Source organism: Zingiber officinale, chromosome 6A, assembly GCF_018446385.1.
Source record: "Zingiber officinale cultivar Zhangliang chromosome 6A, Zo_v1.1, whole genome shotgun sequence".
NCBI classification, from domain to species: domain Eukaryota; kingdom Viridiplantae; phylum Streptophyta; class Magnoliopsida; order Zingiberales; family Zingiberaceae; genus Zingiber; species Zingiber officinale.
Window position 1 is genome coordinate 134,687,083 of NC_055997.1, and position 72,089 is coordinate 134,759,171.

General features: G+C 37.2%; 1 protein-coding gene and 2 long non-coding RNA genes across 4 annotated transcripts; 1 reads left to right on the forward strand and 2 right to left on the reverse strand.

The window, feature by feature from the left end:
* The first annotated feature begins 5,131 nt into the window (after positions 1-5,131).
* On the forward strand, positions 5,132-44,574 carry LOC121998238 (palmitoyl-protein thioesterase 1-like). 2 transcript variants are annotated; one of them, XM_042553055.1, is made up of 12 exons: positions 5,132-5,393; positions 5,496-5,580; positions 8,252-8,303; positions 8,390-8,410; positions 8,500-8,553; positions 13,267-13,314; positions 14,019-14,081; positions 20,753-20,818; positions 21,027-21,065; positions 42,701-42,823; positions 42,979-43,071; positions 44,183-44,574. In XM_042553055.1, the coding sequence occupies exons 1-12, from the start codon at positions 5,291-5,293 to the stop codon at positions 44,414-44,416; spliced, it is 981 nt and encodes a 326-aa protein (XP_042408989.1). In that variant the 5' UTR covers positions 5,132-5,290; the 3' UTR covers positions 44,417-44,574. The 2 variants fall into 2 exon arrangements, with proteins under 2 accessions (XP_042408989.1, XP_042408988.1); XM_042553054.1 differs by lacking the exon at positions 14,019-14,081 and having other exon boundaries at positions 5,170-5,393.
* On the reverse strand, positions 22,740-23,655 carry LOC121998239. The gene is made up of 3 exons (XR_006116455.1): positions 23,204-23,655; positions 23,006-23,099; positions 22,740-22,792 (listed from the first exon to the last, which is right to left on the reverse strand). It is a non-coding gene; the product is annotated as an uncharacterized LOC121998239 (long non-coding RNA).
* Positions 30,568-31,502, reverse strand: LOC121998241. The gene is made up of 3 exons (XR_006116456.1): positions 31,032-31,502; positions 30,834-30,927; positions 30,568-30,620 (listed from the first exon to the last, which is right to left on the reverse strand). It is a non-coding gene; the product is annotated as an uncharacterized LOC121998241 (long non-coding RNA).
* Positions 44,575-72,089: the final 27,515 nt, after the last annotated feature.

Below are 72,089 nucleotides of genomic sequence, written 5' to 3' on the forward strand. Positions count from 1 at the left end.
CGATCAAACATGTGTTTGATCAATCAAGCTAAGGGTGAGCAGTCAACCCGCCAAACTGACCAACCCGCTTATACCAACCCAAGCCGAATAAAAAAAAAATCGCTGGATATAGGGCCGGATGTAGGGTTCTGATATTACATTATCCGATTTAGTAGGATCGGATAGTTTTTTATCCCAATAACCGAACCAACCCGATCCGCGATCACCCCTACTTGTAGCAACTACTGTCGATAAGTTGCTACATGTTGTAGTAGCTACTGCGGATAAGCTGCTACACGTTGTAGTAGCTACTGCCGATAAGTTGCTACACATTGTAACAGCTACTGACGATTAGCTACTACAAAGTGTAATGAGTAATGTCTATTATCATTTTAAAATATTTTATTTTATTTTTTTTTTATATTTATATTTTATATTTCATTGAATATAGGGTCGGATATCCAAATAACTGACAACCCGTCGGATATCTAATACATAATAATCACCGGATATAGGGCCGGATATAAGTCCTGATATTGTATTATCTGATCTAGTAGGGCCGGATAGTTTTTTATCCTAATAACCGAACCAACTCGATCCGCGATCACCCCTAAATCAAACAAGTTCTTGAATGATCAAAGCACACCTTGATCGAAGTACAAGATCGCTAACCTCTTATGTTGGTATTCAAGATCGATACAAAGAAAACTAAATTAATTACGCAGCGAAATTAAAGAATTAGTTGTACCTTTCTTTGTAGCCAAAGACTTCTTGATCTTCTACCGTATTCCTCTCCTCTTCTTGGACGTCGTGTGAGCGACGATCTACCAAGACAACAACCACCCTTCCTCTCGTTTCTCCAAACCACCGGTTACAAAAGGAGCTCTAGGATGGGGCACATTCTCTTCTTCCTCTTCTTCAAGCCGCTGTCCACCAAGGGAGAAGGGGCCGCCGACCCTAAGCAAGGAGAAAGGGGGAAAGGGGCGCCTACCCTAAGCAAGGAGGATGGGGGTGCCGACCCTAAGCAAAGAGGAGGGGGGGAAGGGGCGCCGACCCTAGAGGGAGAGAGAGGTGCCATCAGCCACAAGCAAGGGAAAAGAAAATTGTGGAATTAGGTTTTAGGGCCATAAATGCTGCCATACATCTGATTCCCATCCCCTCAACATGCCTATCAAAAGCTCTCGCCGGAAGGGCTTGGTGATGGATCTGTCAGGTTATTTGCTGATGTAATCTTGGCGATAACAATCTCTCCTCGTGTTACGATGTCTCGTATCAGGTGGCACTTTCGCTCAATGTATTTACTTGCTTTATGGACTCGTGGTTCCTTCGAGTTTGCTACTGCACCACTGTTGTCACAATAAATTGTGATAACTTTGGGCAAACTAGAATCACATCTAAGTCTATCAAGAAGTTTCTGAGCCATACTATTTTTTTGGCTGCCTCAGAGGCTGCCACATACTCAGCTTCCATGATAGAGTCTGAAACGCATTTCTGCTTAACACTTCTCCATGATATAACTCCACCTCCTAAAGTAAACACATGCCTCGAGGTTGATTTACTACTATCCCTATCTGATTGGAAATCCGAATCCGTGTAACCCACAGGGAGTAAATCATCTGCCTGGTAAATCAGCATATAATCTCTAGTCCTTTTCAGGTACTTTAATATATGCTTTATGACCGTCCAATGTCCTGGTCCTGGGTTATTTTGATATCTGCTAACCATGCCCATAATAAAATAGATATCCGGTCTCATACATAGCATCATATACATTAGGTTTCCTACAGCCAAAGCATAAGGAACTGCTTTCATCTCCTCTATCTCCTTTGTCTTAGGACACATCTCTTTAGATAAAGGTACTCTATGCCGAAAAGGTAGAAAATCTTTCTTGGAGTTTTGCATGCTAAATCGAGCTAGGATAATATCGATGTATGAAGCTTGGGATAAGCACAACATCTTTTTCTTGTGATCCTTTATTACTTTGATCCCAAGAATATGCTCACATTCTCCCAAGTCCTTCATATTAAACTGCTTGGACAACCATACTCTTACGTCTGACAACACTTTGACATTGTTGCCAATGAGCAAAATGTCATCTATGTACAGTACAAGAAATATCATCACGTTTTCGTCACTTTTCTTGTATATATACACAAGACTCATCCGGACACTAAGTGAATCCATAAGACTGGATCACTTCATCAAACCGGATGTTCCAAGATCTCGAAGCTTGCTTCAGTCCATAAATAGACCGATTGAGTTTACATACAAGATGCTCTTTGCCCTTCGCAATGAATCTCTCTGGTTGCTTCATATAGATGTTTTTTTCAAGACTTCCGTTAAGGAAAGCTGTCTTGACATCCATTTGCCAAACCTCATAATCCATATGAGCAACAATAGATAAAAGAATCTGGATAAACTTAAGCATGGCTACCGGCGAAAAGGTTTCCTCATAATCGATTCCCTCTTTCTGAGTATACCCCTTCGCAACAAGACTTGATTTAAATGTTTCCACCTTCCCACCTGTTCCTCTTTTCCTCTTGTAGACTCATTTACATCCAATGACTTTTACACCATTTGATGGTTCTACAAGCTCCCAAACCTGATTAGAATGCATAGATTCTATTTCAGAGTTCATCGCACTTTGCCAAGATGCTGCATCTTTATCTTGGAGTGTTTGATCATATGTCCAGGGATCAATTTTATATTCACCAGGGATCAGGTCCGAAGACTCTCCCAAAAACATGAATCTATCAGGTTACCTAACAACCCTCCCACTACGACGAGACACTATTTGTAATTATGCATCATTTGTGACACGTGTTGCAGTGACTTGTGGTATCTCATCTTGTACCGTTGGTACTAAAGTAGAAGTGTCATCTCTTAGTTCCTCAAGAACAATTTTACTCATGGGTTTTATGATTTATTACATAATCCTCTTCTAAAAATCGGGCATTGGTGCTAATAATGACCTTCTGATCTTTAGGACTATAAAACAAACCACCTTTCGTTCCTCTAGGATATCCCACGAACAAACGAACTTCTGTACGTGATTCCAACTTATCAGCGTCTCCCTTCAGCACATGCGCTAGACTACCCCAAATCCGAATGTGTTTCAAACTAGGCTTACACTCATTCCATAATTCTGTGGGAGTAGAGGGTACCAAGTTCAGAATATACGTCGCCGTTTCCAGAGCATATCCCCAAAACGAATTTGGTAATTCTGAATAACTCATCATTGATCTAACCATTTCCATAAGAGTCATATTCCTTCGTTCCGCCACACTATTCTGTTGGGGTGTACCAAGTGTAAACAATTGGGATTGAATTCCAGTTTTTGATAAGTAACTCCTAAACTCTCTTAAGAGGTACTCTTCACCACGATCAGACCGTAGTGTCTTGATATTTTTACCATGACATTTCTCCACATCAGTCTTGTATTATTTGAACTTATCAAAACACTCAGACTTGTGGCGCATCAAGTAAATACACCCATATCTCGAATAGTCATTTATAAAAGAGACAAAATATTTGAAACACCTCTTGCCTGGATAGTCATAGGCCCACACAAATCAGATTGAACCAATTCCAATACTTCTTTAGCTCTATACCCCTTTGCCTTAAAATGCCTCTTGGTTATTTTTTCTTCCAAGCAAGACTCGTAGGTTGGAAAGTTTTCCACTACCAATGAGTCCAAAGGTCCATCAGCTATTAGCCTTTGAATCCTACTCAAGTTAATATGATCCAACCTTAGATGCCAAAGATATGTTTGGTTCATTTCCGAAGGTTGCTTTCTCTTATTAGAATTAGAAGATGTGTTATTAATTTTCATTTGTTGCATCGTGGGAGTTATTGGATTAAGAGTATAAAAATTACCAACCAACGTACCAGAACAGATAATCACCATATTTTTCTTGACAACTACTTTGTCATCAAAAGAAATACAATATTCATTCATAAATAATTTAGAAACTGAAATCAAGATCTTTCTAAAATATGATATGTAAAAATAATTTTTCAAAATCAAAGTTTTATTCCTATCAAAAGATAAATAAATATCTCCCACTGCAACAGTCGCCACTCTCGTAGCATTGCCTATGTAGACGGTGATCTTCTCTTCATGTAGTCGTCTGGTTTTCTGGAATCCCTGCAATGAATTACAAACATGATCAGTGACTCCTGTATCTACATACCAGGTACCGATAGATAACACGACTAAATATATTTCAACAACTAATAAATAAGATATACTTTTATTATTCTCCTTTCTACAAGGACAATCCACCTTCTAATGTCCGGACTACTTATATGTAAAATATTTATCTTTCGATTTTTTTTCACACCTGCATGCTCTCAAAGATACAATATTTAAATCCATCCATCAGTTTCACACAACACTAGCTGATCACAAATATGATATATGATTTGATTATTATAAAAATTGAATATGTGATTTAGATAATAAACCTTACTCAGACCACTCAATTAAATATCGAGCAAAGTAAGCTAGTTGGCCTTGGTGACCTTTCCCTTTAGACACTGACATGACATGTATAAGCAAGTAATAGTGTTTATTGTCCTACAAATTTCATGCTCTTTGTTTTCTTGTTCAACAATGATAGAGAGAGACTGTGTGTCCTTGGCTGCTGCAATTGTTGCACAGATCTGGTGGAAGAGAGAAGGCTAATAACTTCATCTTTTCGTACGTCCTTCAGTGGTGCAATTTAACTCAATTACTTTTTTCTTATTCTTATTTTGGTTTCTTCTAATTTATTAGATATTATAGCGATAACTGGTAGGTGGAACGCCGGCAAGTTACAATCAAACTAATCGGAATAAGTTACTATAAATTGACTGAGACAAAAATGTGCGATTTCCTGTTTCAGTTCTAGAATATTTTCCACTTTTTACACAAAGATCGAGCTTTCCAGTAGATCTTACGCGCCCGTTTTGACTTCCCAACCTCTCCCTCCATCCGACGGTTCTGGGCTGTCCGAGGAGTGCGGACCAATGATTTAGAAACAGAGCACAAACGGTGAGATTTGTGGCCGTCGCTCTATTTGTGAATCCAATCTTAGCCATTGATGGGTTTCGTGAGGAGGTGTAATCACTGGTCAACTCCCACCGAGCGGTAACGGTAATCTAACGGCGGCGTTTTTCACCACAGCGGGCGTGGTTATCTAACGGCGTCGTCGATGGGCGTCGTCCCCACCACGGCGGTGATGGTCTATCTTATCTGACGGAGTTGCCCGGGAACATCATCTTCCTCACACACAACCACACGCCAAGGCACGGTAGTGGCGAAGGGAGGATGATGGCTTTCTCACCGTCGAGGATCGTCCTCTTCGCCTTCGTCGTTCTCCTCGTCGTACCCATTCTCACCTCGTCTTCCACACCCTTCCTCGTCTTGCACGGTAAACGCGCTCCGTCCTCAACTTGTTTGGCTTTACGTGTGCTTACGTTTCTACAATCTGGGGCTGATCTAACTTGGAGGGTGATGTTTGATGAGTTCTTAGGTGTCGGAGACCAGTGTGAGAACGCAGGAATTACGGAATTCACTAAGCTCTTGAGCACTTGGTCCGGCTCCCAAGGATATTGCCTGTGAGTTTCTTGTGCTTTGCCTTCTCAATTCTATGTTTTTTTAATACCTTTTTAGGTTTTTGAGTATTTTACGCATTTTAATTTAGGAAAGGTTTAAGTTTGTCTTTTTCCTATGTTTCTCTCGAGCGTGTTGTGCTGCGATGTACACTCCTCACTTCTCCTTTGGTCTTGCCTTTTTTATTTTATTTTTTGCATTGTATTTCTACAATGTACGATAGAGGTGTTTAAGGTGGGATTAATTAGCTTTGACTTAGTCGATCATAGATGCTCTTTAACGTTGTCAAACAATATTAAGATTTGGTGAATGTTGCAACTTACAATTCTAAATGTCTTTTAGTTGGCCTTATGGTATCTTAGTATGGTAATTACGGTAGGAATCCAAAACAACATTTTTACAAGGGGATGATAATTCTTCTCCTTAGGAATGAGGATGAGTAGATTCTTTGAGGGAAAGGAAACCTGCTATGTGCTTAGAAAAACTTTTTCCCCATCTTCTTTAAGATTCTTCTTGATGACTTTTATTGCTTGCCTAAAAGAAAATGGGTCATCACCTTCACAATTTTGCCTGCATTAGGGAAATATTCCTCAACAATTTTTCTTACTTCAGCTGTTTATGTGAGCCTCTAATTTAATTTTCTAACTCTTTTTGTTTTTAATTTTGTCTTATTTTTATGTTAGATTATCTGATTGGAATTTTTGCACCGGTCTAGTTCACTTTTAAAAGTTGAATCCTGTATTCCTAGTAATATAATTTCCATTATGATGGATAAATATTCTTATATGCCAAACTATTCAATGCTGGAATTTGACATGCTATTGATGTTGTCATTTCTGTTCCTAAAGTGGGGTCTGTAGCTCAAATTATTGCCATGAAACAAGGTTCCATCTGGGTCAGATAAAATGGTGTCATTCCAAACTTCCTGCCTTATTACTTTCCTTCTTTTTCCCTTTCAATTTAACACTTAACAGTTAACACTAAACAAAGGTAAAATTTCCTTTACTCATTTTGCATTCATTTCTTTCCATTCTGTACCATCCAAGTACATAGGTTAAGTGCTGAAAGGAAATGGGGAAATTACATATGTTCTTTCAATCATTTCCACTCATCTTGTTTACTTGGAATCAAATCAGAAGAAAGTAAGTTATAAAACTAGATTTCCTTTCTCTCCACTTATGCTTGATTTAGATGGACATAAAATTGAGGGTTTAGATGGAACTAAACTCCTACCTCTACTCTCCCTTCTAAGTAAACGAGAGAAACTGGAACTTTTATTTCCAGTTCTTTCCTTTTCTTCCTACTTACCATCTAAGTAAAACAATATTGTATATGTTGTCTTGCAACCATTAATAATATTTCTTTCATGGTTTGAAATTTTGTGTTGTGCTGGTGGCACAATTGAAATATACCAAAATTTGGTTTCCCATTGTGTTGCTTGTGGTGAGGAGTATTATACCGTGTCAACACTTGAAACACTTTAGCATGTTTTGTCAAAGGATGCCAAGATGAATTTGACTAGTGTTTATTACTGAAGACACCTGTTACATTCTTTTAAACTTGTTTCTCTAAAATTATAATTCAATTCGATATCCAATCTCTATAGTCTTATTATTAGCAGTCTCATTATAAAAAATAAACAAAATAAAGGGGATTAAAAGAACTAACTCATTTGAATTCATTTCAACACTTATTACAGCATACGAGGTATCAAAATTATATAGTACTGAAGCATTTTTGCCTGAAACTAAAAGCCCATGTTCTCAACATAGAATTATATTTTTAAGCCTGTCTTTTATTACTATTTAACTTTTTTAGTGCCTTTGTAAAATCTTACAACCGTAGACAAGATCTCTCCTGAAGTTTCTTAGGTTGACTTACCTCTCCATTTAGTCTTGTGTAACTCCGCTGCAAGATCTTGTGTTACTGAAGCAAATTCCTAAAAGTTGCCTTCAGTGATGATTAGTGTTGGTTTTGTGCTCATGTTTCCTAGAATTTATTGATATTTACATCAGTCGACTATTTCCCAAAGGCTCAAAGGGTCAGGTATATTTAAGAACTCATTAACCAAGGAAAACTGTAACACCTTCTGCAGATTAAACTTGGTCAGGCTTGCACAATCAGGAATAATCAATGACCAACTACTATGGAAAATCATACTTGATGCAGGGGTTCTAACTCAAGACTACCACAATATTTGATAGCGTCACCATTTTTTCAGAACCTTAGGCTGCTTGGAAAGCGTGCATTCTATATTTTTTATAGTCTCATAATCCTGAAACATTGTGTTTGGACATCTTGATCAAAGAAGAAAAAAATCAAAACGCAAGTAGGATAGCAATAACAGAACTTTGACCTAGAATCATTATATCTTTTTAAATTATGCATGAGAAAAGGATGTTTTGTAATAGTAAATGATTGAATTTAACCAATAGAAAATTGATTCTAAATCCTGAGTCTGTTTCTAGTGGGGAGGTCTGTTGGTTAAAATTCTGTTTTCTTGTGACTAGAGTCTATTGTTGTAGGTACTTTAGTGTTCAACTGTGTGTGAAAGAGGTTTGAGTCTATTTTGATTTATAATTGTATGATATTGTAACTTGTGATAAAGTGGTGCGTCTGATGCTTAACAGTTCAATAAATTCTAACTTTGATATCATAATTGACTACCGTTGTCAGAGAAATTGGAGACGGGATGTGGGATTCATGGGTGATGCCTCTAGAGAAACAGGTCATTTATGATGTTTCAGATTATGATATGCTTCAAGTTCAGCTTCTATTTACACATTTTTAATCATTTGTCTTTCATGTTTACAGGCTAATGTTATATGTGAAAAGGTGGTGCAACTATTAACATTACTTTAAAGCTATTTTGACAGCTATAAGATGCAACAACATTGAACTTCCATTGTTCACACATTTAATAGGTAAAAGAAATGGAGGAGTTCAGAATGGGCTACAACATAGTTGGTCTTTCACAGGTGATATTCAGTCACCCGTATTCTTTCTAGGTCCAAGAACAAATCCTTGAGTTTTTAATACCAAAAATTTAAAAATGGAGATATAAATCTTGTGATATTTTCTCTTGATATTCTTTATTCCATTCTTGAGGTGAAGTTAGACATCCATCTCATAATATTTGCACATCAAAGGACCTTATGTGTAGGCTTGTTTAACGCTAGCTTAAGACATAGTTAAGATTATTCATAAATAGATACTATAATTGGTGAATTCAGATGAAAATTATATAAAGCTAGAAATTGCATAAAGTTGATAAGAACAGTCTACTTATCCTTCAGTTTGATTTATTTTCCTGATTTCATGTATTTTTTTTACCATTCATATCAACCAGAATTAAAGTGATCTTAGATGATACTAATATAAAATGGCTAGTGTTATCCAAATCTAGACGGAAAAGGTCTAGGGTTGCATTAGAGTATCATATTTACTATAAAAATATCTAAACCCTATAAACATATATCTTAGCTATATTTTCCATAAAGTTAGGTACCCTCTCAAAAGTGGCCTTACATATCTTTATTATGTTACCTAAATATGTAAAGAGTAGACTATGGGGTCGTTCCGATATCATGTAGATAGTAAGGGTCTCACATTATTATGGACCAGTCAAGTAATTAGTCCATGATTTCTCATGCATACAATGAGAGTAGTGAGATTGATGGAATAGTGGCGGGGCTAGCAAAGAAATTTTGATTCAACCAACATATTATTGGAGGGTGGATAAAGTTGGAAATGAGGGAGGAGAGTACCATGCAATGTTGGAAGATATAGGCACATGAGAGAATAAATGTTATAAAGACTTAGTCTCCTACATTGATGCACTTGGAGTTGGATGTTGAAGTCAATGGAGGGCAAGAGCAAGAGGTCATGAAAGGAAGTTGGTAGAGGGACACAAATAAAAGGAGATAATAATGTCTTTGGAGTTTTTCATCAGGGAGGTGGAGAGGCACCAATAAAAGGTTGTAATTAGGAATTTAAAGGATCTTCAATAGGGAGGATCTATGCTATCATAATTAGGGAGGACCTGATTTAAAAGGATCTTAAATCAGGAGAGGAGATTTTGTTCTAGCTTATGGGAAAGGGAGGAATTATCAGGATGTCTGTCAACACAAAGTGGTAGAGCGGGGAAAGTGTAGGAAAAAAAGGTAAGGGAAGATATCAATATTTTAATGGCAAGGTGGGTGGTTGTTGCTAACCATGAAAGTCAAATGGTTTTAAGGCATGAGAGAGTTGATATATGATAGGTGAGGAGGAAGAGAAGGTTGTGCCATTACATTTTCATTTATAGCCTCTTGGAAGGATTTGAAAAAAAAAGAAACCGTAACCATATGCAAAAATATGTTTTAATATTGTTGTTAGAAGGGGTAAATTATTATGGTTGATTACCTTAGGTTGTCTTCTCGTTAGAAAATTGTTGATACACTTATTGTTGATAAGTGAAAAGACAGCGAAGGTTGTACTATCACATTGACAATTAAGCCTTTTAGAGGTATTTTAAAAGAAGAAAGCATACCCTATGTGAAAATATATTTAAATACTATTGTTGTTAAAGGAAAAATATTATGGTTGATTATGCCAGGTTGTCTTCTTTATCAATGTTTATGGGAAATTGTTATGATTTACTATTCATCGCTATAAAATTACAAGTAGGACTCTAGTATCATCTATAACTTACCAAATCACACACTTAAGTTAAAAAAATATTCAAAATGTGTACTTAACTTTGATATTTACCAAAGAGCATACTTATTCCCTAAAATGCCCCTCCACCCATTGCAACCTTGACACATTTTTATTTGCCCAAATCAAACCAAACCATGACAAAAAGCAACCAAACCCAACCATGACAAAAGGCAACCAAACCATGATAAAACAGCAGGAACTACGGAACTACGGAACAGACAGACTTATTTCATTAAGGACTTATGTGAAAAGTGATTGACGACCCTAAAATCTTGGATTCAGGTCAAATTGACATTGTTTCACTCCTTGTGATTTCTTGAGTTCACCTATATTTTTTAACCAAAATTTTAGCGCTTTAGAATCAACAATGATTTTTGTTAAAAAGTCATTGGTGATCTTAAAGAGCTTAAATTTGTTCCAAATTTGTATCCTAGTGGTTCTTTGAATCTATTCATGTTTTTTTAGGTTTGAGCCCTTTTAGATAAGGACTTTTTAACAAAATGTTTTGTTTCATTGCACTCCTAGTGGCCCTCTAAATCTCTTTATATTCTTTTTTCTTGGTTTGAAGCCCTTTAGGGTCGTTAATAACTTTTTGTCAAAAAATCATTAATGGATCAAAGATTTTTTTTGGCACAAAGTCATTAATGACCTTAAAAAGCTGGAATTTGTTTTGTGATCGTTATGGTCACCTAAATTCACACTTATTGTTGATATGTGAAAAGACAAAGAAGGTTGTACCAAGGTTTAAAATTTCAACCCGTGTCGAGGTTTCAGTCTCAGACTGGAACGATACGGTTTCAGTATCGTATCGTGCTGTACCGATTAAGTTTCGGTATTTTTTTATTTATATATAATAATTATAAGATAAATATGTTTATGGTGTATATAAAAATAAGTTGTATATTGATTTTGTATAAGTTCTCAATTATTGAATAATTTAATATTATTAGAAAAAATAATTAAAAATAATTTTATTTAAATAAACTTGATATATTAATAACTCGAATTAAAATGGATCTATCTATAATAATAAATATATATATTAATACAAGATATTACTTTAAATATAATAATAATTATATAAATTAATTAATTAATTATTATTTAAATAATATATATTTTAAATAGTAAAAAATATCAAGTAAAAAAATAAAATAATAAAAAAAATCAGAATATAAATATAATTTATTATAATTTTTTTTGAATTTTTAAAGAATTTTTTAAAAATTTTAAATGAAATTTAAATTATACAAAATAATAAAAAACATATATTAGAAAATAAATAAGAATTATTATATTTGTTAAATTTTTAAATGAAATTTAAAACATTTTAAAAAATTCAGAATATTAATTAATAAAATTGATTAAATTTATTTTAATTTTAAATATATTTTTTATATATTTTATTAGGATAATTAATTAGGGTTTATAAAAATATATTTGAAATATCACACATCCTTAGAAATTGTTTAAATTAATTAAATACAATAATTGTTTATGGGAAAAAAACACGATTATCCGCGCCAGTGATCGATCACCGCGGGGGCGTCCGGAGGCGCTGGAAGCGTCGCTGAACGCATCCGTCTGCGCCGGATGCGTCCGGCGCTGCTGGCAGGGTCATCCGCGCGACGCCTTCGGCGCCATAGAAGGTGTTGTGCAACGCCTTCGATGCCGAAAGCGTCGCAGGACTCTTCCGGCGCCGCTAGAGGCGTCTTGTGATTCCTCCGGCGCCGCCGGAGGTGTCCGCGACTCCTCGAGACGGGGACACCTTCTGTGCTGGTTTCGGCCGCCCGATGGAATAGTAAAAACTGTCCTTGCCGGGCGGCACGGAATGACATTTCATTCCTTGGGTTGTACTATCACATTGGCACTTAAAGCCTTTTAGAGGGATTTTAAAAGAAGAAATCATACTCTATGTTCCTAGTGATTTCTTGAGTCCACCTCTATTTTTGTAACAAAAATTTGAGCACTTTAGAATCCACAATGATTTTTGTTAAAAAGTCATTGTTGATCTCAAAAAGCTTAGATTTGTTCCCAATTTTGCATTCTAGTGGTTCTCTGAATCTATTCATGTTTTTTTAATTTGAGCCCTTTTAGATTAAGGACTTTTTAACAACAAGTTGTCTCATTGCACTCCTGGTAGCCCTCTAAGTATCTTTTCATTCTTTCTTCTAGGTTTGAAGCCGGTTATGGTCATTAATGGATCAAAGATTCTTTTTTTTTTGCCACAACGCCATTAATGACCGTAAAAAGCTCGGATTTGTTTTGTGATCGTTATGGTCCCCTAAATTCACACTTATTGTTGATAAGTGAAAAGACAAAGAAGGTTGTTGTTAAGGTGCATTGGTTGCTTAACTTTCACGTCTGTTGAGCCATATCTTGAAGTTAATATGAGTGTAATATTCATTAGCAATTTATTGAACTATGCACATAAGTTTCTCAAAAATCCTGGAAATCCTGGATTATCAAAAATAAAATAAAATAAAAAATCCAAATTGCATACCTTACTTTTTAAATTCTCAATTCACGTATCCATTTCCTAAAATACCCTTTTGCTCATCCTCAATCCTTTGTCTGCTCAAGGTGGTCGCGAAATCACTGTCAGGCAGCTGGTTGACCATGCAACCATGATTTTGTGGCCGCTTGACTACAATTTCGCAACCATCTCGGCCACCTGCAATTTCGCAGTCAGCTATTCGTGGCCTCTTGGCTATGAAATCGCGGCTGCCTAGCCACTTTCTTGGCCAGCTCAGCCATCTATTCAAGCTGGTGCTTGGTTGGACAGGCAGAGGGCACAAGAAGGCAGATGGTAGAGGACGATGGGGTGTTTTGGGAAATGCATGCGTGATTTGGGAATTTGAAAAGTAGGATGATTTGGGTATTTGGGAAACTTAGGTGCATGGTTCAGAAAATTGCCCAATATTATTTTTATGTTGTTTGTTTCCTGTTTGAGGTTAGTTTTCTAAATATTTCCTATGTTTCTTTTGTAGGGAAACTTAATTGGTCGGGCAGTTGTTGAATTCTGCGATGGACCACCTGTGAGATTTAAATCTTCTCACTCGAGAAACTTGTTCTTCATTTACTGAACTACTTTCTGTTTGTAGAGTTTGTTAAAATTGATTGACGTGAGGTTTAATATTGTAGACTCAATGCTTTGGGTGCATATATAAACATGAATAAAGACACGCAAGCTTAGAATACAAGATGTTTTCTATTGCATGAGGAACTTTTGTAATTTACTGACTCACTGCTAGTTTAAATGTTTTTTTTCCCTGCAACCAAGCTGGTTTCAATGCATAATAGTAATAGATATTAGCGTGATTATCTTGATAATTAGATAGCTTGTAGTGATTTTCATTTGATAAATTCAAGATATATTTTTTTGATAAACTTCATGGATGCTCTCTAATCTCCTAGCACTGAGTGCTGTACATAAGAGTTAACTGTTGCTTTAAGAAGGTAATTACATTCTAACACTGTTGCTGAGTGCTGTAGATAAGAATAAATTGTTGCTTCGAGGAGAAAGTAATTGCATCCTACCAGTGTCGCAGATTTCTAAATTTTGTTTGAAAACGTTCTATGGTATGGTATGAGTAAATGGTGTTCTTTAGTTAATTTAACATCTTTGAAAAATGAATACATATAATGTTGTATTTAGTTACGTTTAGTTCCCTGAAATAATGTCTACTGCTAATTAACTCAACCCTTTGATTGAGCTATTCAAGTGATCAACTTTTAACAGGTTAAGAATTTAATCTCACTGGGTGGGCCTCATGCTGGTACTGCTTCTGTGCCGCTTTGTGGTGTAAGTTTCTAAAATATCCTTTTGTAATAGTTCAGTTGTACTTGACCATGTCCATATCTAAAATATCTACTTAAGTTCAAGGTTTGAAGTGCCGTTCCGTGCCGCCCGGCACGGACGGTTTTTACCGTTCCGCCGGGCGGCCGAAATCGTCACGGGAGGCGTCCCCGTCTCGGTGGCGCCGGAGGAGACGCGGGACGCCTCCGGCGGCGTCCCGTGGCACATTCGGCAGCGAAGGCGTCGTGCGCGACGCCTTCGGCGTTCAGAAGGCGTCGCGCGCGACGCCTTCTGCGGCTCCGAAATCGTCCGGCAGGGTCGCCGGACGCTTCCGGCGACCCTTCCGGCGCTGCTTCCGGCGTCGCCGGACGGCCCCCGCGAGATCGATCGCGGGCGGGCGCGATCTCGTGTACGCCGTTTTTTTTTTTTTTTTCTGTTTTTAATAATTATTTATTTTATTTTATTAATTTAAACAATTCCTACGGAGGATGGGTAGAGGATATGTGATATTTCAAAGAGGCTTTTATAAACCTAGTTAAATTATCCTAATAAAATATATAAAAAATATATTTAAAAGTAAAATAAATTAAATAAATTTTATTAATTAATATACTGAAAAAATAATATTTTAAATTTCATTTAAAAATTTTAAAAAATATATAATAATTCTTATTTATATTCTAATATATTTTTATTATTTTAAATTTCATTTAAATTTTTAAAAAATGTAAAAAAATTCTAAAAGATTTTAAAAAAAATTCTAATAAATTATATTTACTAGTGTGTTTTTTTTTAAATTTTTTACTTGATATTTTTTACTATTTAAAATATATATTATTTAATTAATAATTAATTAAATGAATAAATAGTTAATTTATATAATTATTATTAATATAAAATAATATCTTGTATTATTATTATTATTATTATTATTATTATAGATACTTCCATTTTAATTTGAATTATTGATATATCAATTCTATTTAAATAAAATTATTTTAATTATTTTTTCTAACAATATTAAATTATTCAATAATTGAGAACTTATAATAAATCAATATACAACTTATTTTTATATACACAATAAACATATTTATCTTATCATTATTATAGATAAATAAAAAATACCGAAACTATATCGGCACGGCACGATACGATACCGAAACCGTATCGTTCCGGCCTAAGACCGAAACCTCGGCACGGGTCGAAATTTTAAACCATGCTTAAGTTATCTGCTATTACACATACATGCACAAGTTATAAACCTGTTATCAAAAATTAAATTTCTGAATCAAGCAAAGATACGAGGCCTCTGACCTAAATGGAAAAACAAGACAAGATGCGAGTCCTAACCTTTTGGGGAACAACTACATGAACTATCGAGTTCTATGGAAAATTTTATACCAATTAGAGGTTTATTGTTTATTAGGGATTGTGGGTTTAGTACTATATTAATTAATAGTGTGCCTATCAACCTGAGTCAATACCCCTGGCCCTAACACCTATCTCAATTGACTTGGAGGCAAGAATTAGTAAATAATGTTAGTAAATTGCTAGGAGAGCCTCATCAGAAGTGAAAGCGCAAGGTTAGACAAAAGATAAATAAGAAAGCTAGATTAAGATACAACAAAAATCAAAAGGGCACCTTTGTTCCAAATTATTAAAAAGATGCCCCTATTTAGTTTGTCATCAAAAGGGTTTCCCACATATTTTTTCTACCAAATTTACACCTCTAATTTTATCTAAACCATTGTAGCTTTACCCGTCCACCCAAAAAAAAAATCAAATGAGTCTCCTAATCAAGCTAACAAAAGCACCTAAGAAGACTCAAATACCCATTTTGACTGAAATTGCTGCATGATTTGTAAATTTTTTAAAAATATAAAAATTATAATAATGTATTTTTTTAAAAATAATAGAGATTAAAGAATATACTTCCATAAAATTTTTAAATTTGTACTTATATTTTTTTTACATTTTTTTATATAATTATAATTTAAAAAATTTATTAAAAAATGTATTTTTTTTTTAAAACTAAAAAAGAGGAAAGTGATATGAATTCCATCATAAATTTGTAAAAGCTGCTACATGAGTTATAAATTTTAAAAAGTTATTAAAAATATAGAATTTATAAAATTTTTAAATTTTAAATATTATCAAAAAATATAAATTTTTAAAATTATAAATTTTAAAGATATCACAAAATGCAATATTTTTTTTTGAAAAAAGAGAGATTAAAGTGATACAAATTTTATAAGTTTATGAGCAAATTAGTTTTTTTTTGAAAAAGATGTGAAATGGGAAAACTTGAGTCAAAATTGACCAAGTAGCAATTATGACCAAAATTACTAGATAGCCATTTTCTCTTCAAATTTTGAATTTAAATAGATAAATGCACTCTAGGAGATTTTCCTTAAATTTTGAATATGAATAGATAGATGCACTCTAATAGCTATTAGAGTCCACTTATGCTTTTAAAATAACTAAAGACTCAAAAAAGACTATATAGGCCATGTAGGAGGTCATTAGAGTACATTTATACTTTCGAAATGATCAAATGACTCAAAATGGTCATGTAGTTAATTTGGCTGTCTAGGCATGTTTTCAAAGTAACCAAATATGTTATTAAGCGTGTAACAATTTTAGCCAATAAAAGCATTTTCTCCTCAAAATTTGATTCTAAATAGATTGATGCACTCCAAAAGACGATTCAAATCAATTTATGCTTTTGAAGTGATCAAAAGACTAAAAAATGGTAATATACAACATTTTTAGCAAAAAACGTTTTTGAATCTGAATAGTTAAATGCACTCTAGTAAGTTGTTAAAGGTCACTCATATTTTCTAAGTGACCAAATGATTCAAAAATGACTATGTAATAGGGTTGCTAGAACTGCTAAATATAGTCAAGGTTTAAAATCTCGATCCGTGCCGAGGTTTTGGTCCCAGACCGGAACGATATGATTTCGGTATTGTATCGTTCCGTGTCGATACGGTTTCGGTAATTTTTTATTTATATAGTAATTATTAGATAAATATATTTATTATGTATAATTTAAAAATAAGTTGTATATCGATTTTATATAAGTTCTTCATTATTAAACAACTTAATATTGTTAGAAAAAATAATTAAATATAGTTTTCTTTAAATAAAATAAATTTATCAATAATTCGAATTAAAATTGATACATCATAATATGTTAGCTTACTAATACTAAAAAGAGTGGCGTGAATCATTAGTTCTTGTAATATTTTACTTAGGTAATCTTTATAATTCTCCAATGTCTAGATTAAATAATCATAATTATATAAATTAATAAAAAAACACCCGCTTGCCCCGTGGATGCCTCCGATGGCGCCAGAGGCTTTTGGCAACGCTTCCGGCCTCGTCAAAAGCGCTCGATGACATTTTCGGCTCCACCAGAAGCGATGTGGGGAGCCTCTGGCAGCACCGGAAGCGTCTGACGATGCATCCTACTCGAGATGTGCGGGCGTGACGTGTCGGTTTCGACCGTCCATGTCGGACAACACGAACTACATTTCAATCGCTCTATGTAGTCATTTTCTTCTCAAATTTTAAATCTAGATAGATAAAACATTGTATGGGTTGGAGTTCATCTATTCTTCCAAAGTGAGTAAACGATTTAAAAATGGTCACTTAACAATTTTGGTCAAATTGTTATATTGTCATTTTAAATATGAATAGATAGATGCACTCTAGGAGGTGGGTAGAGCTACCCATGCTTTGAAGAACTAAGTGACTCAAAAATTGCCATGTAACAATTTTAGCAAAAGTTGCTACATTACTTATTTTTTTTTATAAAAATTCTTTTAAACAATTTATACTCTAAGCTCTATTATTTTTTTAAAAAATTTACATTTTATGTTTTTTTAATTTATTTGTTAAAAATTATGTTGTTCGATATATATTTTTAACTGATGTTGCCTTTTAAAAGAATTTATGCCAATTCATTTTGCTCTCTATTACTAGCCGACCACACTTGGTGGGATAAGTTTTGGTGGTGGTTGTTGTTGTTGTTGCTGCTACTCTCTATTACATTTTAAAAAATATATTTTGTGATATACATTTTTTAAAATGTATTTTGTTTTAAATTTATAACTTTTGTAGCCGTTTTTTAAATTTATGGTACGATTTATGTCACTTTAACTCTCTCTCTATATAAAGTTCTGATATACTGCACACCCCGTTTGTGCACGTCTGTGGGCGACTAAGTGGGGTTTCAGGCACCCGAATCATTTTTGGGCGTCCCAAGCCAATTTCGAGCACTCGGGGTGCTCGGAAGTGATCCGGACGCCCGGAATCCCACTCAATTGCCCATGGGCGTGCACAAACAGGGTGTGTAGCATGTCAGAATTATATATATATATATATATATATATGTATATATGAAAATGTTAGTATGCACATCTTTATCTTGCACTCATGGGTGACTGAGTACAACTCCGGACGCCTGTCCGGGCGCCCTGATCCTCAAAAGTGAATCAGGCGTCTGGGCACCAGGAGTTGCACTCAATCGCCCATGAGTGTGTAGGCTAACATCTCTCTCTCTCTCTCTCTCTCTCTCTCTCTATATATATATATATATATATATATTGAATTTATATCTCGTGTAATAGTTTTGATCAAAATTGTTATATGAGTCTACTTGGGCGTGCTTGTTAGATCAGTTGGCCAGCCAATCTATCTATTTTGAGTGGGTGGGTGATGAATTCTACTGGGTTTGAGGATATTTTTGGTAGACCACTTCGAATGGGGTGTCCTTTTAACATTTTTGAAATAGAAATTGACACCGCTTCGATGATTTGGAGAAAAAAGGGAGCACTCCTTTGATTTTTGAAGTCTCATCACTATAGCCATGCAAACTCTGACCTATATGTCACATATCACCCCATGCTCAATGCATACAACTTATCATCATCATCATAAAGAAGGGTGAAAGACCAATGACTACCTAAAAGAGTATCTCCAAGGTGCTAGTAGATCACATGATCCTCTAATTAGGCATCAGCAACCTAGCTGTTACATGCCCTCCATATCCATTAGGTCACATGGCAATGTGGTTAGGCATTGGAGGCCTGAAATGTTGCACACCCATAATAACTTTTAAGTCATATGATACCTTAGGCATTGACAGCTCGAACCGTCTCATGCCTCATAATATCCTAAAATTACATTGTTCCTGATAGGCATGAATGGCATTTATTGTCATGCATCTCATCATCAATGCCTGAAGGAACCCTAATCACTAGCTAAAAATCCCTTGGAATAGTCCCAAGAAGCATGTAGCTCATCCCACCATACGCTAACTCATCTCGTGCTCTAAGTGTAGCAATTATTCTATAGGTTATTCGTGTTCGGGTAATATGTATGCACACAACATGTTAAATCCTGCAATATTTAGCAATAGAAATTTAGACATGCATCACTGCTAACCAAAAGACAATCATACTAAGCATACATCATCCTCAACAATAAAAAATAACATCACTAAGTTGCATAGGAATGCAAGCTCAAGGTACATAGGTTTTTATGGAAAAAAAGAGAAAAGGGAAAAAAAAATTATGACCGATGATCTGACACACGGGAAAGGAACCAAGGGTCCAAGGTTTAACATTAGTTATTAGTTTTATTTGCTAATCAACCCAAACATCTATCTTAGAATTTCATTTTTCTAGTTTCCCAACAATTCAGTAAATGGAATCACAAAAAAAAAACATGATTATAGAAGCTTTTTCATGAGTTTTATCTTAGCACTCTTTGGCTTCTTTACTTGAATGGATAACTAGGATGAAGGGAGAGGGGAGAAAAGTAACCAAAAAAAAATGCATGACTGGTTCACGATCCATGTGCAATTTTGTGATCCTTTCCTTTCCTCACTTATATTATCACCCAAGTAAACCAAGCTTGTTGATGCCATTAGTGACACAACATCATAAAGATTGCTTAAGGCTAAAGTTTGTGATAATACTTAGTCAATCTAGCGAACCAGACACTATTCTGCTATCTGAATCTCAAAAATCTAGCGAACCAGACACTATTCTGCTATCTGAATCTCACCCTCACTTCCAAGACTGGAATTCCTTACCAAGGGCACACTGCCAAGCAAGTGCAATATGATGAGGAAGGAGAGTTCCACCTAAACTGAATTATTCATGTGACAAATCCTTTCTAAATATCACCCTCAAATCATAGGGTTTTTTTAAAAGCTTTTCCATGTGACATATCTTGTTTTCTCTAAGATCCATCAACTTCATAAACTTAAAAATTCATGAAGAAAAGTTGTAAAAGGACTTAAAAATATAACCACAAAGCAAGATCAATAATTAGTTGATGCCAAAAAGTTGGGAATTTGGATACCTCACTTGTTTCTGTTTCTCTAAATGTAAGATGGAGAATCTCAATTCAGTTCCTAAGAAAAATGCAGTGTTATTGTCTACTGGGAGTTGCCTTAAAAATATAGCCATATAGCAAGATCGAGAATTAGTTGATGCCAAAAAGTAGGGAATTGGGATACCTCACTTGTTGTTTCTGTTTCTCTAAATGTAAGATGGAGAATCTCGATTCAGTTCCTAAGAAAAATGAAGTGTCATTCTCTACTGTTAGTTGTTCATTGAAAACCATGCTATGATAGTTCTTGCAATATTTATTTCTTGCAGTCAGGGATTATATGCATGCTCGTGGATAATCTCATCCAGTCAAAGGTCTACTCCGACTATGTGCAGGTATGTTCCACCATCATCAATCCATTTTGAGTTCTGAGTTCTGACTTCTTGTGGCTTCCTTTATGTTTCCACTTGCATCAAATCAATCTAGATTCTAACTTTTGTGGATTTCTACATGTTGACATTTCTCGGAAAACAATCTTGAACATGACCTAAATTAGTGTGAAGATAATTTTCAAATTTTAATTTGAGATTTAACTACTTGCAGGATCATCTTGCTCCTAGTGGTTATCTCAAAATACCAACGGTGAGTTTTTCTCTTCCTATTTGTCTCTTATTCTCTCTTGTTATAGGCTTGACTAATTTTCTTATAAGATTATATCAATCATTGACATTTGGGTAAGTCACGCTAGCTAGGAAGTTGCTCTAACATGTTATTGGAATAGGTATTTAACTTTAGAAAGAGGGAAACAAATAAATAATTGTCACGCCCCCAGAAGAGTCCCTGTCCGAGAAAATTTCGGCAGCATCTCCCCTGTACGGCGGACAATCAAAATTTTCTACAAGCACTAAATACTCAGCCACAGGCGGCTGGAATAATAACAGTAATAAAAATCAATCACCACGCAGTTTATATATATATATTCAGCCTCTGGCTGACACAACCACGCAGTAATAATACTCTGACTCGAAATCAACCCTACTCAACTACACTCGTAAAGCCCAAATCCGATTTTTCTTACCTCTTCTGCCATCCAGGCAGGCATGTAGTAGAGTAAATCCAAATCATACGAAAAGTCCATCCAACGGAAAGATTCCATACAATATCCATATGTAAGTCCAAAACAAAACTAAAATAAAGTTTGATAGCGAAAAGCTAAAGTGAAACAACTCAAAAACCAGCAGCGGAGTAGCACTACGTGCAGTGGGGACTAGCGACTGGAACTCCCTCCTGACAGCATCAACCTGAAAATAACAACAATGGAGGCGGGGTGAGTCCAACACTCAGCAGGTACAGTTGATATGCAAAGTAAAGAAATAACACCTAGCACTAATCATGCGTACAGTCTCCTGATAAGAAAGATAAGAATGCATCTGAAATAAACAGGAGAATACTGTACTAACCAGGTCCTGAGTATAAGGTCAAACAGTCCGAGGGATAAGGAATCCTGTATGCATGTCAAACATAGGTATCCAAACAATATGCAGCATATACAGGAACCACAAACACAAGCAATAAATGCATCATGATATGATGCCAATGACGCGTCCGGTCACCCCGACGCCAGACGATCATCTCATACAAAAGTGAGGCCGAGTGGGTAGGGCTGTGACCTCTGTCGTCACTACTCCCGATGAGTGACCGAGTGGACGGGATCTGTCGGAGTACACCTATCCTCCTATCCCAAATCATAGATGGGGGAGCGCAATGCTCTCAACTCCCGGTACTCAAAGACGGGGAGGAATCCCTGCCGGATAACACGTTGTGTCCCACTATCCATGAGCGGACCAACGGTGCCTAACAGAGTCCCTGCCGCAACACACTCATCCTGAATCGACCACTAACCCATGAGTGGTGGTGTGTGCAGATCCATGTAACTGGCGATGTGCTCAACAATAATGGAGCGGACTATCGCACAGCATGCAATCATGCAAATGATGCATGGCAATAACCATATAAACATCCTGACCTAATCCATATATATAGAAAAGTGCACCATAGGTCAACGAATCATATCGAATCAAAGGTACACAGAAGGTATAAAAACCTAGGTCCTGAACATGGTCAAGCATGGCATATCACTACCCCTATAAGCATGTATAAACAGGTAAAATATACCTGAGATGCAAAACCCAATCAATCAATCAAGCATGTAAGATTTGGGTAGTGATTAACCGAAACAGATAAGAAACACAATTAATGCAACATGTTAATTTAATTACTAAGCATATCAAATGACATAAGTCAAAAGTACCCGCTTCCAATAGGAATGTCCAAATCCGACATCGAGATACTCGTCTCGCGTCAAAGTCCTGTAATACCAATAGATATACTTTTATTTAGCTAAAATTCAAATGAATTGCTAAATAAATCCTTAAGACTATTTAGGGCAAAAACCCTAATTAATAATCACCAATATACCTAATTCAATTAGGAAAACCCTAATTATTGATCAACCTTAACTGGTCATCAATTAATTTCTCCACAGCAAGACCTAAATCCACAACGTTAAACAATAACCTTACCTTTCACTGATCGGATCAAAGTTGGATATCAAGGAAACAACCAAGGCATTCAATGTTGTGGTAGCCGGAATCCAATAGCTTCACACCACTGTCACTGCCAATTGGAAAACAAATTCCATATCTAACTAATTGGAAATCCCTACAATAGCATACCAAAAATCTACATCACTGTTGAAATTAACAATACCATTACCCGACCTTCTTTTCCGGCGATGGTAGCAACCAGCAGTGGCTGGAATAATCAGGTATCAGCCCACTGCCGGAAACCCTAGGTCAGGCGTTGCTCCGTTCAGCCTCAGGTGGTGGCGGCGCCTAGTGCGGCTCGGAAAGGAGGAGAAGGAGAGATGGACCGGCAGAGGGGAGAAGATATCAAGCGGCAGCAGATGCAAACCCAATACTAGGGCACGACATAGTAAGGGAATAAGAGAAGATATGGCCGGTGGTGGTCGGCGCTGAAAACTTAGAGCTCGGCGTGGAGAGGCCGGCTCTTACTCCTGTGGCCGAAGTGTCTCGGGAGGGTGAGGTACACAGCCCGACCGGTGGTGGCTTGTGCTAGGGCACGGCGACGGCGTTGGCAGAGGAGAAGAAGAGAAACCGCCGGCCGGCGGTTAGGGCAGAGAGGAGGAGAAAGGAGGCGGCGTCGGGATGGGCTCGGGTGCGCGAGGGAGAGAAACGGAGGGATTAAGGAAAATAAAGAAAAATATAAAGAAAAAGAAAAGTAAAAAGGAAAAGAAAAATAAAACTTTTCCTTACTAAAACTGGGTAGCCTAAACAGGCTTTTCCGGGCCCCATCTTGATCCCCGTTAACTCATCCGTACGAATTCCGAAAAATTCTCGAAAAATTTCTAAAAATTCCGGAAAATTCCCTTATTAATATTTGTCATTTTTCCGGTATTTTACATTCTCCTCCACTAATAAAAATTTGGTCCCCAAATTTCAATATCTACCATCAGCAAGTACTAATAACAGATAATAGAGTATAAATGCTGAACGGTAAATTAAATCACATACCTCAAGTGAAAAGATGGGGATATCGAGCTCGGATCGTATCCTCGAGCTCCCAAGTAGCCTCCTCGTCCGAATGATGCTGCCATCCGACTTTAACCAGTCGGATAGTCTTGTTCCGCAACTGGGAACCTCCTCATACGTAATATCAGGCTGAATGGAACTGGAATATCTGCCAGCACATGTGTCGGATCGTGCACGTATCTCCTCGGCATCGATACGTGAAATACATCGTGTACGCCTGACAGGGACGGTGGTAGTGCCGGTAGATAAGCTACCGCTCCGATCCTCTCCAAGATCTCGAAGGGCCAATGAACGGAGCTAGCTTCCCTCTGAGGCAAATCTCTTCACCCTTTCGTGGGTGAAACGCAGAAATACATGGTCGCCCAAAGAGAACTCTAGTGGTGCGTCTCCGATCGATAACTCTTACGGCGGTCTGGCTCGACATCCTCCGTCCGATAGACGGACCAACTCTGCATCTGCTGAACTCTATGAGGTCCCAACAATGGCCTCTCCAACCTCATCCCAAAGGACGGGTATCCGACAAGGTCTACCATACGCCTCAAACGGTGCCATCCGGATAGCCGAATGGAAGCCATTGTTAGGCAAACTCTACCAATGGCGGATGGTCCTCCCAATTGCCTCCAAATCCATAACACATGACCTCGGCAGGTCCTCTAAAGTCCGAATGGTCCGCTCTGATCGCCCATCCGTGGATGGAAAGCTGTCTCAAACGGAGCTGTGCCCAAGGCCTGCTGCAGCCGGAAACGAGGCGTGAACCGTGGATCTCTATCCGAAATGATACTCAATGGAACACCGTGTAGTCTGAATCTCTCGTGATACAGATCCGCCAATCGATCCAGGGAATCCTCCGAATCACATGAAGTGCGCTGCTTTGGTTAATCGATCAACGATTACGAAATCCGTCGTCTGTCGTCCGGCAACCCTACCACAAAGTCCATGGTAATGTGATCCCACTTCCACTCGGGAATAGGAATCCGCTGAAGTAATCTTGCGGTGTTCAGCCTTCACCTGCTGCAGACAAGATATCTAGCCACAAAATCCACGATGTCTTTCTTCATGCCGTTCCACGAGGAACGCCTCAAGTCTCGATACATACGGGTCCCGCTGGATGGATCGCAAATCGAGAACGGTGTGCCTCAAGTAGTTCTGTAAGACCGGATGAGACCGAGGTACGCATAATCCGCCTCGGAAGAATATAATACCTCCTCATCTCGTAAACTCATCTGCGCCTGCTATCGGCGATGAACCGCAAATGCCGATCACCGACTGTGCCTCTCGGATCCTCGTCTTGATCGACGATCGAGCAACCATGGTAACAATAATACCCTGCTCGGTCCCTCGCCTCAAGATCTAACTCAGAAACTCGAATCAAGTCCGTGATCGAAATCCGGCACCAAAGTCCTCTGGACTTCTGCCGAAGATTCGCAACCACATTAGCTTTCCTGGGTGGTAGCTAATGGTACAATCGTAGTCCTTCAGGAACTCCATCCATCTCCTCCGTCGGAGATTAAGCTCCTTCGAGTAAAATGTATTTGAGACTCTTATGATCGGTGAGAATCTCAAATGTGACACCATATAAATGATGACGCCAAAGTTGAGCAAAGATGATGGCGGCTAACTCAAGTCATGATCGGTAGTTCTTCTCATGCTCCTTCAAGTGACGAGAAGCATAAGAGACTACTCTGCGTGCTGCATCAGACAAACCCAGCAGAGACGCGTCGGTGTAAAGTACAAATCCATCCTCTCCGGAAGGTAAAACCAAAGCTGAGCCGACACTAATCTCCGCTCAGCTCCCGAAAGCGGTCTCGCAATCCTCGGACCATATGAACTTCACGCCTTCCCGGGTAAGGTGTCGTGGCATAGCAATACGCGAGAAGCCCTCGACAAAACGCGTCGGTAATATCCGCCAATCGTAAAACTACGGATCTCTGAATCGGCTTGGTACCGCTCCCAACCGGTGTGACCTCGATCTTCGAGGATCAATGAAATACCTCTGCTAGAAACCACGTGTCCTAAAAAACCGAGGATAACCAGAATGCACACTTGTTGAACTTCGCGTGCTGATGTCGTCGAAGAATCTCTAAGATTGCGAAGATGCATGCGTGCTCCTCCTCGGAACGAGAGTAGACCAATATGTCATCAATGAAAACGATAACAAACCGATCCGGATACTCCGGAAAAATCGCGGTTCATCAAGTCCATAAACACCGCTGGAGCATTGGTAAGCCCAAATGACATTACCAAAACTCATAATGACCGTATCTGGTACGGAAAGTCATGGATATCGACTCTCAGCTGATGATATCCGGATCGCAGATCAATCTTAGAATACATCGAAGTACCGAGCCGATCAAACAAATCCTCAACCGTGGTAATGGATATTTATTTCGGAGAAATTCAGCTGCCCGTAGTCAATACATAACCTCGGTGCCGCTTTCTTCTTGACAAATAATCGAGAACCCCATGGTGAAACACTAGGCGAATGAATCCCATCTAAAGCTCACGGAGTGAACCTTCACTGCTCAACTTTTGGTGCCATACGATCACGGAGCTTTCGATGTCGGTACGGTTCCCGGAATCAGCTCAATAGCGAACTCCACTGGCCTTCTGGGAGGCAAACCTGGCAGCTCCTCAGGAAATACATCCGAGTATTCCCGGACAACAGGAACGTCGGAGAGCTGCGAACTACTACCGTCCTCAGTCTCGATCAACGACAACAGAAAACCATGACAGCCGTGAGACATCGTCGAAATAATCGAGATGCCGTCGTCTCTGATGCCAGTGAAACTCCACGAGGGTTGGTTCAGAGGCCGAAAGGTGACCACCCTCGTCTGGCAATCAACGGTAGCATGATATACTGATAGCCAATCCATACCAAGAATGATATCAAACTCGACCATCTCCAATACTAGAAGATCTACCGTAAGTATCATGTTGCCAAAATCTAACGGCAACCTCGATCTCCTGGGTGACGCTCTAAAGTATCACGGACGGTGAGGGAGACAATCAATCGCCGCAACCTAACGAGTGGGTAATCTACCAATCTCCCGCATAAAAGTACGGATATAATAGAGTGCGAACTACCAGTATCAATCAAAATATCGGAGAATGCATAAATGGAAATCGTACCGCGGAAAACGGCACGAGGGTTGCTTCGTAGCCGGAAGCATGACCACCCTCGTCTGGCGGAGGAGGAGGTGGTAATGCCGCCGCGCCGGTGGCGCCAGAGGCGCCTGACTATGTGCGAGATAAGGCCGAGAGGATGGTGGCGATCGCGGTCAGAATCGAGTCGATCGCCGAGTCGGATAATAAGGTCCTGGAGCAAAACTCGGGGTGCTAAGCACCGAGTACTCCAGCATGCCAAATGCGGAGGGAGCTGCCTCGCCGACGCTGTGAAGATTGGGCTTCGCCCTCCTCGATATGCCTCGATCGACTAGACCCCCTCGACTGACCCTCCAAGGCAGCCGAGCCTTCACCGACAATCTCGGCTCAGGCCCGGCGGTTGCAATAAAAGCAAACCGATCTTCCCAGAGCAAGTGAGGTGATCTCGGATCCACATCTGAAACAATGAGTATCACGGAAGGTGGTTGCGATTCTTGAGAAAGAACGCCTCTGAAGAAGACCGTCACGATTTCGAGGCCTACGAGGCGCCCAAGAACTTTGACTGACCCATGCGACTACTCGAGGCTGTCCTGCCGCTCGAGTCTGCTGGACGCCTCAAGTCCGACCAGATGCTTTCTTTTCTGTCCGGATATGTCTCACGAGCTAACTCTATCATAGCTCGATTGATGCATCGAGTAAGATGTAATCCTAATCCGCAAGTCGTATACGCAGATAACCATCCAATCCCTGTATAAAGCATCATGCGAGTTCGTCCTCCGTAACTAACTCTCGACAAAACTGAGCCAACCGGAGGAATTCAGATTATACTCGGTCATCGAAGCGATTATTCGCCTCGACTCATAAAATCTCGTGAGACATCCGATAGGACGGTGGAAAGAAATGGCTCTCAAAAGCCTCTCGAACTCGGTCCATGTGACGCGCTCACCATAATAGAATGAGTAACCCACGTGCATTAGCTTCATCCCAGTAAATGGTAAGCGGCCACTGCTTTCTCCCACTTGAGCAAGCCATAGAAGAAAGTCGCTCCATAGTCTCTATCCATGACAGAGCCATACTCGGATCAAGATCTCCGCGGAAAAGAGTGAAACGAGTCTTCATCGACTCGGCCGGTCTCTGGAATCCTAGCTCGTGCGGCAATATCGATGAGTCGTGGGCAGGCCACTGGAGCCGATACTACGGTGGTACCGCGGAATAAACTCGAGGAGGAACTCCATCGCTGAATATACCGAGCATAGGCCGTGGTACCGCCTGGGAACAAAAGTGGTGGCAATTGGAGGTACGTAGGAAAAGGTACGGATGTGGGCATTGCCATCAGAATGGGGTGCCACCGTGCTCTGCACAGGTCCAGTGGTGGTGGCACCGAATACGTCGTGAGGCTACTGGAGCGGATGTCGGGTACACCAATGGTACTCCTGATGGTACTGTAAACAGGGTAGGCGTGGATACCGTCCGTGTGGCCAAAGTAGGTATCTCTACAGCGCCATCGGGTTTGAGCCCGATGCTCCCGTCTGAGTCCGCCCCGAGCGGGCTCACTAACGGTGGGCATCTCGGCATATCCAGAGATCCGTGGTCCTCGTGACGTGGTCGCCCGACCACGCTCTCGCAAGAATACTGAGTAGATCGTCCTCATATCGTTAAATTAAATTACGGATATCAATACCAATATAACCAACATAAAATAACAACATACCTATTTCTGTTGGAGATTCCGTCATGTCCGGTCCCCAATTTGACCTCAAAATTCTAAACGTACATATCGCCAATAAATCCGAAACGGAAATCCAAACATAACCATATCGAAAATCCGATAATGCCGGTTTGACTCATGAACCCGGCTAACCTAAATATCCGTAATACCAACAGTATTCGATAAATCTCGAACACAAAAGGTGTATCATAACCCGCTCGATACCACTAAATTGGTATCAGATAATTCAAAATCCAAAAATACGAAACAAAAGATCGTAAAACGTGCTCGATACCACAAAATTGTCACGCCCCAAAGGTGTCCGAGAAAATTTCGGCAGATCTCCCTGTGTGGACAATCAAAATTTTCTACAAGCACTAAATACTCAGCCGCTGGAATAATAACAATAAATAAAATCAATCACCACGCAGGTTATATATATATATATAGATAGTCATACACAACCACGCAGAATAATACTGACTCAAATCAACCCTACTCAACTACACTCAGAAGCCCAATCCGATTTCTTACTCCGTCCAGGCAGGCATGTAGTAGGGTAAATCCAAATCATACGAAAAGTCCATCCAACGGAAAGATTCCATACAATATCCATATGTAAGTCCAAAACAAAACTAAAATAAAGTCCGATAGCGAAAAGCTAAAGTGAAATAACTCAAAAACCAGTAGTGGAGTAGCACTACGTGCAGTGGGGACTAGCGACTGGAACTCCTGACAGCATCAACCCGAAAATAACAACAATGGAGGCGGGTGAGTCCAACACCGTACAGTTGATATGCAGTAAAGAAACAACACCCAAGACTAATCATGCGTACCTCGATAAGAAAGATAAGAATGCATCCGAAATAAACGGAGAATCCGATAACCAGTCCCGAGTATAAGGTCAAAGTTCGAGGGATAAGGAATCACATGACGTCAAACATAGGTATCCAACAATACGCAGCATATAAATGCAGCAAACACAGCAATAAATGCATCATGCATGATGCGAGGTGGTCACCCCTGACGCCAGTCGATCATCTCATACAAAAGTGAGGCCGAGTGGGTAGTGACAACCATGCACTCTGTCGTTACTGATGGTGACCGAGTGGACGGGATGCTGTCGGAGTACACCTATCCTCCTATCCCAAATCATAGATGGGGGAGCGCAATGCTCTCAACTCCCGGTACTCAAAGACGGGGAGGAATCCCTGCCGGATAACACGTTGTGTCCCACTATCCATGAGCGGACCAACGGTGCCTAACAGAGTCCCTGCCGCAACACACTCATCCTGAATCGACCACTAACCCATGAGTGGTGGTGTGTGCAGATCCATGTAACTGGCGATGTGCTCAACAATAATGGAGCGGACTATCGCACAGCATGCAATCATGCAAATGATGCATGGCAATAACCATATAAACATCCTGACCTAATCCATATATATAGAAAAGTGCACCATAGGTCAACGAATCATATCGAATCAAAGGTACACAGAAGGTATAAAAACCTAGGTCCTGAACATGGTCAAGCATGGCATATCACTACCCCTATAAGCATGTATAAACAGGTAAAATATACCTGAGATGCAAAACCCAATCAATCAATCAAGCATGTAAGATTTGGGTAGTGATTAACCGAAACAGATAAGAAACACAATTAATGCAACATGTTAATTTAATTACTAAGCATATCAAATGACATAAGTCAAAAGTACCCGCTTCCAATAGGAATGTCCAAATCCGACATCGAGATACTCGTCTCGCGTCAAAGTCCTGTAATACCAATAGATATACTTTTATTTAGCTAAAATTCAAATGAATTGCTAAATAAATCCTTAAGACTATTTAGGGCAAAAACCCTAATTAATAATCACCAATATACCTAATTCAATTAGGAAAACCCTAATTATTGATCAACCTTAACTGGTCATCAATTAATTTCTCCACAGCAAGACCTAAATCCACAACGTTAAACAATAACCTTACCTTTCACTGATCGGATCAAAGTTGGATATCAAGGAAACAACCAAGGCATTCAATGTTGTGGTAGCCGGAATCCAATAGCTTCACACCACTGTCACTGCCAATTGGAAAACAAATTCCATATCTAACTAATTGGAAATCCCTACAATAGCATACCAAAAATCTACATCACTGTTGAAATTAACAATACCATTACCCGACCTTCTTTTCCGGCGATGGTAGCAACCAGCAGTGGCTGGAATAATCATGTATCAGCCCACTGCCGGAAACCCTAGGTCAGGCGCTGCTCCGTTCAGCCTCAGGTGGTGGCGGCGCCTGGTGCGGCTCGGAAAGGAGGAGAAGGAGAGACGGACCGGCAGAGGGGAGAAGATATCAAGCGGCAGCAGATGCAAACCCAATACTAGGGCACGGCATAGTAAGGGAATAAGAGAAGATATGGCCGGTGGTGGTCGGCGCTGAAAACTTAGAGCTCGGCGTGGAGAGGCCGGCTCTTACTCCTGTGGCCGAAGTGTCTCGGGAGGGTGAGGTACACAGCCCGACCGGTGGTGGCTTGTGCTAGGGCACGGCGACGGCGTCGGCAGAGGAGAAGAAGAGAAACCGCCGGCCGGCGGTTAGGGCAGAGAGGAGGAGAAAGGAGGCGGCGTCGGGATGGGCTCGGGTGCGCGAGGGAGAGAAACGGAGGGATTAAGGAAAATAAAGAAAAATATAAAGAAAAAGAAAAGTAAAAAGGAAAAGAAAAATAAAACTTTTTCCTTACTAAAACTGGGTAGCCTAAACAGACTTTTCCGGGCCCCATCTTGATCCCCGTTAACTCATCCGTACGAACTCCGAAAAATTCCCGAAAAATTTCTAAAAATTCCGGAAAATTCCCTTATTAATATTTGTCATTTTTCCGGTATTTTACAATAATAGCAAACTTCTTTTGGTTTGTGCCAAATGTGTCTGTACATTTTAATTTGCTTATGCTTTGTCAATGGAAATTTTCCCTTTAGGTAGATTAGATGTTCTTAATGTTTTAAGCTGACACTTGAAAAATCCTAGACTTATGGAAAGAATAAATATTATTTTATTTTCTTGAGATATTCACGAAATCTACAAATCTAGAACCCTGTACCATACCTTAAAAAATCTCACAATTTCATTGCCTCTTACTTTCTCCCAAAAACTTTTCAGCCATCAAGCATTACAAGTTTGATTAACATCAAAGAATATTTTGGCTCCTTGCATGTCGGAGTCATGTTAATTATAAAAGTCCATGTTCACACTTCATAGACCATGTTGTAAACAAGAACACTACACACTCTACATCGTTTGGAAAATGCATCTGACATGAGCAAGTTACAGCTCAATTCTGTGGTCTGTCCATGCTATCTTCACTGCAGACTCAATTTTGTGTTCACTAGAGAATGAGAGTCTAAGGACCTGGTTCCTATGCTTGAGTTGAAAGTGTGTACACTTCGGTAGGGATGGCAATGAGTCAGGTTTGGGTCGGATTCTATATCCTCCATACCGATCTCCATTTATTATATTCATCCCCGTCCCATCCGCATCGGGTTTTCAACTTTCATCCCCATACCCATCGGGGATCGGATATCCATTCCCATACCCATGCTCATACCCATCAGAGGATTGGATATCCTCTATACTAATAATTTTCTTCATTCTATCCAACTATCATCATTCTAAAAAAGCATTTTAGAATTAACATCATATCAAAAAAAAAAAAAATTAAAAAATAAATTAAGCATCTATAGTCTACTCCTAATTTAATCATATTCAATAAAAACATATTAAACACCAACAAAAGATAGTGGGTGGTTTTTGTGAAAATAAAATTTTCTTTAATATATGTATATATATAATTTAATCGGGTATTTGGGTCGGATATGTTTAGTTGATTCTACTAAATCCGCTTCCATACTTGATTATCCGATTATTTAATCGGATCCAAAAAAATCCCTCCATACCCTCTTCTATTCGGGTCGGATATCGGATCCTCCATTGGGTTTGGAGGAAATTGCCATCTCTACACTTCGGTTAAAATGTGTCTGGGTTTGGTTCAGCTAAAGAGGACTCATTTTTAACAATGTACAGTTGATTTCACCAAGTAATCCCTAGCAATGCTAGTTTTGGCCCGGAGACAATGAATTGAATTGGTTTTAGAAAATGTAATATAGTGACTAGACCAAACTAGGAAAAAAATGCTTCAACAATTAACCTAAAGTTGCCTTAATTGCCACTCTAAGTTGGTAACTAAAGCTCCCTAACACCGTTGCCCATGGTCACCTTTACTGGGCATCACGAGCACCGCACCACTTATCCCAAGATTACCTGGCATACCGTGGTGTGGCTCTTTCCCGGCAATTCTCTTTGCTCAAATCAAATAACTACCTCTTCCCTCTTGCCAAGATACGTTCCAAGCCACCAGCCACATTTCACGAATTGAATGGTCAACTAGCTAATTATTGGATAATTGTATACATTTGAGATTAGATATATATGATTTTATGCAATTTCTAGTAAAATATTATGAGAGGGAGTTTCCAGTTGGGTATAATTACTAATGTTGGTAATATTAGAGACAACGGTTAACATGACCTGACCTGATTCAAAACATGATTAAGAGAGACAAAACCCGAAAGTGACATGACACAACTTGCTTTTATAAATAGGTTAACCCATCTATGAAGATAATCATTTTGTTTTATTTTTAAATAATTATCTTTATGCTATCTCATATTATTTTTTATTGACTCAAATGACACAACCCATTTATGAAACGATTAACATGATATGACACATATTGTCATGCCTAATAATTGTCCACTAGCTAGTCGCTAATGAAATGTAGCAAATGGGTTGAAATCAATGTTAGAAGTACCTTAATCTACATGTTGAGAAAGGGGTCAGTCTTACCATGTGGAGGAGGTTGTTAAATTTGAGCAAATCAATTTGCCATGCTAGATCATGTCATGTGTTCTACCATGTGTAAGCTTGAGATAAGTTGAGCACTACCTTTGAGGCCTATAAAAGGGGACAATGGGTACAATAACTAACCCAGGCCAGTAACTAAGGTGCCTGTCAATGCATTTACTCCCTTGCTTGATCTAGTCACTTGATATTGATTATGTAAGGTCATCTCAGTTCATCATCTTTCTTCAAGCAAAAGACTATCATTATTATCGCTTCAGTTGAATTTAAATTCACTTTCAACTTCACTTCTTCAGTTGAACACACTCAAGCAGACCTTAAGAGACTGAAGAACTCACACTTGTGTTTGTGCTCAAGGTAATTTGGATAGATTAAGGGAACTTGACTACATCCACATAAGCACAAGGACATATCATGCTCCAGGCCAGGAGATTAGGAGATACCATATATGTACATTGAATACCAAATAAACATACAAGGAATTAGTTACATAATAAATTGGTCAAAGCACAATTGAGTTAATCAGACTATAAAGTTTATCTACAAAAGATAAATTTTTCCATAGTAGGAGAATAGATACTTTGTTGAGTTAAATAGCCCCTTATATCTAAAAGATTTGTAAAAGATAATGAATATACACCCAACGAGAGCTAAAATACCATATGTACAACAATAACTATCTTATGTGGATTATACTTGCAAAGTCTACAATCCAAACAAAGAAATAAATAACACCTATTTTGAATATTTAGTTATATTTATCCATGCAAAACAAAATGGAAGCTAAATACTATGCTACAAATTCAGGTTAATAAACAATGTTGCAAATTTCATTTAATCAATTAGGCAATGACCACAACTAACCCTAGTGACTCCAGGTAGGTTCAGAAAGAGTATACACCTCAAGTAGAACTAGTTTCATACAACATAACAAAACTATGTCGATGTCTGCAATATATAGTCCACATTGGTGGGCCTAGACCCTAAACCCTAAACCCTAAACCCTATACCTTTTTTTAATTTTCTCTTAAGCTAATTTTCATACTTAATTCAAACTTCTTTCTTTTATTTTACTAGATTCCAGTAAGCCTTAACTCCTAGTTCTTTATTTCTTCTCTCCCTTTTACATCTTATTTTTTCCTTTTCATTCCTTGCAACCCTAATGCATTCACAAGTTTCTTTTTTTCCTTTACTCAACAATCTCTTTTCTTTTCATAACCTTCTCGTTTCTGGAGATGTAGTTCTTCTCCAAGTTATCACAACCCCCACTTCTCTCCTTTCCCCTTCCTCTCTTCTTCTTCTCCTCCCTATTCTTCTCTCCTCTTTTTGTTCATTGAAAACTCCTTTCTCTCTATTCAATGAACATAACTATTTCCTTGCAACCCCAGCCCCTTCTTCTTCTTATTAAGCTGAAAGAGCTCCTCTTAAGCAGCCGCAAGTGGCCCTCAAAGGCCAGCAGAGGTGGCTTTCTTTGTATATCACAGTTGACCTTAAGTCCAGGTTACTCTCCTTTTGTATGTGTGTGTGCAGCTAGGGGATACCTTTTTCTGCTGTTTCACAAACATTAACTAATTAAATAATTAATTATAAAGTATTAACTGAGATTTTCTTCTTTCCTTAAAGTAAATATAGCATGGTCATATGCAATCTCAATGTTATTATCATTATCAACCTATGTTTATCTCAAAATTTTGAGTATCTCAAGAGTTTTTTAGGTCAACTATATAAATTTTATCGCTCCATGGAGCTTTTTATGCGAGGCAATATCAACAACAGTATTCAAATTAATTAAAATATTTTGGGCAAAAAATATTCTCAATACTTAAAAGCCATCACCTATTAAAAAAATTAGGTTATAAGTTGTGCGCCTAATGAGACTCAAATAGGTTATAAAATAAAAAATATAAAAAATGTGAAAATTTCAAAAATAATAGAGCAAAGTGCCATAATTCTTTAAAAATTATTTCATGAGTTATAGAGTAAAAAATATCAAAAAATATAATTTTTAATTGTTTCATGAGTTATAAAGTAATATTTGTTCAAAAATATATGTTTTTTTAAATTATAAATTTAAAATATTATTTTTTTTAAAAAGTAATGTAGATCAAATAATACAATTTTTAGAAGAGCAATTTTTTTTTTTGAAAAGGAAATGAAAAATGTAAAAGTTTTGGTCAAAATTGTCCATGTAGAATTTTTTTAAAAAAATATATGAGGTATCTCACATTTTCAGCTTAAATTGTCATGTACACTTTTGTCCAACAGTTATTTTTTGGGTTGTTTGCTTACTTTGAAAATATGGATTAAGTCTAATGAAAATGATCATGCAATATTTTTAGCCATACCTGCTAGAGGACCATTTTAGAGTGTCTACACTAACAACTTTCTATGGTACATCTATATTCACATTCAAAAATTGAGGAGAAAATAACCATGTAGCGATTTTAGCCAAAATTATCATATGACTATTTTGGAGTCGTTTGGCCACTTAAAAGCATGAGTGAACGTCAATAGCTTTGTAAAATACATCTATATATTCAGATTTAAAATTTTAGTAACTTTGATAAAATAAAAATTATATGGTAACTTTGAGTCGTTTGGTCACTTCGAAAGCTTGGGTGATCTCTAATGGCCTCCTAGAATGTATCTATTTGGATCAAAATTAGACTCAAAAAAGTCATTTGGCAAAACTACTAAATCATCATTTTAGAGTCATTTGGTCACATGAAAGTATGAGCTAACACCAGTAGGTTCTTAAAGTGTATCTATCTATTCAAATTTAAAATTTGAGCAACCTAGACTAAGTTTTGAGTTGTTTGGTCACTTTGAAAGCTTAGGTGAACTCTAATGGCTTTCTAAAATATATCTATTTGAAATTAAAATTTGACTAAAAAATGCCGTAATAGATTTGGCAAAACTACTAAAGGGTCTTTTAGAGTCATTTGGTCACTTGAAAGCATGAGTGAACACCAACAGTGTCATAGAGTGCATCGATCTATTCAAATTTAAAATTTGAGTAAATGGTTATGTTGTAGCTTTGACCAAAAGATATATATAATAATTTTTTAATTGTTTGGTCACTTTGAAAGATTGGGTGAACTCTAATGGCCTCCTAAGATGTAATTATGTATTTAGATTCAAGAATTTACTCAAAAGTATCAAATTTATTCAAAAACTACTAAATGATCATTTTAGAATCATTGGTTGCTAAAAAATATTATTATAATATTGATTACTATAAATATTTATTATTTGTTTAAATTAAAATTATAAAATTAGGATTGAGTAAAAATTAATTTCGGATTAACTAAAATCTAGATATGATGATTAGGATCATATAGGTTTAAATTAAATCAAATTAAATTTATTTTAAACATTTTAAGGAGAAAATTTAAGAAAAAGAATAAAAAAATTAAAAAGGATTTTTTTTTCATATATGTAAGGATAAAAGAAATAAAAAAGAAATTAAAATATGGGAAAGAAGGAGAAAGAATTAAAGAGGGAAAGGGTTAAATCATTAAAAAATTAATAGTTAAAAAAATAAAAATGAAAAGAACACAACTAGAGAAAAAAAATTAAAAAATTAATAGTTAAAAAAATTGAAATAAAAACACAGTTAAAGAAAAAAATAAATTGAAAAAAAAAAGCTTAACCTCATGAGGCCATTGTGGTCTTTCGCGAGGCGTTCGTGTAGTCACCGCTATCTTGTGCGAGGCGCCTTCTCGTGAAAGGCGTGCGCCGCTTGCGAGATGTTAGCTACTTGCCTCTTACGAGGCGTCTTCTGTTGGCCTCGCGCTAGGCGTCTGTCGCGGCCATGCCGGCGGCAAGTAGAACGAGATGTTTCACACGATATTTTAATCCATGGTTTAAGGGTATTTGTGATAGAAAACTTTGGGAATAAGGTGTGCGCCTTTGACCTTTTTGAAAAAAAAGTAATTCTACTTAGATTTTTGTCTAATTATTTTGATTGCATTGGTTGATTTTTTTAATCCATGTACTCTTTATATATTTTATTTTAATAGATTTATCTCTTCTAACTATAAAAATTGTATTGATTGCATTTGAACATGACCATACTATTCATCTTGGCAATCCTGTTTATGCTATTTTAAGTTATTTCCTAACAACACTTATATTTGTAAAGTATAATGGGTCGAACTACAACGCTTATATTCGTAATGTATTATGTGTTGAACCACAACCTTATAAAATTTTCTTGGTATGACAATCATACAAGACTTCAGGGCGGTATCATGATTTACCTCTCCCTTCCATAAGGCCTTAGGGCGGGCAATGGAGGGGCGTCTAGAGTGAGTGTAATCACCTTTTGCGTCACATAACTCCATAAGATTTTCTCTATTTTGACCATCCATTACATGTGATTTTGTGGTGTATGAAACCAAATACATGTTAGTTTCAAAAATCACCTTCTATGCAATCATAAGGATGTTAACACTTAACATTTCGTCCCCTCGAGGCGGTGTGGTGGTTGAGGCATGGGATGTTGCCACATTAGGTCATGGGTTCGAAACTCAGCGCGCCTGAGCATGCCTTCCCCCATGCCTTGGCCACTACACTAACGGCTAGTAGTCACATGTGATTTATCTCCTCTGTATTGGACAAATTGATGGGGGTGCGGGGGGCGAGCGTACTTTTGCTACATAAGGATGTTAACACTTCAAACCTTTGTCAATATAATGAGTTCATGATAGATATAAAATATCTTTTTTTTAATAAAAAAATGTAAAGTAATTAATTGTAAAATAAATCACATTAACAAATAAAGACAAGGTCACATTTATAAACTAAAAATATCATTTTTTAATAAAAACATTGCAGAAGATGACAGAAGTTATCAATTTAACAAAATAACAAACACTAGTTTTTATATATGAAACAAGGAATGTCATCTACATGAAATGATTGAATTGATTATGCATCTAAATGTCCTATGTAAAGTAATCGTCTACATGAAATTTATCCCAAGATATGTCATCTCTTCCAAGTGGCTACATCATTCCCTACACGAGCTAAGGTTGCAATGAAGCTAACTTTGCTCATTGCCCATGAACTGCGATAGTGTGAGATTAATATATATACACAAAAGCTAACTAAATGCATACCTTTGGAGGAACTCCATTAGTGTTATGCATGCAATAAATAACCTAGAGGTTGAAAACTCCAAAAGTGAGCATAAAAATTGCAAAAAAGAAATAAGAGAGAAATGCATGATGTAAAATATCTTATAAAAGAATTCAACGAATACATCATCAAGGTTATCATATTCCACCAATTTAACTTCATTAATTTCTTACCACAATTTCTCTTGAATATTTCTTAGATAACTTCATCATTTCTCGCATTTCCTCTTTTACACTCTTACAACTATTTCCTTTTTAATTTCTCCGAAAATCAAACATATACACACATTGTATAGTGAAGATGGCCCACAATATGCCAAATGAAGGATGCATTGTATATATGAATGAACCACATGTAATCCATCCAGAACGAAATGTATTATAAACATATATAAATATATATGGTGAACAACCCACAATCCACCTGGTAAAGATGCATCATATATTTATGGGGTGAATGCTCTGCAATCTACCAAATACAAAATACATCATAAATATATATAAAGGACTAACGATCTACAATCCACCTAGCGATGCACCACTCACACAATCTGCCTAGTGAGAAAAATTCTCATACATAATGGTCAAAGCCTATACATGTGCGAAAAAGCCCAAGGACCCACCCTTTCTTAGTGTGGAGCCTATGCTCTATAACATAAGTAATTTGGTCAATTATTAATTCAATATAAGCCATCATGCAACTCCTTCAAAACGTGGAGCCAAAGCTCTATGTTATAAGTAATAACGGAACTCTTTTAGAGAGCGAAGCTGAAGTCCGTAACTACAAGTTGAAATTCTATAGTACAAGTGTTGCATTTATAGTTCTATTTAGTATAAGGTTATACAATTCCTTTTAGAGAGCAGAGCTGAAGCTAACTATAAACCATTTATTTGTTATTTTATTTATTCGGCGATATAATCATACATTTAGTTTTTTTTGTAATTTTTTAGGGTAGCTCATACTCTTATGAAATCACTATTAATTTCCATTCTCTTTATATTTTATTTTTATTAATCATTTTTGTTATAAACAAATTCTAAGAAGCAACAAGGAAGGATGAATAGAAATAAGATCAAGTAAGGACAAGCAATGTGAAGGCATATATCAAGCAACAAGAGTAAACACAAACATTGAAATAGTTTGCTTTTCTAACCACTTGATAATTATATCTACTTTTATAAAATTGAATATGTGTAAGGTAAGTACAATGAAACAAGCAAGAAAACCCCACCTACTCAAAGGCTTAGAACACACTGACTTTCCTTGAGAAAAGTCGCTCCTGCTCATGGTCCTTGCCATACTTCAGTGCTGAATAGATTCCCTAGGCATCAATCCATAATGTAAAGCTAAGTCCATGCCTCTATGCCCCAAAATTAGAGGTTCAAGATATCTTTGTTAGCTTCTAAATGATTAAGCTGCATTAGTCTTGCTTGCATCTTCCGCCTTTGCCAATTTGCTACAATTTGTGTATCATCAGAGCCAACTTCTAATCTTTAACTCTGGAAGACAACCAATTAGTAGGAATAGGGTGTTCTCCATAAAGAATTTTTGGATTACTTGTATACTAGTTTGAATAGTTGGTTTTAAATCATTGTAATGAATAAATCCTCCTCTCCCTGCTACTTCTAAATATTTTGTTATCTTCTCCTCCCTCTTTAGGATCCTGCAATTCGCCATCACAGTCAATGCATTGGAGGAGCTCCCATATTTAGTATATGAGGTTGGGGGACTCTCCTCGATTTGGTCTTGAAGAGGCTTTCCATGTTCTCCAGTGGAAGGTAACATGGGGTAACGACTTGGCAAGTAGCAACGATTGAGGAGCCTTGGTTGATGCTCCCTCTGCTGGAATGTTGGGGGTTGCTGGCGGCATAATAAGGAACAAAAAAGGGAGAATATGTAGGAGGAGAAATAGGGTTTTATTATTATTTTTCACTTTTACAAAACAAAGGCCATAATTTTTTAGAAATTACAATTTACCTCATTAAAATTTAGGAATACAACAAGCTAAGGAAAAGTTTTGTTGCTTTCCTCAACTCAAGCAATATTAATACCATAGTTATTAAAAGTGCTCGCCTAGCTGTGACTAAGCGCAAGGTGCAGCCAGGCGTACGCGCCTGGTCGCCTTAAGCGTGCTCCTTGTGAGAGGTGACAGGCATGCTCGAGGTGCGATTTTTCTCTCATTGAAGCGAGACATACAAGTGCAAATCAGACCCAAAAAAACTTTTTAAAGCCTATCCCATACCTTTAATTACCCCTTTTAGTTAATTACATAGCATGCATACCACACTTATTTTGTGAATGAAATTGGAGTGTTTTTGAACATGCAAGTATAAATATTTAAGAAAATATTAAGCAAGTTTATTATAAAAAAATAAAATCAAAATATTTTTTATTTTGTGTGAAGCTTCATTTCAAAAGAAGAAACAAGTTGAAACAAAAAAGACTAAATGATTTAGATTTATTAATATAATAGGGCTTTGAGGTGTTGATATGATATGTGTGATATTGTCGATCCTCTATTTCTTTAGATGAGATAGACGTTAGCAATGAATGGGTGATGGGAGGATTGAATGATAACATTGATGAAGGAAATGATTTAGTATTTGATGATCACAATTCGATTTGGAGGGAAGTTGCACGAGCTTCTAGAATGGGTGAAGATGCCTACCATTTTAGATCTCGAGTGTCGTCTTCTTCAAAAGAGGTAAGGGAAACTATATCAAAAGGGAACTAAGAGAAGATCTTTTACAAGATAAAGAGGAGGAAATACAAATTTGAAACATATGGTGATGATGATAATATTATGATTGAGGAAGACGATGAAGATTTTGATGATTTTGATATTTGATTTTTTTTTTAATTTGAATTATGTGTATAACGTATTTATTTGCTAGTGAATTTTATATTTATATTATTGTTTAATATTTTATAGACTCTAGTTTTGTTAGTGAAATATTTTGGTAGAAATTCTCCATATATATTTGAAAGGGCGCCTTACTTCAATAAGGTGACCGCCTCACCTTGCTGTGCGCCTCAGGGCCCATAGCATCTATGTACTTTTGGGCACCTCACGCCTTAAATAACTATGATTAATATGTCTATCGAAAAGTAATTCAATTGCATTTACCCTACATCAGCAGCATTAGATTTTTCTTAGGTTTGAAATGCATTTACATCAGATTGAAAGAAATCCTGCATTTTGAACTATAACTGTAATTACCATCCTTGGAATAGACCACCTATTCAATAGGAAATCAACTGTATGCAATTTGCTTAGTGGGGCTCAAATAGAATCTTCATTAAGACGGTTTGAATATTTACTGAACTACTTTTGGCAAATTTCAATGTACTTAATCTGCCACTAAAATGTATTAATAAAAACGGAAATATTTAAAATTTTCATGTTGTCCATGAATACATAAAAAATGTCTGATACTTGTAAACTCCTATTATGGTCCTCTGTATGACTGGAGGATGATTGTAGCAGCCTGCTTATCTCTTCAATAAGAATATAAAGCACTTAAGAACTTTAGATGCAAAATTCATATGCCATTTGACCTATGACATCAATCTACTTACAACAGAATCATTCTTGAGTTATTTGTTTTCTTACTGACATTCCTTTGTCATCTGTGGGAACATTTAAGTTTGGCCATACATGATAAGCTCCATAGGTTTTGATCATTCAGAGTTGTCATCTGCTATTGTCACACATTTCTCGTTTTGCTATGTTGATCATTTCAGTGACACTACCAATTGATTGGCTTAGCTTCTGACAAGTATTCTTACCTTTTCAGGATATCCAAGAATATTTGGAAGGATGCAGGTTCCTGCCAAAGCTGAATAATGAGCTTCCAAATCAAAGAAATTCCACTTACAAGGAAAGACTTGGTAGATTACAGAACTTGGTCCTTATCATGGTGAGTTTAGATTTGTCTCTTTGTCTCTTTATCTGTCTGGCAAATTCGTTTTTTTTTGTCCAACTTAAAGTCTAGTCAGCTGCTAGAGTTATCTGGTTCTGCTAAAACTTTCCATTCCGCTCTTAAATGGTTGGAACTTTTCTGTAACATTGCAGTTTGAACATGACACAATATTAATTCCTCGAGAGACTGCTTGGTTTGGATACTATCCGGATGGTACTTTTACTACTGTTTTGCCTCCACAGCAGGTAGCTTTTGGATTTATTATTATTATGATGATGATGACATCAATGACCATGATGATTGTTATGTGAGGTTAATTTGTAGTTCTGGCACTCATCCTTAAGATGAATTGTGTTATCTCTTTTATTAAAGCTTGTGTTGATTCAATTCAATTCAGGGCTTTCTTATTTTAAAATCTACTGCAACCACCAATCAATAAATTTCTTTTTTTTTTCATTAATATTAGACAAAAAAAAAAAAAATCATGCCCTTTAGTGAACCTTAATTATAGTAACAGAAGAAAGTTATGACTGTTACATTTGCAAATATAGTTCTCCAGAGGAGCAGGTTTTGTTTTAAAAAATATTGTGTTTCATCATCAAGCCATGTTAGTCCCAACTATATGGTACATAACATAGATTGTCCTCCACTGAACTATAATGCAAGACTTCTAAAATACCAGTAGTTAAACTGATTTTGGTCCTCAATCAAAATGGTTTGTTACCAATGCTGATCTGTGTCTACACATGTCCATATCGACGTTAAATTGGAGGAGAAAAAGGAGTAAGAGTGGCAGAAAAAGAGGAGGAAGAAGGTGGGATGCATATGGTTTTTTGCCACTGCCTTCAAAACTAGGGTTCGGCCAAAAACTATTTGTTCATTCTACATAAGGTCTTATAACCATCCATCACTCTTCCCTACTGAGATCACCTTCACAGAATTGCCGGGAACATGAAATGACATGTCCAACATGGTAATCTTTCCAATGTTCTGTCTCTTGGTGTGAGCCAAGTATGATATGTCATGACATCATGAGATTCAGACTTTAGCCACTTCTTCCATAAGAGTTGTGATCATTATTATGTCATCATTAGCCAAGTAAACCTTTCCACCTCGCATCTGATGCACCAAAATAAGCAGTGTTAACCAAAAGACATCTCCAAATATACTGTAAGATTACAATTGGAGTTCCTAAGCTTTAGTTGATAACACTAATAGTCTTTTAAAATGATTTTGATGACCATCAAAATTGCTTGCGGCCTTCTGAAATGATTCTTTTTAGATTTTTGCTGGCATAATTTATTGCTTTGTGTTTCTTTTTAATGCGTAGCTTTAATCCAAGAAGTAATACTGCAGACAACACTCTACACTGAAGACTGGATTGGCCTAAAGGCTCTGGATGAAGCTGGGCGGGTTAAATATCTTACCGTCCAAGGAAACCATCTCCGAATCTCTCGGGATGATATGAAAAAGTATATAGTTCCTTACTTGGAAGACGGACCACCAATATTCCCGAAAGAAAAACTTCTGGTTTCACAATGGGGAGAGATGACACCGGTTGCTGATGATCATCTGCTTTCCTCCACTTAAAGAACTTTATGAGCAATGTATGGTTACATAAAACATATATCCTACGATATTAATGTGCCTAAATGGAACTTGTGGAATCTAGTTATATTATAAGTTCCTATATATTGTAGATGATATATATGTGACTACTACTACACTTAAAATTTGCATTGGTTCTATTTGGGCATTGTCATGGCTCTATAACTACAACAATGGCTAGTTTTCCTTGGAGTTGTAAGAATGGTCCAGGTCCTCATGTGGTACTAAAGAAGTCAAGGTGAAGTTATGATGGCTAGAGGACATCTCTCCTTGGTTCTCAAATTCTTCTGCAAGCAGATTGACCAAATTCTGAAAGTAATGTGTGGTACAAGTTTGTAAAGATGGAATGATATGCTAGTATATGCAATGTTTACTTCTTTAGTATTTTATTCACTAATTATGTCAGTTGGAACGTTCATTATTCTTTTTAGGAAAGAAAAAAAAAGAGTCTAAAATAGAAATTAAAGCTAATTTGTTACTTTTTTACATTGCTCCAAGAATTAACTAAATAGAGGTGTAAATGATAAACTGACTGCTTAAACCCCACGTAATTCTGCTAGACTTTAAGTGTGTGGCTTCCTATCGGTAGTGGTACGACTTTATAATATGTTTTTATGAAGAAAAAATGAATAAACTAGTTGTTCTACAAGGAATAATAGCACAGGAACTTGATTTTCTTCTTTGGCACAATTTTGTTGTTATGCATGATGCTTAGTTGTGGCTTTGTTTCCTGTGGAATTCTTTCCGCATTGAACTGAAAGCAACTCTGTTAAAACCTTCCAAGAGTTTAATGTAGGATTCTTGGAACCTTTATTGAGCAATAACAATCGTATGTAACTTTACATCTGTTGTTTTAAGCTCAATAACAATCGTATGCAACATTTGACAACTTATTTTAGGTTCATTACAATTAATTTCAATCAATAAACGTTAACCCTAAATCATGCCCATCGAGTCAATCATCCATTAAACAATTTCTTTTTCTATAGTTCGCTGTCCTAATGTTTTTTTTTAAACATTTAGAATTGATTTAGACATCTAAAATAAATCTATACCTATTGATTGATCAAATACTTTTGAGGAATACAAATTTTTGATGCTTTTCTGTTGGTGTTGGATGTAAAATATTTAATCCAGAGTTTTGATATATGATTAAGGTTAAAGTTATATTAGTTATGATCTAACAAGTAGGGTTAAGTTTGCAAGTGCATGTTACTTGATAAGTGTTGAAGTCATGGTTGTGAATTAGACAGTGACTAAGTCTTAGTGGAACTGGGCATATGAAGTCCTAATTGGGAGTGAGGTATGAGCTAAGTCTTTGGTTGGAGACCAAATAGATAAATTGCTAGTTGGAGACTAGGTGAATAAAGTCCAAGTGATTAAGACTTGACAGACAAATTCCTAGTTGGAGGTTAGGTGAATCAAGTTCAAGTGATTAAGGCTTGACATACAAAAGTTCTCGTTGGATGTTAGGTGAATCAAGTACAGATGGAGTAACTTTAAGTTCTGTATCATACTCATTACGTGTGATCACTATAGGGAAGCATGTTTGGTGGTTCCAGACAATCGGATGGAGTCTGGGAGCGACTGCATGGTGAAAAATGTCGATGAAGGGATTTCAGAGGATCCAAGCGACCATATTGGGTCTAGGATACGAGTAATCGAAACAGCTTCCAAGCGACTGGAAGATGGTTAACAATTCGAACGAGACAGGTCAAGATTAGATTTGGCCTATCTCTAGGTGATTGAAGGGCGTCCAGTCTACCAGAGAGCTTCGCTAACATTATTGAACGGATAACTATTGTAGCCACGCCAACACTTATCTTAGCGATCGGAAGGGTACTATAAAAGGAGATTTGAGGTAAAGCTTACAAATTACTCAATCTCTCATTTTTTACTCAATGTCTCATTTACATATTCTCTTGTGCCCGTGCTCTTGTGCTCTTTCACTTTTTGTCTTAGGACACACTGCAACTTACGCTTCATTTCTGATCGACAACACCTAAAGTAACATCTTTATTTGTTTTAGTATTGCTATATTTGGTATATTGCGCTTAACTTTTTAGATTTTTTTCTATTAGGTTTCTCCACATAGGAGAAATTTAGAAATAATTAATCATATTTTATAATTACAACGTGTATCTATACTTTTGAATTGATTAATCAACTTCTTGCATACTTAATTGTTAGCTAATTTTATTACATACCTATATTGCATTGTCTTACTTAATTGAATTAGTTTAAGTAATTTTTATTTTCGTTGTGTTATTCTACTTGATTTAATTATTTTATTATCTGCTCATTTTAAAATACTTAACACTATTCACCCTTCTCTAGCGTCTAGTTTGATCCTACATTTTCTAATTTAACCCATAGGGTTTCTAAAATTATATTTTGGTCCTCTATACCTTAGATCTTGTCGGCTAAATTCGTCCCTTGGTTTTTCAATAACAACTTGAGATTTTTTTATCCAATAAATTTTTTCTTCTAAGGTTAGTTTCAAGGATTATATCGAGTCCTTTAACCTTAAATTTTCAACTAATACAATATCAAATTCTTCTTTCGAATAGGAATTTGTTAATTTATTCTCTAAATCAATCTTAATATATTTTCAGTTCTATGCATTTATTTTTAACTTTACATAATGAACTAAAAAACATCTTAATAACATCGTCTAATTTGTCTAAGGGTAAATTACGTACCTCACTATATCAGATTCGTAGGTCAAAGCTCCCCCTACACTATTGTTTTCTTCGGATGAGGTGAAATCTTCTTCTTCACTGCTGATTGCCATGAATGATAGACCATGCATTTGTTCTAATCCTAAGTCTTTTGATGTCTCATCTCAAGTTAGGGATGGCAATGGGGCGGGGCGGGGGCGGGTTTGTCATTCCCATCCCCGCCCCGTTCTTATTTTTTCGGGTTCGGGGATTCCCCGAACCCGAACCCACGGGTTCGGGGATTCCCCATCCCCGTCCCATTTCTAAATTTAATTTATATTATTATTATTATTATTTAATAATAATTATTAATGATAATATTAATATTAATATCAATATCAATAATATTATTATTAATAATATTTTCAAAATTTTTAATAATAATATTAACACTATTATTAATATTTTTTTTAAAAAATCATATTATTATTTATTAATATTAATAATAATAATATTCGGGACGGGTTCGGGGATGGGGATAGTATTCCCATACCCGCCCCAAACCCGCCCCATCCCCGAAAAATCGGGGATCCCCATCTCCATTTCGGGTTTTCCCCGCGGGGCCCCAAACCCGCGGGGAAAATTGCCATCCCTATCTCAAGTTGCCTTCAAGTTTCTTTGCTTGTACTTCATTGGTGTCTTATCTTTGCCCATTTCTTAGTTTTTTTTTGAGTTTGGGAAATTATACTTGATGTGACCATTCTCATCACAATTGAAGCATCTCACCATTTCTGTTCTATTTCTTCTTTAATAATTTTGATGTTTGTCTCCTGTCAAAATTGTTAGATTTGAAATTTTTCTTCATTTTCCTTACCAAGAATGCTTCTTGATCTTCATCCATTGATGACTTCTAATTTGATTTGCTTTTCTTTGCTGATAGGGATATATTGTGGTTTGGAATTCATGTTTTAGTTCAAATATGTACATCTAGATTCATATAATTCCATGGTAGTAAAGAAATCTTCAAACTACTTACCTTAAGGTTCTTCGAAACATAATAGGAGTCCACCATCACCATTGATATCCATTCTTGAGTACATAGGAATGCATTTATAACATATCTCAAAATATCCTGATTTGACACTATCTCTTTGAGGTTATGGATTATGGAGATTTATTAGAATCTCCTTAAGCCTGACATGTAATTGTGCAACCTTTTCCTATTTTTCTAATCGGAGATTGCTGAGTTGACTTCTTAGTAGATCAAGTTTGGCCAATTTTATCTCCAAGGTGCCTTTATAGAGCTCTAGTAATTTCTCTCTGAGTTCTTTAGCGGAGTGATAAGTCCTGATTTTATTTAGTCCCTACATAGATAGTACACTTAATAGATAGAATTCATCCTTAACATTGGTTATGAATTCTTCTGGTTGCTTTTTAGTCTATCTATGCTACTCGAGTTCTTCTCCATTTTCTCCTGGGTACTTCAAAAGCATATTTACTACATAACATAATTTTAAAATAAGTTTTGAAAAATACTTTCATCTTTTTTTCTACATGGTGAATTCACATTCGAACTTTGGTGAATGGATGGTTGAACCCGTCATTCCTCCCGATCTAGTTGCTTAATCAACGATTATTCGTTTTAGGCGATCCTGCTTTGATATCAATTGTTCGTGTTGTGGAAAAATCACTAGGGGATGGGGTGAATAATGTACTTACAAATCAAACATTCTTTTCTCTAGCTAATTACTTTGCAAGGACATACACTAATATATGAATAAGTAAGAACATAAACGAGATGGACATAGTTGTTTACTTGGTTCACAACCCTAGGTTGCTACTCCAAGGCTTATGCACAGAAATACTCATCCACTATCCTTCTCCTCTTCGGTAACATGTTGGGGGTGGAAAAACCTCTTACAACTTTGGAGTACAACAGAGAAGAAAAATAATAAAGCTTAGAGGGAGTTGAAGCACTAGTCATTGTTGTGTGTTGTATCTTCAATTGAGCTCCTCGCCTTTTTTATAGTCTTTATTCTAGCATGTCCGATTGTTCCAAAAGACTTGTTCAGTTGACTGAAAACTGCTAACTTAGCAAGTTGATCTAATCCACATGATACTCTTTACTCATCCCTTTGTTAACGTGACATACATTCAATCAATCTAATAACTTACCATTCGATTGAAACTTGGTCAGCTTTGGATAACTTCTTTGGATATGTTGCCATGTGTTCTTTAGTCGCCCGATCCTACTTACATCGGATCCCTGTTGCTGGATCAGTTTCCACGTGGGTTTCGGTCACATGATCCCATTGTTCAATCGACTGATACAATCTCTAGCGATGACCTTGCACATGATTCCTTTCGACTTCTTATCCCTCAGATGCTCACTCTTGTGCTATCCTTCTCTCTCCACTAGATTATTCTCCCGTAACTTCTTGTAACTCGGATGCACTGAGCCCGTCGGCTCCCTTCCCGTATCATCTTTCTCTTTCATTTGTGTCCTTTGCTAAGGTCTTGTCATCTTCGATCCTCCTTTTCATTTTCAACCTCTTGGGCGACTCATACCACCCTTCATTATACTCCATTGGATCTTGAGCCATTAGGTAATTGTGTGTTCTCTTAAGTTTTACACACTTAGATACACACATTAGACTGAAAAACAAGGCCTAATTTAAACTCATTTGATAACACATCAAATAACCATGGCTTAACCACTTAAGGTTCTAACAATAAGGAATCTGAAGTTGCCCTCCAATTGATCGACTAAGAAGGGAATTAATCTTGAAGGAGGGAGATGGGGTCAATCCCTTGATCTTGGATGGCTAGTGCATCATCAACAAATACTAGGACCTCAATTTCTAACCAAATCTTTCTGGTAGGTGCTAGGCGTACCTTAGTGAGGGGAGTCATCTCGATGGCTCCTGACTACCCTTCCCTTGACCCACCAGCAAGATTTAGGGACTTACACAATCGCAGCCACATTTATGTGGTTTGGCAGTCTTATAGCCTCCTACTCTATAGTTTATGATTTGTTAGTGGATCATTCTTGGAGAACACTACTATCTTTCTCCTTCTTATAACTTTTTCAGTGGTGGAAAATCTCTTACAAGCTCAAGAAAATAAAGGAATTACAATAAAATCTTAAGTACATAAGAGAAGCTCATAATAAGACAACCAACCTTATTTTTGGCACCTTGAATCCTCCAACGAACTCTTCTTTTATAGCCTTCAACCCTCCAACATCTTTTGTTGTTAGTTGCCTAACAGTCAAGTGGTTTGCACCGTTAGTTAACTGGTCTTCATGATCTGACCATTATCACACAACAATATCTCCTTTATACTATTCAAATAAACAAGCGATCGATAAACAACTTACCATCAATCGATTGTTTGCCATTAGATGACTAAGCCATGAATATGACTATTCTTTTTGTTAGCTTCTCAGTCCTAGTTAGCTATCCTAGCCGACTGTCTATTAGACAACTTGAATCCATGCCAATTAACTATTCCAACCCAAAACCCCAACTTACCATAACTTCAAGGTTTTAGTTTATCAATCGAGTACATATTTCATCAATAGACACCAACACTAGTCGACTAGATTCCACGACTAGTCAATTGGTCAACCCTTAAACCATAAATATATTTAAGTTATTGGGTTTCTTAGCTACCAGTCAATTGTTATTCATCACCATGCAGTTGACTAACAACCAACTTCTAAGATTGAGTCTATCTATGTTGAGTTCTACCCTTCGTCCTCGTGGATACAAGTCAATCATCACTCATAGCTAACTATAGACTTACTATCGCAACTTGACTTTGCCCTCAACCATCTCTTAGGTTACTCAGTCCCTTGAATGTGCATGAGCTCTCGATTCTTCTAATGTCATCCTTCTCCCCTTCACTTATGAAGTGAACCTCCGGTAGTTATCATCCTCACTACCTTAATGCTCCTTGTCATGCAGTCCCTCAATCTACCTCATGCAACATTTTTTGATCCCTTATGGACATCAAGCCATCAAGTTTCCAACTTGATCATGCCAAGTCATTACTCTAGAGCCACTCGAGCACCACCTTATTGTTCCTCATTCTATGATTCCTCAAATGACTCATACCATCTTTCTTTAATCTAATCGAGTCATTCAAGCCTTAAGCGTTCCACCTTGACCACACTAAACATCATATACTCAATCTTATTGAGCCACGAGCTCTCCAAGCTCTATATGTGTTCTTGCAAGTTACTGTATATTCAAACACATAAAATACATAGGGTATGCTTTAACTTAATTTTTTTTTGTCCAAATATCAAAATTTAAGGCCACATTAGACCACTTGAAGCACGATTGCACCAATATATTATTCTCTTGTAATGACTTAAGCATCATATAAACCTTGTCAAAAATAACTTCCAACACCCTCTAGTATTTGCTCTAGTGTGTGCAAATCAGGTCATGACATGTAAGTCAGACCACACTGTGTAGGTCGAGCTATACCTCCACCACAGCATCCTTCTTATCAACAAATCTTTGCATCATCACTTCCACCACAACATCTCACAAGTATATTTCAACAATATCAAAGTGAAGAAACAGACAAGCCAAAGAGGATCAAATGAGTGATCAAGATAGATGGAACAAAACAAACATCCTCAAAGTAGATCTTACGTTGAGAAAATTGTTAATTAATTTTAAGTATTGTATAATGCAGCGATTAGTGATTTCTATTGTTTTTTCTCCTATTTCTCATTTATCACTAGATAATTTGTAATATTAGTGGTTGTTTAGTTAACATAATAATGACTAGTGTTCTAAAAATCGATTTAGGCAGTCGTATAGGAATAAGGCGCCAGCCAACCACACTGAAACCATACTAGTCGGCCAGCCTATAGGTGGTCTTTGCGCTAGGCGGGATTACGGGACCCCAGACACCCCTAGACGCCGTCTAATCGATCGAATCATTTAGGCACCATAGAAATAGTGTAGGTTTTCATGATTTTTTTAGTTTGAGCTTTTAAATTTAAAGCTGAATTAAAAAAAATGTAATCCTTTTTTTGTGTTAGGCTTAAGTTTTATAAGTCCTAGACTTTAGTCCAACAAGAAAATCAATTTGTTAGTTTGCCCTAGCGGCTAGCACCAAACTTCATCGTCATTGTACTGAGTAACCAAAATCAAGAAATCAGAGTGAATGAAGAAATCCACATTTTGGAGAAACAAAGAGTTAAAAAGCGGGAGAAGTTGATTTGAAGAAATTATCTGATCTTTCCTTAATTGAGCAACTTGGAACGGATTCAATTGAAGGTTGATCAAAACCTTATCCTTTGGAAATGTGATTAATCAGATAACCCCAAAGAAGTTCTAGAGTGTGAGAACTTCACGAGGATGATTTTGTATCTGAAAAAGAAAAGGATCATAATGATGATATTGAGTTTGTGTCTGATGAAAAATAAGTTGTTCAAAATTATGGAGAAGTAGAATAAATTTATGATATTTTATTAGTTGTGTAATTTTGAACTCATTTTAAATTTGATGTTATTATGTTGGAGTTACAGAATATAATTTATTATGTAATTCATGTTGATACCGTAGAATTTGCCTAATGCCTAGTCCTTGCCTAAGCGATGTCTAGTCCCTGCCTAAGCGGCCTAGGTACTAGAGCTGGTCTAGCGCCCGACTAGCATCTAGCAAATTTTAGAATCTCGATAATGACTAAGCTCATATTAATATATATTCTAATATTATTTCTAAATATATTGGGAATATAAAATTAATAATATCCATAGAAAGAAAAATATAAACTAATTATCAAATTAAATTATGCACTTTAGATAGAGAAGAATGATAATAGACAAATAGGTATAAAATCTAAGACATTATTTCTACATGGTGCAGACTTGGTAACCCTTTTGTATGACATAATCATTTAAGATATTTTAACATAGGAAATTCAAATATTAATTTAAATTATGAAGTAAAATGAGTTGAATTTTTATTTAATTTTTAGTGCATATAATTATATAAGAAATCAAGTGGCGTTAATATTATATATTTTAGGTTAATGGAAAAAATTATTTGCAAGTTAAGTTTGATAACTTTTCTAAAGGTAGATCCGCTACCTTAGCGGCCCCCCTAGTGCCGGCGTCACGGATATGGAGGGAGGTTCATGCAGGTACACAGGCCATAGGCGCATGGCGGGGTAAACCTCAGGTCGTCAGTTCCTGAGAATCAATCCCTGACCATTACGAAGTTTGATAACTTTTCTAGATTGAATGTCTTGATGCCTTTTGTTTCACTCTTTCATTCAATAAATAGATAAATTACATCAATTAAAGGCTAATTTGCATGATCGATTCCTCTCCATTTACAACTATATGTATTAATTATGACAGATTTATCTCTATTTATAGCTTTACACACTAATTAGGGAAATACAAAATAAATATTTATTATATATGGCAACATTCCCCCTCAAATTGATGTTGGTTAATCAAGAAGCATCAATTTGCCAATAAGAAATTAATGACGTTATCAGATTAGAGACTTGGTAAACACACAACAGTAAAAAATACAGAAGAGAAATGACATCAATGTTTACAACATCTCAAATTTATAGTGACAATTTACTTTAATATGTTTGGTGCACTCTTGATAAACTAGATTAGTAGATTAGTGACAATTTGAATAACACTTATATCATCAGCATGGAGAGAAGTGGGTTCAAACTGAGGAAACCTAATCTCAAACAATAATCTCGAGAGCCATGTAATTTCAAAGCATGCAACAGACATAATGCTATACTCTGATTCAGTGGAAGATTTGGAGACCCGATCTTGTTTCTTACTCTTTCACGATACCAAAGAACCTCCAAGAAACATAAACTATCCTATGGCAAAGTGATGAGTGTTTGGACAACCAGCCCAATCAGCATCGCTAAAAGAACTGAGCCTTATAGAAGATCCAGCAGGAAAAAATAAACCATGATGTGAAGTACCGTGAAAATATATTATGATGTGACAAACTACAATCAAATGAAGATGTAGAGAAGAGTGCATAAATTAACTAACTTGTTGAACAACAAATGAAATATCAGGTATAGTAATATTAAGGTAGTTCAAAGTACCCACTAATTGACAATATAAAAATGGATCAACAAGTAGCTCTCCTTTATTCACATGATACTTGACATTCACCTCTAGAGGAATATTAACAAATAAAGAGTCTTGAAGTCTAGCCAAAGTAACCAAATCTTTAATATATTTATGATGATGTAGGAATATACTAGAAGAGTTAGAATGAACTTCGAATCCCAAGAAATATGTAAGATTCCCAAGATTCTTCATATGAAAAAAAGCTTGAAGGTGTTGTTGAAGTTGAGTAATCAATAACAGATCTGTTCATGTTATCATTAACATAAACTATGAGTAGGACAATTCTAGTACACGTTTTACGAATAAATAAAGAAAAATCATATTGACTCTTGATAAATTTAAATTGCAGCAAGGTAATATGAAACTTCTCAAACCAAGAATGTGGAGGTTCTTTTAAGCCATATAATGAGAGTTCAAACTTACACACATCGGAAGTGGGAGAGGAGAACAAACTAGGAGGAGGCGCCATATATATATTTTATTTGAGATCTCTATGAAGAAAAATATTTTTCGCTTTCATTTGATAAAGTGACCATCCTTGAGAAGCAGCAATTGCAAGGATTATTCGTACATTAGTCACTTAGCCATAGGAGCATATGTCACCTCATAATCAACACCATATTCTTGTTGATTACCTATAACAACCAACCTTGCTTTATAACATTCTAGAGTTCCATCAAAATGGGGTTTAATTAAGTACACCCACTTATACCTAATAGATTTGACATTGGATGGACATGGAATAATATCCCGTGTATAATTCTCTTGTAAAGCTTTAAGTTCTTCTTGCATTGCTTGTTGCCAACACTCATGCTTAACTACTTGTGAATAAGAAGAGGGAACCAAAATAGAGGATAAAACACTAAATAATGTATGATATGAGTCATACCAATTAAGAGGACGAGAAATTCTAGTAGAGCGGTCGTAATAGGTGGAGCAAGATCAAATGATGGATCTAGATTAGGAAGAAGCTATGGAGAAGGACGTCGTTGATTTCAATACCTTGGCATGACTTGATCAAGAGAGGATGATAAGTCATCAAACTTGGAAGAACAACAATATCACGAGATGATCAATCACAGGTTGGAAAGAAATATTGATTTTCAAAGAAAAGAACATTATGAGAAATACGAAATTTCTTAGTAGAAGAATCATAGCAAACAAATCTCTTGTGATGAGTACTATATCCTATAAATGCACATCTAACAGATCGAGCAAAAAGCTTGTGTCATTCATGATGAGATAAATGAATGAAACAAATATAACCAAATGTATGTAAATGTCCATATTGAGGATGTTGTTGATGAAGATGAAAATAAAGAGATTCAAAGTACAGTGTTTGAGAAGGTAGTCTATTGATGAGATAAAATGTTATATATAAAGCGAGACCGAATCGTGGTTGTGATTCGACTGCAATTGGTTGTGATCCTTCCCTAGGTTCACCTTTCCATCCAGGTTATAGTTTGGGTAGAGGTGGGCGGTCGGAAGCTGCCTGAAGGTCGCCCCCACTCAACGCCCGATAGCCCGACAATCCGCCCATCGCTGGCAACCTCCGAGCGACCTCCGACCACCTACTCCGACCTAAACTACAGCCTGGATGAGAAGGTAAACCTAGGAAGGGATCACAATTAATTGCAGCCAAATTACATCGTAATCCGCCCATAATTACATTGTGAACCATCCCCTGGTCCACAAAAAGTTGACTAAAGGATCCTCTCTCAGATAAAGCTTCTACCCAAAACTTAGGTGGAATGAAAGATTCAAATAACAAAGTATGAACTATTGGTATCGGGAAGTATCAGATGATCGAAGCTGGGTTTTGAGTATGTCAAAAGGTCCAAAGTTAAGTTATCTTATGATCTAATAAGGTTGATTGAGCTTGTAGGAAAGTCCTAAGTTGTCTTAGGCAAAAGTCCTAGCTACAGCTAGGCAGGTGGAAAATCCTAGGGGGTGGTAACCCTAGGTCCTAGGGGACGGTAACCCTAGGTGATGGAAAGTCCTAGTTGCGGTTAGACAGGTGGAAAACCCTAGGGAGAGGTAACCCTAGGTCCTAAGAGGTGGTCACCCTAGGTTATGGAAAACCCTAGGGGAGGTAATCCTAGGTCCTCGGAATGGTAACCCTAGGTTATGGAAAACCCTAGGGGGAGATTGTAAGGGATCGGTGGTCGGCTTGAAGGGGGGTTGGATAGACGACACCTCCAAATACTCGCTTCTTCCTACACTTATTAGCTTGCGCAGCGGAATACAAACAAAACAAACAAGCTAAACACTAAAGGAAATACAAAGACTAAGAAAGAATAAGCAAACCGCTAACACGTCGATGTAACGTGATTCGGAGATAGCTTGCTCCTAATCCACGACTGCCCATAAGGTGGAAGATCCCTCAATCCGTCGGTGAATTAGTACCCGGCAAACTCTGGCTAGCTCAAATCTCCTTGTGGGTGGAGAAACCTCACCATAAACTCACCAAGACCTCTTGGACATAAGGGAAACTCTTGAGCACTTGTAGACTACTAATTAGACTTTAACTAAGCCCAATTTCGTCAGCTATAACCAAACTCCCAAGATTTGGTTATATAGCCCGTGGGTTGAAAACCCCGCCTACTAGTCGACTGTCAAAACATGCAGTCGACTACCTTCTGTGGAAATTCGACCATTACATCCCAATGGCTCGATACCAGTCGACTGCTAAAATTGGCAGTCGACTGCTCCACACTGATCGAATAAACAGAAGCATTATGTTCGCTCCCAGTCGACTGCACCAGTCGACTGCTAAAACATGCAGTCGACTGCTACAGTACACTACAGTAAACCCTAAAACTAGGATTTTACTCCGAGTATAATCTCTCGTGCACTCGTACCCTCACCCTTATGACTCACTTGATGCTTCTTTGCAGCCTTGACATCTTTTCTTCAAACCTACTTCCTTTGGCTCTCGTCCCTCGGATGCATTCAAGCTCGCGGCTCGTCCCCAATGTCATCCTTCGCGTATGCCTCGAAGTCGCTTCCCTCGGTCCTTGTCCTCGCTGCCTTGTCCACGGTCTCTCGGATGCTCCATCCTTCACCAGACCCGAAGCCATCAACCTGAGTCACATGTGTATCTTGCAAACCTGCACAACTCAAATACACATATCAAATACAAGGGTGAACCTAACTTAAACCCTTTGCCCAAACACCAAAACACATGGTCGCACGGACCATTAGGTTTGCTCCAATAGAGATAACCCTACATCCTAGGGGGTGGTAACCCTAGGTTATGGAAAATCTTAGGGGTGGTAACCCTAGGCAGAAAGTCTAGTCGGTCTAGAGGATCGGTCTGGCAACATGTAACTTCTCCTGAGAGGAATAGGTAAGGGTGCATTCCCTGGTGAGGGAACAGTAGGCGTCGGTTCGACCTAGGGTTTTCAGAGAAAATCCGAAGTCAGAACCAAACAGTCCGAACGCTGTCAAGTTATTGATTTATATATCATTTGCTATTTTGTCTAACTTTGTTTTGCAAGATACTAACAATTATGCAGGGTTAGTTTTATCCTTAATCGGTCGACCGAATCGGGGATCGGTCGACCGAACCTCCAAAGTAAACAAATAGATTTCCAGCCAAATGAATAGGTTTGACCGAAGGATTGGTCGACCAAACCTGGGGTTCGGTCGGCCGAACAGTGGATATACGGTGATCGAGATTAGGCCAGATTGATCGGATTAGACCAGATAAGCTAGTGAGGATAGCGGGATCGGTCGAACGAACGACGAGATCGGTCAACAGCAAGGACTCATCGAAAACTGAATCTGGATAGGAAGACGGACCGATTCAGGCAGGATTGATCGACCAAACCAGGGGATCGGTCAACCGATTAGTGACGAATCAAACCTGATCCCGAGATTAGTGGATCTGGATCAGGCCTAGCTTGGCTATTTAAGGAGGGCTCAACCAGTTACTTCAACAAGGCATTCTACAGAATTTAGAATGATTTTATAAGTTGCACGCTACTCCGAGACGACTCAACAACGCTCAGCTACTCCGACAATCGACGATTCTGTTTCATCATCTTTGTATTGTCGGTAACTTTATTGTTGTTATCCTTTAAAGTTGTAATCTTTATTCAAGCTATTAGTGATTGGCCACCGAAAGCGATCAACGATCGCGGGCCTTAGAGTAGGAGTCGCCACAGGCTTTGAACCAAGAAAAAGAAATTGTGTTAGCATTGCTTTTATCTTGTTCTTTATTCCACTATGTTCTTACTCTGAGTTTTCTGAAACAATCGAAATAGCCACGTGAGCTATTCATCCCCCCTTAGCACGTCAATGATCTTACAATTGGTATCAGAGTTAGGCCGCTCTGAATTGGTGAAACCACAATTGAGCACAGGGGATTCTTTTTTAAAAATAAAATTATATACCATTTTTTTCTTACACGCCTTTTGTTTTTTCCTTCCAAAATTATTTTTAGAATTTTTTTTTCATCTTTTCATCATTGGTTAGTATTAGTAAAATATCGCAGTTATCAAAATTTATAATAATATTTCTTATTAATATTTTATTTTTTTTCTCGAAATTAGTGAATTACTATTTTTATTTTTCTCCCGCACTACTAATCCAAGACCAAGTCTTGGAACATTTGTTATTTTTTGTGCGAGTTTCTTTTATAATGGCCCACCAAGAAGGCTACAGCACAGCTCGTCCGTCTCTTTTCTTCAGTGAAGACTTCGGTTACTGGAAGGGCTGAAAGGAGTACTATATGAAGATAGAGGTAGAGATGTGGATCATCATTTAAATAGGCTTCTCCCTACCAGTCGATAGCACCGGAGCACTTGTGTCATGCGAAAATCGGGACACACACCTAATGAAAAAGATAGAGGTTGATGCAAAGGCAACTTGAGCACTACAATGCAGACTAACCAAAGATGAGCTGAATTGAGTTGAACCATTCGGTAGTGTAAAGGATCTCTGGCAAAAGTTGATCAAACTTCATGAAGGAACCTTTGATGCTAAGGTATGTAAGAAAGATTTGTTGTTAAATAAATTACGTAACATCAAAATACAGAATGGAGAATCAGCAAGTTAACAACACGCCCAAATCCAAGATCTGTTAAACAGCCTCCACACAATCAGACAAAAATTGGAGAATCACGATGTCATCAAGTACGCGCTGAATGCTTTTTCGAGGAATACCTCATGGACATTGATGATAGATGCTTACAAGGTATCCAAGGATCTTTCGTCTATTAGACTAGATGAACTCTTTTTAGAATTCAAACTTCATGAACAGACTAATGTGTGCCCGGCCGAGCAAGGTATTGCTTTGATTGTAGGTACAAGTAGAACGAGGGAACCAAAAATCAAGCGCCGAACTGAACCCGAATTCGAAGACGAATCAGATCTCGAAGATGAAATCACCACCGAACTAGTCAAATTAGTTCGGAAAGCACTAAAAAAGAAGAAGGTGACTCAATCAAACATGAAGGCCAAGTTTGGAGTTACCTGCTACGGCTGCAATAAGAAGGGACACTACAAGCCTGACTGTCCAAACCAGAAGCACGGAAGAAGGAATGTCTTAAAGGCAATGTGGTCCGAGTCATCGGAAGAGTCCGACGAAGAAGAACACAAGAAAGCAAGCTTCCTCGCTCTACCGGTACAAGCGTACGTTACCAAAACTGAGCCCGAGTCCAAAATCGAGAGCAAATCAGAAACTGAGTCTAAGAGAAGTCACAGATTCGTATCCGTTCTGAAGGGCCAAAAAACATTGTAAGTTGCCTAATTTTTGGTACTCAGATAGATGATTTACAAAATTTAGTTGCATATTTATTAAGAAAGCTGGCCAAATCCAATGTCCGAGTCAAGTCACTCCAAAAAGAGATAACAACCCTTAAGGAAGCGACTAACTCGAGCTCTTTGACTGAGCAAGTTCAGGAAGAGAATTCCAATTTAAAAACTCAGGTCAAAGAACTCAAGGATTCATTGGAACGGTTTACTTTGGATTCCAAGAACCTTGACCTAATTCTTGCAAAACAAAGAGTCGTATATAATCGATCTGGACTTGGATATAAGGCTAACCATAAGTTTAGATCTTATCTATCGCTTGTTAATCGAACACATAGGAGAACAGTCCAAGCATGGATCCTCAAATCTAACTTGATTAATCAAGTTGAATTTGATCAATATTTGATCCCCAAGGATCAAATCCATTACTTTAATAAGCCCTATCAAGGCTATGATCCAGGGGGAGCCAATAGAAAGACCATATTCATTAGATAAACTTGCTTGATGTATGTTTTTACTGCTTTCTACTATTCATGCTTAGATTAAGATAGATAAGGACTTCGGCTTGATTAACACCTAACTAGTTAGACCTAGGATTTTTAGAAAGAAAATTAAGTATTTAATTTCTTTAAAAGTCTTTGTCTAGAAGTGGTGGATGACCTCATACCCAAAAAGGCCTAGTGTCTCACCAAAGTCTGGAAGCCAATTATTGAAATAAATATTTAATTGACTAACTGTTAATCCTTAGTCTAACTCAAATGTTGATCAATCCTTAGATAAGAATTTAAATTGAAAATTAAATTAATCATCTCACAAAACTATTAAGATTCCCTTATTGAAAATCTAGAAAAGGGTGAGATAGATCTAGGTTTAAAGTATAAAGTAGTTAACCAAACCCAAATTAATTAAACTCAGTTAAGTTAACTTAATTAAAATTCAACTAAAAATTAATTCAATTAATCTAAGTCGTCTCAATTAATTGATTAATTTCAATATCCTAATTCAAAATCTTAATTAAACCTTAATTTCAAAATCATAATTTATTTCAAAATTATAATTAATTTCAAAAATCATAATTAATTTCAAAATCTTAATTAATTACAAAATTATAATTAATTTCAAAATCTTAATTAATTTCAAAAGCTTAATTAATTTTCAAAATCTTAATTATTTTCAAAATCTTAATTATTTTCAAATTATTTTCAAAATCTTAATTATTTTAAAATGATTTTCAAAATCTTAATTATTTTCAAATGTTCAATTAATCTTCAAATTTTAATTATATTTTAAAATTCAAACTTATATTTTAAAATCTCAATTTTAGTATTTTTAAAATCTAAATTTAACTAAAATTATTTTTGAAATATACTTCAATATCATAAAAATTTTTCAAATTTAAAGATAAAATCAACTTAACTTAACTTAACTCCGTCTCACATACACTTATAAGCTGAACATGCTTGATAACATAGAATAAGTAAGATAGAAAATTAGAAAAATAAATAATAACTTTTATATTTTGATTTACATGCTTGGACTCTAGGTCCCTTAAATATTTTTGGTATTAATTAAGAGGGAGTGAAAGGAAGGTTAAGACATTAATTTTTATTTTGTTAAAATATTATTTTTCAAAGTTAAACTTTTCAAAAGTTCAAAATACTTCTCAAAGAGAAATTTTAATTTTTTAAACTATTTTTGAAAAGAAAAATAAATTATTTTTGAAAAGATAGAAACTACGTATGTGATAAAGTATTTTTCAAATAAATCATTTACTTACCTAAAATTTTTTGTCAAAATATTTTTAAAAGCTAAGTATTTATCAAAATCTTTTAAAAGCTAAGCTTTTATGAAAATAAACCTTATTTGAAAAAAAATAAGTTCAAATATTTTTGAAAAAGTTTTTCAAAAAGTATTTTTTTAAGCTAAGTACTTAAGCTAAGCTTTTATCAATTTTTTTAATTACTTAACTAAGCTTTAATTAAAATCATTTTTAAGCTGAATACTTTTTAACTAAGCCTTTTTTCAAAACCTCTATAAAGCTAAGTATTAAAGCTAAGTTTCTATCAACTTCTTTTGAAAGCTAAGTACTTGACAAAACAATTATTTTCAAAGCTAAAATTTAGCTAAGTTTTTTTTTGGAAAATGCTAAGGTTGCTTTAAAACTTAAGATTAGCTAAGTTTTTTTTTTGGCTAAGTAATTTTCAAAGCTTAAGTTTAGTTAAGTCTTTGTTGAAAAAGCTAAGTATTTTAAAAGTATTTTTAATTTAGCTAAGTGTTTTTCAAAGCAATTATTTTCGAAGATAAGTTTAGCTAAGTTTTTTATTTTGTGCTACCCTTCAAGAGGAGCTTAAAATTAAACAAAGTAAAAAAATAAAATTTCAAACAACCTTCTCTCCTTTTTGATATATGTCAAAGGGGGAGAGATAAGTTAAAAGTTAAGAGTTAAACATAATTTTTATGAAAAGGGGAGCATAAAGGAGCTTTTTACAAATTATTGTTCATGCTTAAATTCCTTTATTTATTGTTATATTTTACTTAACTTTAAACTATGTTACCATAATAAAAAAGGGAGAGATTGTTGGTACAAGAAGCATCAGACGATCAAAGCTGGGTTTTGATTATGTCAATGGGTCCAAAGTTAAGTTGTCTTATGATCTAACAAGGTTGATTGAGCTTGCAGAAAAGTCCTAAGTTGTCTTAGGAAAAAGTCCTACCTACGGTTAGGCAAGTGGAAAACCCTAGAGGGTAGTATCCCTAGGTCCTAGGGGTGGTAACCCTAGGTGATGGAAAGTCCTAGCTGTAGTTAGGCAAGTGGAAAACCCTAGGGGGAGGTAACCCTAGGTCCTAAGGGGTAGTAACCTTAGGTTATGGAAAACCCTAGGGGGAGGTAATTATAGGTCCTAGGGAGTGGTAACCCTAGGTTATGGAAAACCCTAGGGGGAGATAACCCTAGATCCTAGGGGGTGGTAACTCTAGGTTATGGAAATCCTTAAGGGGAGGTGACCCTAGGTCCTAGGGGGTGGTAACCCTAGGCGAAAAGTCCAGTTTGTCTAGGAGACTGATTTGACAACAAGTAACTTCTTGTAAGAGGAGTAAGTGAGGGTGCGTTCCTCGGTGAGGGAACAGTAGGATTCGGTTCGACCTAGGGTTTCCAGAGAAAATCCGAAGTCAGAATCGGACAGTCTGAAGGCTGTCAAGTTATTGATTTATATATCATTTGCTATTTTGTCTAACTCTATTTTGCAGGAAACTAACAATTGTGCAGGGTCAGTTTCAGCCTTGATCGGTCAACCGAACCGGGGATCGATTGATTGTACCTCCAAAGCAAACAGATAGATTTCCAACTAGATGAACAGGTTCGACCGAAGGATCGGTCGACCAAACAGTGGATATATGGTGATCGAGATCAGGCCAAATTGATCGGATCAGACCAAATAAGCCAGCGAGGATAGCAGGATCGTTCGACCGAACGAGGACTCGTCCAAAGCTGAATCTGGATGGGAAGACGGACCGATTCAGGCAGGATCAATCGACTGAACCAAGGGATCGATCGATCAATCAGCGATGAGTCAAACCTGATCCCGAAATCAGTGGATCTAGATCAGGCCTAACTTGGCTATTTAAGGAGGGCTCGACCAGTTGCTTCAACAAGGCATTCGACAGAATTCAGAACGATCTTCTAAGTTGCGCGCTACTCCGAGACAACTCAACAACGCTCAGCTGCTCCGACAATCGACGATCTTGTTTCTTCATCTTTGTATTGTCGGTAACTTTATTGTTGTTGTACTTCAAACATATCATCTTTATTCGAGCTATTAGTGATTGCCCACCGAAAGCGATCAACGATCGCGGGCCTTGGAGTAGGAGTCGCCACAAGCTCCGAACCAAGTAAAAGAAATTGTGTTAGCATTGCTTTTGTCTTGTTCTTTATTCTGCTGCATTCTTACTCTGACTTTTTCGTAACAAACGAATTAACCACGCGTGCTATTCATCCCCCCTCTAGCACGTCAATGACCCTACATGAACAACTTCTAGAAGATGACGATTCTTTCACTCTGTCACACCATTTTGTTTGGGTGTGTGCAGGCAAGAGCATTGAGACAGAATACCTTTTTCTTTTAAAAAATTTATGAAATTCAGTAGACATGTATTCTTCCCCAAAATTAGATCGAAGAACTTTAACAACAATAAAAAATTGAATTTCAACATATGCAACAAAAGTCTTGAAAATTGAAAAGACCTCAGATTTGGAACGAAGAAAATAAATCCAAGTAAACCTACTATAGTCATCAATAAATATCACAAAATACTTATAATATGTATGAGATATAATAGGTGTAATGCCCCATACATCACTATAATAATATTAAAACATTTATTCGCATGACTACCAATAAGAGGAAAAGGAAGAATTTTACTTTTTCCTAATTTGCAACTTGAACAATTAAAGAAAAGACTTAAAATTGATTTTCATTGCCGAATAAACCATAATTCAAAAAATGAAACAATATAATAGAATTTGGGTGGCCTAAACGTTTATGTCGTATCTCACTTGTATTCTCAATAATTGAACAAGCCAAAGAAACCTGACTAGGAATAGAAATATGTAAAGGAAACAAACATCCAACTTTAGGCCCCTTCGCAATCATCATCCCTGAGACTTGATCCTGCACATGCGAACAATCACAAGAAAATACACATCGTAGCTATTTTTAACCAATTGACCAACTAAAAGAAGATTATCAAAAAGACCAGGCGAGATAAAAGCATTGTTCAAAACTGGAGTAATATATCACCAACGATAATAATGGACAAATTATTTCCATCCGCAACCTTAATATATTCCGAACCATGATATAGGCAAATATTTTTCAGCAAATTAATTAAACTAGTTATATGATTTGATGTCGCAAAATCAACAAGTCAAGACTTAGATAAGGGATTACCAGTACCTTGAAGCTCTAAAGCCGAGAGTGTTGAAACTATCATCTGTTGCACCATTTCAAGAGAAGAACATTAGTTTGAGCATTTTGATTAACAACTGACATTGTCGAGGAACTAATTTGAGTTGGTGCAGTAGAAGAGTTACCAACATTTGCTTGAAAAGCAATAGCTTGGCAATTTCAAGGGTAAATTGAACACTCTTTGATGACGTGCCCTCACTTTTTGCATTAATTACAAAAAAATTTAGTGCAATATGCCCATAATTCCTGCAACTAAAACATTGAACTTTACTCATATCTCTGCTCTTGTCTTTTTCTTGAGCCAAAAATGTTATCTGTCGTAGTCATCTCCATTTATTTAATAGTAGTTTGCGTGAGAAGGTGTTGCTCTTCACAGAGCAATTCACTAAACCATACGTCCAAGGTAGGAGGATGATGATGATTCATCAAATTATAATGAGCAGTTTCAAAATCTGATCGAAGCTTCATCAAAAATTTGATCACGCTTGCTAATCTCATGTATAACCAATACATCAGCTATAGAATCTTTGGACACATTTGTACAAATTATGTCAGAAAATTCAGTCTATAAATTTTGAAAATCAAAATAATATTCCTAAATAGATAGACTCCCTGTGTATAATTTGTAATCTCATATTCTAATTGAAATCTTCTAGCTGAATTAATTTGATTGTAAAGTTTTTTTTAAATATCCCTACATTGTTTGAGTAGTTTTATAAGGGTGTAAGTTAAGAATAATCTGAGGATCATATAATTCAATAATCGAAATTGAAATTCCCATGTTGAATAATTTTTTTCCCGTAAATTTAACACAACTCAGAATTGATACCGGCCATTTTAGCAGACAAGAATAACACGACAAGTAGAGAGACAAGCAACCTAATACAACTGCAAGAAATTTTTTTATCATAATGGCAAACTCTCTCCTTCCAAAATATCAAGCAACCTCAACCAAAATACTAATGAAACCAGACTAAACTTGTAATCTGCAACAACCTGAAACTTTAAAGGAGTAAAAGTTTTAAAACTTTTGAGACGAGGGCTCTGATACCATGATATCTTTTCTGGATTGAATAGCTTGATACCTTTTATTTCGCTCTTTCATTCAATAAATAAATGAATTACAGTAATTTAAGGCTAATTTATAAGGATCAATTCCTTTCCATTTACCGTTATAAGTACTAATTATTATAGATTTATCTCTATTTACAACCTCACACTAATTAGGAAAATATAAAATAAATAAGTTGTACAAAATAAATATTTACTATATATGGCAACAAAGTTATCTCGTCTTTAAAATAATTGAATCTTTGATGAGGACGAGAGTCGGAAAAAAAGAGAGTAGAGCATGCATGGTAGTTGTCTCAAAAATTAAATAAATGCTATACATTGCTTACACCATCATTTATTTAGCATCAAACTAATCTAACGAAGAAGATAGCAACTTAGTTGTTATAAGATCATTATGGTCCCATAATTGATTGAAGTAAAGGTGAGGATTGGTAAGTGGGCAAGGATTAAAGGGTACCTTTTATTATCATTTCATCAAGATAGTGCCCCTTTTTTAAAAAATAAAATTAAATAGTATCCTAACATATATTTTCATCTGAAAATATTTATATTTTAGCGTTATTGTGACAGTTAACTACCATGGTTAGAGTAATTGTTATAATATAAAGTAAATTTCTTGATTAAAATTATTACACATAAAGTATGATTATATCAAAATATTCTTTATCAATCAAAATACCTTCAACATAAAAAGTCAAGACAACACTGTTGCTGCAGTAGTTACAACATAGCTACTACAAATATAATAGCTAGGTCATCTTTATTACAATAGTGTAACAAATAGTTGTTACAATATTTTTGAACTGATTTTAATCAAGTTTAGATATTTTGATTAATTTGTAATTTTAATTAAGTTGATCGCAGGTTTACTTTAACACATAGTAGCTACATCAACCGTAGCTTCTACATGTTATAGCACTTATATGTCGACCTAGCTACTACAATAACACTGGAATAAAGGTAGTTGCTAAGAAATATGTTACGGCGCTATTTCAACTTTAAAAAAAAAAAAAACAAGGATGATCTTTTGACGAAAATGCTAATAAAGAAGGCTTCATAATTTCTGTGCAAAATTGTTTAGTTGTTTAAGGGTACGCACGCGTGTGTTGTTCATGCCAAATATTCGAGTATAAAACAAAAATAGTAAATATACTAAAACATGTGTTAACATGATGGTAAATTCAATATGCCTTAGAGACTCGCCTTCTAATCCACGTCCTATAATGCTTTCAAGGATCACTCTAAAATGTTCCAAAAAAACCACTCATTCCAGAAGTACTTGGAGACTAGTTTACTAGTGGTCGATACTCTAAATTGGATTTGTTTGGGGTATTATGGTGAAGAACATTCAACAAATGGATAAGAATCAGTCAGCTATTAGTTCAGACCATTAGTAAATTAACAAGCGAATTATATTGTAATCAATTGGTGTAGTGGACTGAGGTTCATTTGGCAGAGAACAAAAGGTTTTATAATGGACTGACATAGTCAATTTAGCATCGATCAGTCGATTGATGCTATAGCAACCGATTCAAATGTTATCCGAAGATGGAAGTTTTAATGATATCATTCAAATAAGATTTTGTGGATCCATTGACTGAAGGTTGCCACATCAACGTAATGGTAGGATTCAATTAAGATATTATGATCAATCCACTAAATAAATATTCAACTCATGATTGTCACATTGGCATAATGGTAGAATTCAAGAAGGCTTTAAAAGGCTCCCGATGGTGCAATAATTAGCTAGGTCCTTCAAATGGTTAATAAGGTATTTAAAGGTTGAATCTTAATTACGGCGCACTGTAAAAATTTTCCTCTAGTGGGATGATAGCTCTAAAAGTATCCAGTTAGCGTTTTTCAATTTATCCTAATGGCTAATGAAAATTTTTTGTAAGACCGAATTGATCACCTTCAGAATTAATCAGATTAAAGAGGTACATATTTGGATTAAAAAAAAACCTACAAAAGGTGTTCAAGAGGCTGTGAAAAGGGGCATCTCACTAGTGCAAACAAAGCTCACACTCTTTTGCATTAAAAAGCTTCATTGTAGTTATTTTTCTCCTTTGTTGTAAATTCACTTCCGGTGCTGCCAAGGATTCTCAAGAGATCCACTTGATGGGTCATAGGTGATAGAGTAGGAGCTTCAGGGTTGTTGAAGCATGTTAAATCTCCATGTACTTTGATTTGCATTTTGTTTTAAGTTCTGTATGATTTCAATTGTATATTTTATCTTACAGAGCACTAAGATCACAGAAAGTCAAGTGATATTCACCCTTCCCTCTCTGCCATATCCATTACCACTAGCGATGGTAATAAATCGGATTTAAATCCAGCCCCATATTAAATCCATCTCATTTAGGATGAGTTTAAACCCGATCAAACAGGTTACAAGACAGATCTAAACCCATTAACCAGATTTAGAAGCGGACTCGGGACGGATATAAATATATATATATATATATATATATATATATATAATCTTAGCAGATCCAACCCGCCCCAAACCCGTCGGGTTTTGAGCTGGGGCGGGGCAGGGCGGGGCGGGGCGGGTCCGGGTTTGGATTTATTTTTTTTCTGATTGGACGAGTTCTAGAATTGACCAAATTCAACCCGAATCCGATCTGTTACCATCCCTAATTATCACACCCTACATGATCCAACAATGTTAGTCGCCAATCCATTGAATACTTGAAGCATAGATGCATGAAGCTTTCTATGCTTGCTCCATGTCATTTGATCCTTTGTACCTCCCAAGTTTATCTCATTCTAGATCTTCGAGCCATCAAATACAATCTCTAAAATTATATCTACAACCACTCAGTACCCTATACCCTAAAATAATGATGGAGTGTGGGCGAGTTTTGAGCGGGGTCGGGGCAGGATGGTTTAAAAAAGTAGGCGGGGCGGGTCTAGGATTGAGTTCATTTTTTCTGACTGGGCGAGTTCTGGGATTGACCAAACTCATCTCGAACTTGACCTGTTGTCATCCCTAATTACCACACCCTACATGATCCAAAGTGTTAGCCACCAATCCATTGAATGCATGAAGCATAGATCCATGAAGCTTTCTATGCTTGCTCCATGTCATTTGGTCCTTTGTACCTCCCAAATTCAACTCATTCTAGGTCTTCGAGTCATCAAACACAATCTCTAAAATTATATCTACAACCACTTAGTACTCCATACCCTAAAACAATGACGGAGCGTGGGCAAGTTTTGAGCGAGGACAGGGCAGGGCGGGGTGGGTTGAAAAAGTAGGCGAGGCGGGTCCGGGTTCATGTTCATTTTTTTTCTGACTAGACGGGTTCTGGGATTGGCCAAACCTAGCCCGAACTCGATCCGTTATCATCCCTAATTACCACACCCTACATGATCCGATAGCGTTAGTTGTTGGTGCAACATCCCTCAGGTCAAGGTTGACCATGGTTGACCAAGCTTGAGTCTTGGTTTGGGTTTCGATGTTTGACAATGCAAGGTTGATTGAAGAAAAGTCAAGTAGGTCAAGGTTGACCAGATACCTGACTGGGAAGTCCTAACTGGAAGGTTAGGCAGATGGAAAGTCCTAGTGAGTGAAGCTAGGCAGATGAAAAATCCTAGTGAGTGAAGCTAGGTAAAAGCCCTAGTGAGTGAAGCTAGGCAAATGGAAAATCCTAGTAAGTGAAGCTAGGTAAAAACCCTAGTAAGTGAAGCTAGGCAGATGGAAAATCCTAGTGAGTGAAGCTAGGTAAAAGCCCTGGTGAGTGAAGCCAGGCAAGGGAAAATCCAGATGGATCAAGGATGATCGGACATCTGGTGTCGGGAAGTCCAAGTAGGTCAAAGGATTGACTGGATACTTGGCACGAGGAAATTCAGATGGGTCAAGGTTGACCAGGCAGTTGACCGGAAGACCTAGGTCACTGTTGGCAAGATCGCCCGGACATGTTCGGCATAGCGGTGATCGTGCGCCCATCGATCGCCCGCGTCCTCAATATCGGCGTCGCTGAAATCGCCGCGATCGAGGCGGGACAGGATCGTCTCCGGATCGTCGCCCAGCGCGATGCCCAGATGATTGACCAGGGTCAGGGTGCCATCGGGCTCGACGGCGGCGAACATGCAGAACTTCTATTGTTCAATCACTATCTTCACAGCAACGCCAGCCTCCTGGAGGTTCCTTCCGTTAAGAGGCGGATCAGCAAGAAGCAGCCAGTTGCTTTGCACTCATTGTGCGCTGTATTTCATCACCTTCCCTTTCTGCATTGAGTCCTCCAGTCACACAGCGAGTGGAGGGCGCGAGCAGTGATCCTGACCACAGGTGGATGCAAACCATCTCAGCGTTGCATGCTTGTTTCAGCTGCATCTTGAGAAACAGCATCGACGCAGCACCCAGCCATTCACCCCCTTCTTGGTCCCAACATGCCATGACACCACCTGTTGGGACCCTAAAAGCAGCTAGAGGGGTGAATCGCGTGCTAGGTGCTCGTCGATGCTTGTTTCTCCAAAGATGCGCAGCGGAAATACAAGAAACAAAAACATGCAACGCTAACAAGGATGGTTTACTTGGTATCCACCTCACAAGAGGTGACTAGTCCAAGGATCCACACCTACTCACGCACCCTCCACTATGAAACACTCCTTTATGGTAACTACCAAAGGCGGAGAAGCCCTACAAGACTCTCAATACAAGAAGAAAGGGAAAGGTAATGAAATACAAGCACAAACTTACAATGAGTACAAAAGTCCTAACCCTAGCTTCTTCTTCTTGCTTTTGATCCGCCTCTTGACTTGGAAGAACCTCCAAGAACCTTCAAGAACTGGCGATCTGGAGCTTAGTGAGAGCTGTGGAGTTGCTGGTGAGGATCGTGATTGAACAATAGAAGTTCTACCGTAGCCATCGCACGCCTGCAGCTCAAATACGACGCAACGGTCGGATCCCGATCGATTCGAAAGCTCCCAATCGATCGGGGAGGCTTTGGATCGATCCACGGATCGATCCAGCACTTATCGCGCGAAGCAGCAGCGTCCCAATCGATCCACTGATCGATTGGGACCTCTGGATCGATCCACTGATCGATCCAGAGGCTTTCTGTGCGCTGGGAAAAGCCTGGATCGATCCACTGATCGATCTAGCTCCTGGATCGATCCACTGATCGATCCAGCTCTTGGTTTTTGCCCAAAACAAAGTCCCAAGCCTCTCAAACAAACATCCGGTCAACCTTGACCTGTTGGTACATCATGCCTAGCATCTGGTCACTCCCTTGACCTGCCAGGACTGCCCACCAGGTGTCCGGTCAATCCCTTTGACCCACTTGGACTTTTTTCTTCGTGCCAAGTATCCGGTCACTCCCTTGACCTACTTGGACTTTTCTCTTCGTGCCAAGTATCCGGTCACTCCCTTGACCTACTTGGACTTCCACCAGATGTCTGGTCAACCTTGACCCATCTGAATTTCCTCGTGCCAAGTATCCAGTCAATCCTTTGACCTACTTGGACTTCCCGACACCAGATGTCCGATCATCCTTGATCCATCTGAATTTTCCCTTGCCTGGCTTCACTCACCAGGGCTTTTACCTAGCTTCACTCACTAGGATTTTCCATCTGCCTAGCTTCACTTACTAGAGCTTTTACCTAGCTTCACTTACTAGGATTTTCCATCTGCCTAGCTTCACTTACTAGGGCTTTTACCTAGCTTCACTCACTAGGATTTTTCATCTGCCTAGCTTCACTCACTAGGACTTTCCATCTGCCTAACCTTCCAGTTAGGACTTCCCAGTCAGGTGTCCGGTCAACCTTGACCTACTTGACTCTTCTTCAATCAACCTTGTATTGTCAAACATCAAAACTCAAACCAAGACTCAAGCTTGGTCAACCATGGTCAACCTTGACCTGAGGGATGTTGCACTAATAATCTCCCCCTTTTTGATGTTTGACAATACCAACACTATCACTTACAATACCATATGTAAGTTAGGCTAATCCCATATCCTAACCCTTCTTCATGCCACTAGGTAATGAATACATAAGTTAAGCCCTTCATTCTCCCCTTAAGAGGGCAAACTCCCTCTAGGTAATGA

Bases quoted from the DNA above. Each gene is read 5' to 3' on its own strand.
- LOC121998238 (XM_042553055.1), top strand. From the start codon at position 5,291: ATGATGGCTTTCTCACCGTCGAGGATCGTCCTCTTCGCCTTCGTCGTT. The intron at 13,315-14,018 runs GTGAGATTTAAA...AACTTTTAACAG, and splicing joins AATTCTGCGATGGACCACCT to GTTAAGAATTTAATCTCACT. The intron at 20,819-21,026 runs GTATGTTCCACC...AACTACTTGCAG, and splicing joins TCTACTCCGACTATGTGCAG to GATCATCTTGCTCCTAGTGG.